This window comes from Cucurbita pepo, chromosome 17, assembly GCF_057944985.1.
Source record: "Cucurbita pepo subsp. pepo isolate OVF chromosome 17, ASM5794498v1, whole genome shotgun sequence".
Lineage (NCBI taxonomy): Eukaryota > Viridiplantae > Streptophyta > Magnoliopsida > Cucurbitales > Cucurbitaceae > Cucurbita > Cucurbita pepo.
The window spans coordinates 4,968,013-5,040,101 of NC_141814.1; positions in this window are offsets into that span (position 1 = coordinate 4,968,013).

Consider the following 72,089-nt stretch of genomic DNA (forward strand, 5'->3'; position numbering starts at 1 on the left):
CTAATAATCGATTTTTTAGCACGTGCTTCAAACGTCCCGGATTAGGGTTTCAAAAATAGGTTTCGATTTTACGCCATCTTTTACTGTTTTATACCCTATGTTTCTTCCACATAATATTCTAAATTACTAAGCCTGATCATTTCCCACAAAAATTTTAAAAAACATCTAGTATTACTCGGTTTTTTTTTTTTTTTTTGGACGTGCTTCAAACGTCCCGCAATAAGGTTTCAATTTTAAGCAATCGTTTACTATTTTATACACTCCTTTTCTTCGAAATTCAATTCTAAGTCATGAAGCCTAATCATTCCCCACCAAAATTTCATAAAATGTCGCCTATTACTCGATTTTTAGCACGTGCTTCAAACGTCCCAGATTAGGGTTTCCAAATTAGGTTTTCGATTTTACGACCTCTTTTACTGTTTTATACCCTATGTTTCTTTGACATTCTATTCTAAATTACTAAGCCTAATCATTTCCCTAGAAAATTTTAAAAAACATCTAGTATTACTCGGGTTTTTTTTTTTTTTTTTTTTTTTGCACGTGCTTCAAACGTCCCGCAATAAGGTTTCAATTTGAAGCAATCGGTTACTATTTTATACACTTCTTTTCTTCGTAATTTTATTCTAAGTCATGAAGCCTAATCATTCCCCACAAAAATTTCTTAAAATGTCGCCTTATAATCGATTTTTTAGCACGTGCTTCAAACGTCCCGGATTAGGGTTTCCAAATTAGGTTTTCGATTTTACGACCTCTTTTACGGTTTTATACCCTATGTTTCTTCGACATTCTATTCTAAATTACTAAGCCTGATCATTTCCCACAAAAATTTTAAAAAACATCTAGTATTACTCGGTTTTTTTTTTTTTTTTTTTCGACGTGCTTCAAACGTCCCGGAATAAGGTTTCAATTTTAAGCAATCGTTTACTATTTTATACACTCCTTTTCTTCGAAATTCAATTCTAAGTCATGAAGCCTAATCATTCCCCACAAATATTCCTTAAAATATCGCCTAATAATTGATTTTTTAGCACGTGCTTCAAATGTCCCGGATTAGGGTTTCAAAATTAGGTTTCGTTTTTACGCCATCTTTTACTATTTTATACCCTATGTTTCTTCCACATAATATTCTAAATTACTAAGCCTGATCATTTCCCACAAAAATTTTAAAAAACATCTAGTATTACTCGGTTTTTTTTTTTTTTGGACGTGCTTCAAACGTCCCGCAATAAGGTTTCAATTTTAAGCAATCGTTTACTATTTTATACACTCCTTTTCTTCGAAATTCAATTCTAAGTCATGAAGCCTAATCATTCCCCACAAATATTCCTTAAAATATCGCCTAATAATCGATTTTTTAGCACGTGCTTCAAACGTCCCGGATTAGGGTTTCAAAATTAGGTTTCGATTTTACGCCATCTTTTACTGTTTTATACCCTATGTTTCTTCCACATAATATTCTAAATTACTAAGCCTGATCATTTCCCACAAAAATTTTAAAAAACATCTAGTATTACTCGGTTTTTTTTTTTTTTTGGACGTGCTTCAAACGTCCCGCAATAAGGTTTCAATTTTAAGCAATCGTTTACTATTTTATACACTCCTTTTCTTCAAAATTCGATTCTAAGTCATGAAGCCTAATCATTCCCCACAAATATTCCTTAAAATATCGCCTAATAATCGATTTTTTAGCACGTGCATCAAACGTCCCGGATTAGGGTTTCAAAATTAGGTTTCGATTTTACGCCATCTTTTACTGTTTTATACCCTATGTTTCTTCCACATAATATTCTAAATTACTAAGCCTGATCATTTCCCACAAAAATTTTAAAAAACATCTAGGATTACTCGGTTTTTTTTTTTTTTTGGACGTGCTTCAAACGTCCGGCAATAAGGTTTCAATTTTAAGCAATCGTTTACTATTTTATACACTCCTTTTCTTCGAAATTCTATTCTAAGTCATGAAGCCTAATCATTCCCCACAAATATTCCTTAAAATATCGCCTAATAAACAATTTTTTAGCACGTGCTTCAAACGTCCCGGATTAGGGTTTCAAAATTAGGTTTCGATTTTACGCCATCTTTTACTGTTTTATACCCTATGTTTCTTCGACATAAGATTCTAAATTACTAAGCCTGATCATTTCCCACAAAAATTTTAAAAAACATCTAGTAATACTGGGTTTTTTTTTTTTTTTTTTTTTTGCACGTGCTTCAAACGTATCAGAATAAGGTTTCAATTTTAAGCAATCGGTTACTATTTTATAACTCCTTTTCTTCGAAATTCGATTCTAAGTCATGGAGCCTAATCATTCCCCAAAAAAATGTCTTAAAATGTCGCCTATTACTCGATTTTTTATCACGTGCTTCAAACGTCCCGGATTAGGGTTTCCAAATTAGGTTTTCGATTTTACGACCTCTTTTACTGTTTTATACCCTATGTTTCTTCCACATAATATTCTAAATTACTAAGCCTGATCATTTCCCACAAAAATTTTAAAAAACATCTAGTATTATTCGGTTTTTTTTTTTTTTTTTTTTTGCACGTGCTTCAAAAGTCTCGGAATAAGGTTTCAATTTTAAGCAATCGGTTACTATTTTATACACTCCTTTTCTTCGAAATTCGATTCTAAGTCATGAAGCCTAATCATTCCCAAAAAATGTCTTAAAATGTCGCCTATTACTCGATTTTTTATCACGTGCTTCAAACGTCCCGGATTAGGGTTTCCAAATTAGGTTTTCGATTTTACGACCTCTTTTACTGTTTTGTACCCTATGTTTCTTCGACATTCTATACTAAATTACTAAGCCTGATCATTTCCCACAAAAATTTTAAAAAACATCTAGTATTACTCGGTTTTTTTTTTTTTTTGGACGTGCTTCAAACGTCCCGCAATAAGGTTTCAATTTTAAGCAATCGTTTACTATTTTATACACTCCTTTTCTTCGAAATTCAATTCTAAGTCATGAAGCCTAATCATTCCCCACAAATATTCCTTAAAATATCGCCTAATAATCGATTTTTTAGCACGTGCTTCAAACGTCCCGGATTAGGGTTTCAAAAATAGGTTTCGATTTTACGCCATCTTTTACTGTTTTATACCCTATGTTTCTTCCACATAATATTCTAAATTACTAAGCCTGATCATTTCCCACAAAAATTTTAAAAAACATCTAGTATTACTCGGTTTTTTTTTTTTTTTTTGGACGTGCTTCAAACGTCCCGCAATAAGGTTTCAATTTTAAGCAATCGTTTACTATTTTATACACTCCTTTTCTTCGAAATTCAATTCTAAGTCATGAAGCCTAATCATTCCCCACCAAAATTTCATAAAATGTCGCCTATTACTCGATTTTTAGCACGTGCTTCAAACGTCCCAGATTAGGGTTTCCAAATTAGGTTTTCGATTTTACGACCTCTTTTACTGTTTTATACCCTATGTTTCTTTGACATTCTATTCTAAATTACTAAGCCTAATCATTTCCCTAGAAAATTTTAAAAAACATCTAGTATTACTCGGGTTTTTTTTTTTTTTTTTTTTTTGCACGTGCTTCAAACGTCCCGCAATAAGGTTTCAATTTGAAGCAATCGGTTACTATTTTATACACTTCTTTTCTTCGTAATTTTATTCTAAGTCATGAAGCCTAATCATTCCCCACAAAAATTTCTTAAAATGTCGCCTTATAATCGATTTTTTTAGCACGTGCTTCAAACGTCCCGGATTAGGGTTTCCAAATTAGGTTTTCGATTTTACGACCTCTTTTACGGTTTTATACCCTATGTTTCTTCGACATTCTATTCTAAATTACTAAGCCTGATCATTTCCCACAAAAATTTTAAAAAACATCTAGTATTACTCGGTTTTTTTTTTTTTTTTTTTCGACGTGCTTCAAACGTCCCGGAATAAGGTTTCAATTTTAAGCAATCGTTTACTATTTTATACACTCCTTTTCTTCGAAATTCAATTCTAAGTCATGAAGCCTAATCATTCCCCACAAATATTCCTTAAAATATCGCCTAATAATTGATTTTTTAGCACGTGCTTCAAATGTCCCGGATTAGGGTTTCAAAATTAGGTTTCGTTTTTACGCCATCTTTTACTATTTTATACCCTATGTTTCTTCCACATAATATTCTAAATTACTAAGCCTGATCATTTCCCACAAAAATTTTAAAAAACATCTAGTATTACTCGGTTTTTTTTTTTTTTGGACGTGCTTCAAACGTCCCGCAATAAGGTTTCAATTTTAAGCAATCGTTTACTATTTTATACACTCCTTTTCTTCGAAATTCAATTCTAAGTCATGAAGCCTAATCATTCCCCACAAATATTCCTTAAAATATCGCCTAATAATCGATTTTTTAGCACGTGCTTCAAACGTCCCGGATTAGGGTTTCAAAATTAGGTTTCGATTTTACGCCATCTTTTACTGTTTTATACCCTATGTTTCTTCCACATAATATTCTAAATTACTAAGCCTGATCATTTCCCACAAAAATTTTAAAAAACATCTAGTATTACTCGGTTTTTTGTTTTTTTTTTTTTTTTTTGGACGTGCTTCAAACGTCCCGCAATAAGGTTTCAATTTTAAGCAATCGTTTACTATTTTATACACTCCTTTTCTTCAAAATTCGATTCTAAGTCATGAAGCCTAATCATTCCCCACAAATATTCCTTAAAATATCGCCTAATAATCGATTTTTTAGCACGTGCATCAAACGTCCCGGATTAGGGTTTCAAAATTAGGTTTCGATTTTACGCCATCTTTTACTGTTTTATACCCTATGTTTCTTCCACATAATATTCTAAATTACTAAGCCTGATCATTTCCCACAAAAATTTTAAAAAACATCTAGGATTACTCGGTTTTTTTTTTTTTTTGGACGTGCTTCAAACGTCCGGCAATAAGGTTTCAATTTTAAGCAATCGTTTACTATTTTATACACTCCTTTTCTTCGAAATTCTATTCTAAGTCATGAAGCCTAATCATTCCCCACAAATATTCCTTAAAATATCGCCTAATAAACAATTTTTTAGCACGTGCTTCAAACGTCCCGGATTAGGGTTTCAAAATTAGGTTTCGATTTTACGCCATCTTTTACTGTTTTATACCCTATGTTTCTTCGACATAAGATTCTAAATTACTAAGCCTGATCATTTCCCACAAAAATTTTAAAAAACATCTAGTAATACTGGGTTTTTTTTTTTTTTTTTTTTTTGCACGTGCTTCAAACGTCTCAGAATAAGGTTTCAATTTTAAGCAATCGGTTACTATTTTATAACTCCTTTTCTTCGAAATTCGATTCTAAGTCATGGAGCCTAATCATTCCCCAAAAAAATGTCTTAAAATGTCGCCTATTACTCGATTTTTTATCACGTGCTTCAAACGTCCCGGATTAGGGTTTCCAAATTAGGTTTTCGATTTTACGACCTCTTTTACTGTTTTATACCCTATGTTTCTTCCACATAATATTCTAAATTACTAAGCCTGATCATTTCCCACAAAAATTTTAAAAAACATCTAGTATTATTCGGTTTTTTTTTTTTTTTTTTTTTGCACGTGCTTCAAAAGTCTCGGAATAAGGTTTCGATTTTAAGCAATCGTTTACTATTTTATACACTCCTTTTCTTCGAAATTCAATTCTAAGTCATGAAGCCTAATCATTCCCCACAAATATTCCTTAAAATATCGCCTAATAATCGATTTTTTAGCACGTGCTTCAAATGTCCCGGATTAGGGTTTCAAAATTAGGTTTCGTTTTTACGCCATCTTTTACTATTTTATACCCTATGTTTCTTCCACATAATATTCTAAATTACTAAGCCTGATCATTTCCCACAAAAATTTTAAAAAACATCTAGTATTACTCGGTTTTTTTTTTTTTTTTTTCACGTGCTTCAAACGTCCCGGAATAAGGTTTCAATTTGAAGCAATCGGTTACTATTTTATACACTCCTTTTCTTCGTAATTTTATTCTAAGTCACTAAGCCTAATCATTCCCCACAAAAATTTCTTAAAATATCGCCTAATAAACAATTTTTTAGCACGTGCTTCAAACGTCCCGGATTAGGGTTTCAAAATTAGGTTTCGATTTTACGCCATCTTTTACTGTTTTATACCCTATGTTTCTTCGACATAAGATTCTAAATTACTAAGCCTGATCATTTCCCACAAAAATTTTAAAAAACATCTAGTAATACTGGGTTTTTTTTTTTTTTTTTTTTTTTTTGCACGTGCTTCAAACGTCTCAGAATAAGGTTTCAATTTTAAGCAATCGGTTACTATTTTATAACTCCTTTTCTTCGAAATTCGATTCTAAGTCATGGAGCCTAATCATTCCCCAAAAAAATGTCTTAAAATGTCGCCTATTACTCGATTTTTTATCACGTGCTTCAAACGTCCCGGATTAGGGTTTCCAAATTAGGTTTTCGATTTTACGACCTCTTTTACTGTTTTATACCCTATGTTTCTTCGACATTCTATTCTAAATTACTAAGCCTGATCATTTCCCACAAAAATTTTAAAAAACATCTAGTATTATTCGGTTTTTTTTTTATTTTTTTTTGCACGTGCTTCAAACGTCCCGGAATAAGGTTTCGATTTTAAGCAATCGTTTACTATTTTATACACTCCTTTTCTTCGAAATTCTATTCTAAGTCATGAAGCCTAATCATTCCCCACAAATATTCCTTAAAATATCGCCTAATAATCGATTTTTTAGCACGTGCTTCAAACGTCCCGGATTAGGGTTTCAAAATTAGGTTTCGATTTTACGCCATCTTTTACTATTTTATACCCTATGTTTCTTCCACATAATTTTCTAAATTACTAAGCCTGATCATTTCCCACAAAAATTTTAAAAAACATCTAGTATTACTTGGTTTTTTTTTTTTTTTTGGACGTGCTTCAAACGTCCCGGAATAAGGTTTCAATTTTAAGCAATCGTTTACTATTTTATACACTCCTTTTCTTCAAAATTCTATTCTAAGTCATGAAGCCTAATCATTCCCAACAAATATTCCTTAAAATATCGCCTAATAATCGATTTTTTAGCACGTGCTTCAAATGTCCCGGATTAGGGTTTCAAAATTAGGTTTCGATTTTACGCAATCTTTTATTGTTTTATACCCTATATTTCTTCCACATAATATTCTAAATTACTAAGCCTGATCATTTCCCACAAAAATTTTAAAAAACATCTAGTATTATTCGGTTTTTTTTTTTTTTTTTTTTTTTTTGCACGTGCTTCAAAAGTCTCGGAATAAGGTTTCGATTTTAAGCAATCGTTTACTATTTTATACACTCCTTTTCTTCGAAATTCTATTCTAAGTCATGAAGCCGAATCATTCCCCACAAATATTCCTTAAAATATCGCCTAATAATCGATTTTTTAGCACGTGCTTCAAACGTCCCGGATTAGGGTTTCAAAATTAGGTTTCGATTTTACGCCATCTTTTACTGTTTTATACCCTATGTTTCTTCGACATAATATTCTAAATTACTAAGCCTGATCATTTCCAACAAAAATTTTAAAGAACATCTAGTAATACTGGGTTTTTTTTTTTTTTTTTTTTTTTTTTGCACGTGCTTCAAACGTCTCAGAATAAGCTTTCAATTTTAAGCAATCGGTTACTATTTTATACACTCCTTTTCTTCGAAATTCGATTCTAAGTCATGAAGCCTAATCATTCCCAAAAAAAATGTCTTAAAATGTCGCCTATTACTCGATTTTTTATCACGTGCTTCAAACGTCCCGGATTAGGGTTTCCAAATTAGGTTTTCGATTTTACGACCTCTTTTACTGTTTTATACCCTATGTTTCTTCGACATTCTATTCTAAATTACTAAGCCTGATCATTTCCAACAAAAATTTTAAAAAACATCTAGTATTACTCGGTTTTTTTTTTTAATTTTTTTTTGCACGTGCTTCAAAAGTCCCGGAATAAGGTTTCGATTTTAAGCAATCGTTTACTATTTTATACACTCCTTTTCTTGGAAATTCTATTCTAAGTCATGAAGCCTAATCATTCCCCACAAATATTCCTTAAAATATCGCCTAATAATCGATTTTTTAGCACGTGCTTCAAACGTCCCGGATTAGGGTTTCAAAATTAGGTTTCGATTTTACGCAATCTTTTATTGTTTTATACCCTATGTTTCTTCCACATAATATTCTAAATTACTAAGCCTGATCAATTCCCACAAAAATTTTAAAAAACATCTAGTATTATTCGGTTTTTTATTTTTTATTTTTTTTTGCACGTGCTTCAAACGTCCCGGAATAAGGTTTCGATTTTAAGCAATCGTTTACTATTTTATACACTCCTTTTCTTGGAAATTCTATTCTAAGTCATGAAGCCTAATCATTCCCCACAAATATTCCTTAAAATATCGCCTAATAATCAATTTTTTAGCACATGCTTCAAACGTCCCGGATTAGGGTTTCAAAATTAGGTTTCGATTTTACGCCATCTTTTACTGTTTTATACCCTATGTTTCTTCGACATAATATTCTAAATTACTAAGCCTGATCATTTCCCACAAAAATTTTGAAAAAAAATCTAGTAATACTGGGTTTTTTTTTTTTTTTTTTTTGCACGTGCTACAAACGTCTCAGAATAAGGTTTCAAAATTTTAAGCAATCAGTTACTATTTTATACACTCATTTTCTTCGAAATTCGATTCTAAGTCATGAAGCCTAATCATTCCCCAAAAAAATGTCTTAAAATTTCGCCTATTACTCGATTTATTATCACGTGCTTCAAACGTCCCGGATTAGGGTTTCCAAATTAGGTTTTCGATTTTACGACCTCTTTTACTGTTTTATACCCTATGTTTCTTCGACATTCTATTCTAAATTACTAAGCCTGATTATTTCCCACAAAAATTTTAAAAACCATCTAGTATTACTCGGTTTTTTTTTTTTTTTTTTTTTTTGCACGTGCTTCAAACGTCCCTGAATAAGTTTTCGATTTTAAGCAATCGTTTACTATTTTATACACTCCTTTTCTTGGAAATTCTATTCTAAGTCATGAAGCCTAATCATTCCCCACAAATATTCCTTAAAATATCGCCTAATAATCGATTTTTTAGCACGTGCTTCAAACGTCCCGGATTAGGGTTTCAAAATTAGGTTTCGATTTTACGCCATCTTTTACTGTTTTATACCCTATGTTTCTTCGACATAATATTCTAAATTACTAAGCCTGATCATTTCCCACAAAAATTTTGAAAAAAAATCTAGTAATACTGGGTTTTTTTTTTTTTTTTTTTGCACGTGCTACAAACGTCTCAGAATAAGGTTTCAATTTTAAGCAATCAGTTACTATTTTATACACTCATTTTCTTCGAAATTCGATTCTAAGTCATGAAGCCTAATCATTCCCCAAAAAAATGTCTTAAAATTTCGCCTATTACTCGATTTATTATCACGTGCTTCAAACGTCCCGGATTAGGGTTTCCAAATTAGGTTTTCGATTTTACGACCTCTTTTACTGTTTTATACCCTATGTTTCTTCGACATTCTATTCTAAATTACTAAGCCTGATTATTTCCCACAAAAATTTTAAAAACCATCTAGTATTACTCGGTTTTTTTTTTTTTTTTTTTTTTGCACGTGCTTCAAACGTCCCTGAATAAGTTTTCGATTTTAAGCAATCGTTTACTATTTTATACACTCCTTTTCTTGGAAATTCTATTCTAAGTCATGAAGCCTAATCATTCCCCACAAATATTCCTTAAAATATCGCCTAATAATCGATTTTTTAGCACGTGCTTCAAACGTCCCGGATTAGGGTTTCAAAATTAGGTTTCGATTTTACGCCATCTTTTACTGTTTTATACCCTATGTTTCTTCGACATAATATTCTAAATTACTAAGCCTGATCATTTCCCACAAAAATTTTAAAAAACATCTAGTATTATTCGGTTTTTTTTTTAATTTTTTTTTGCACGTGCTTCAAAAGTCCCGGAATAAGGTTTCGATTTTAAGCAATCGTTTACTATTTTATACACTCCTTTTCTTGGAAATTCTATTCTAAGTCATGAAGCCTAATCATTCCCCACAAATATTCCTTAAAATATCGCCTATTACTCGATTTTTTAGCACGTGCTTCAAACGTCCCGGATTAGGGTTTCAAAATTAGGTTTCGATTTTACGCCCTCTTTTACTGTTTTATACCCTATGTTTCTTCGACATAATATTCTAAATTACTAAGCCTGATCATTTCCCACAAAAATTTTAAAAAACAACTAGTATTACTCGGTTTTTTTTTTTCTTTTGCACGTGCTTCAAACGTCCCGGAATAAGGTTTCAATTTTAAGCAATCGTTTACTATTTTATACACTCCTTTTCTTCGAAATTCTATTATAAGTCATGAAGCCTAATCATTCCCCACAAAAATTTCTTAAAATGTCGCCTTATAATCGATTTTTTAGCACGTGCTTCAAACATCCCGGATTAGGGTTTCCAAATTAGGTTTTCGATTTTACGACCTCTTTTACTGTTTTATACCCTATGTTTCTTCGACATTCTATTCTAAATTACTAAGCCTGATCATTTCCCACAAAAATTTTAAAAAACATCTAGTATTACTCGGTTTTTTTTTTTTTTTATTTTTTTTTGCACGTGCTTCAAAAGTCCCAGAATAAGGTTTCGATTTTAAGCAATCGTTTACTATTTTATACACTCCTTTTCTTGGAAATTCTATTCTAAGTCATGAAGCCTAATCATTCCCCACAAATATTCCTTAAAATATCGCCTAATAATCGATTTTTTAGCACGTGCTTCAAACGTCCCGGATTAGGGTTTCAAAATTAGGTTTCGATTTTACGCAATCTTTTATTGTTTTATACCCTATGTTTCTTCCACATAATATTCTAAATTACTAAGCCTGATCATTTCCCACAAAAATTTTAAAAAACATCTAGTATTATTCGGTTTTTTATTTTTTATTTTTTTTTGCACGTGCTTCAAAAGTCCCGGAATAAGGTTTCGATTTTAAGCAATCGTTTACTATTTTATACACTCCTTTTCTTGGAAATTCTATTCTAAGTCATGAAGCCTAATCATTCCCCACAAATATTCCTTAAAATATCGCCTAATAATCAATTTTTTAGCACATGCTTCAAACGTCCCGGATTAGGGTTTCAAAATTAGGTTTCGATTTTACGCCATCTTTTACTGTTTTATACCCTATGTTTCTTCGACATAATATTCTAAATTACTAAGCCTGATCATTTCCCACAAAAATTTTGAAAAAAAATCTAGTAATACTGGGTTTTTTTTTTTTTTTTTTGCACGTGCTACAAACGTCTCAGAATAAGGTTTCAATTTTAAGCAATCAGTTACTATTTTATACACTCATTTTCTTCGAAATTCGATTCTAAGTCATGAAGCCTAATCATTCCCCAAAAAAATGTCTTAAAATTTCGCCTATTACTCGATTTATTATCACGTGCTTCAAACGTCCCGGATTAGGGTTTCCAAATTAGGTTTTCGATTTTACGACCTCTTTTACTGTTTTATACCCTATGTTTCTTCGACATTCTATTCTAAATTACTAAGCCTGATTATTTCCCACAAAAATTTTAAAAAACATCTAGTATTACTCGGTTTTTTTTTTTTTTTTTTTTTTGCACGTGCTTCAAACGTCCCTGAATAAGTTTTCGATTTTAAGCAATCGTTTACTATTTTATACACTCCTTTTCTTGGAAATTCTATTCTAAGTCATGAAGCCTAATTATTCCCCACAAATATTCCTTAAAATATCGCCTAATAATCGATTTTTTAGCACGTGCTTCAAACGTCCCGGATTAGGGTTTCAAAATTAGGTTTCGATTTTACGCCATCTTTTACTGTTTTATACCCTATGTTTCTTCGACATAATATTCTAAATTACTAAGCCTGATCATTTCCCACAAAAATTTTGAAAAAAAATCTAGTAATACTGGGTTTTTTTTTTTTTTTTTTTGCACGTGCTACAAACGTCTCAGAATAAGGTTTCAATTTTAAGCAATCAGTTACTATTTTATACACTCATTTTCTTCGAAATTCGATTCTAAGTCATGAAGCCTAATCATTCCCCAAAAAAATGTCTTAAAATTTCGCCTATTACTCGATTTATTATCACGTGCTTCAAACGTCCCGGATTAGGGTTTCCAAATTAGGTTTTCGATTTTACGACCTCTTTTACTGTTTTATACCCTATGTTTCTTCGACATTCTATTCTAAATTACTAAGCCTGATTATTTCCCACAAAAATTTTAAAAAACATCTAGTATTACTCGGTTTTTTTTTTTTTTTTTTTTTTGCACGTGCTTCAAACGTCCCTGAATAAGTTTTCGATTTTAAGCAATCGTTTACTATTTTATACACTCCTTTTCTTGGAAATTCTATTCTAAGTCATGAAGCCTAATCATTCCCCACAAATATTCCTTAAAATATCGCCTAATAATCGATTTTTTAGCACGTGCTTCAAACGTCCCGGATTAGGGTTTCAAAATTAGGTTTCGATTTTACGCCATCTTTTACTGTTTTATACCCTATGTTTCTTCGACATAATATTCTAAATTACTAAGCCTGATCATTTCCCACAAAAATTTTAAAAAACATCTAGTATTATTCGGTTTTTTTTTTATTTTTTTTTTTGCACGTGCTTCAAAAGTCCCGGAATAAGGTTTCGATTTTAAGCAATCGTTTACTATTTTATACACTCCTTTTCTTGGAAATTCTATTCTAAGTCATCAAGCCTAATCATTCCCCACAAATATTCCTTAAAATATGGCCTAATAATCGATTTTTTAGCACGTGCTTCAAACGTCCAGGATTAGGGTTTAAAATTAGGTTTCGATTTTACGCCATCTTTTACTGTTTTATACCCTATGTTTCTTCGACATAATATTCTAAATTACTAAGCCTGATCATTTCCCACAAAAATTTTAAAAAACAACTAGTATTATTCGGTTTTTTTTTTTTTGTTTTTTTTTGCACGTGCTTCAAAAGTCTCGGAATAAGGTTTCGATTTTAAGCAATCGTTTACTATTTTATACACTCCTTTTCTTGGAAATTCTATTCTAAGTCATGAAGCCTAATCATTCCCCACAAATATTCCTTAAAATATCGCCTAATAATCGATTTTTTAGCACGTGCTTCAAACGTCCCGGATTAGGGTTTCAAAATTAGGTTTCGATTTTACGCAATCTTTTATTGTTTTATACCCTATGTTTCTTCCACATAATATTCTAAATTACTAAGCCTGATCATTTCCCACAAAAATTTTAAAAAACATCTAGTATTATTCGGTTTTTTTTTTTTTATTTTTTTTTTGCACGTGCTTCAAAAGTCCCGGAATAAGGTTTCGATTTTAAGCAATCGTTTACTATTTTATAAACTCCTTTTCTTGGAAATTCTATTCTAAGTCATGAAGCCTAATCATTCCCCACAAATATTCCTTAAAATATCGCCTAATAATCGATTTTTTAGCACGTGCTTCAAACGTCCCGGATTAGGGTTTCAAAATTAGGTTTCGATTTTACGCCATCTTTTACTTTTTTATACCCTATGTTTCTTCGACATAATATTCTAAATTACTAAGCCTGATCATTTCCCACAAAAATTTTAAAAAACAACTAGTATTATTCGGTTTTTTTTTTTTTTGTTTTTTTTTGCACGTGCTTCAAAAGTCCCGGAATAAGGTTTCGATTTTAAGCAATCGTTTACTATTTTATACACTCCTTTTCTTGGAAATTCTATTCTAAATCATGAAGCCTAATCATTCCCCACAAATATTCCTTAAAATATCGCCTAATAATCGATTTTTTAGCACGTGCTTCAAACGTCCCGGATTAGGGTTTCAAAATTAGGTTTCGATTTTACGCAATCTTTTATTGTTTTATACCCTATGTTTCTTCCACATAATATTCTAAATTACTAAGCCTGATCATTTCCCACAAAAATTTTAAAAAACATCTAGTATTATTCGGTTTTTTTTTTTATTTTTTTTTGCACGTGCTTCAAAAGTCCCGGAATAAGGTTTCGATTTTAAGCAATCGTTTACTATTTTATACACTCCTTTTCTTGGAAATTCTATTCTAAGTCATGAAGCCTAATCATTTCCCACAAATATTCCTTAAAATATCGCCTAATAATCGATTTTTTAGCACGTGCTTCAAACGTCCCGGATTAGGGTTTCAAAATTAGGTTTCGATTTTACGCAATCTTTTATTGTTTTATACCCTATGTTTCTTCCACATAATATTCTAGATTACTAATCCTGATCATTTCCCACAAAAATTTTAAAAAACATCTAGTATTATTCGGTTTTTTTTTTATTTTTTTTTTGCACGTGCTTCAAAAGTCCCGGAATAAGGTTTCGATTTTAAGCAATCGTTTACTATTTTATACACTCCTTTTCTTGGAAATTCTAGTCTAAGTCATGAAGCCTAATCATTCCCCACAAATATTCCTTAAAATATCGCCTAATAATCGATTTTTTAGCACGTGCTTCAAACGTCCCGGATTAGGGTTTCAAAATTAGATTTCAATTTTACGCCATCTTTTACAGTTTTATACCCTATGTTTCTTCGACATAATATTCTAAATTACTAAGCCTGATCATTTCCCACAAAAATTTTAAAAAACATCTAGTATTATTCGGTTTTTTTTTTTTTATTTTTTTTGCACGTGCGTCAAAAGTCCCGGAATAAGGTTTCGATTTTAAGCAATCGTTTACTATTTTATACACTCCTTTTCTTGGAAATTCTATTCTAAGTCATGAAGCCTAATCAATCCCCACAAATATTCCTTAAAATATCGCCTAATAATCGATTTTTTAGCACGTGCTTCAAACGTCCCGGATTAGGGTTTCAAAATTAGGTTTCGATTTTACGCAATCTTTTATTGTTTTATACCCTATGTTTCTTCCACATAATATTCTAAATTACTAAGCCTGATCATTTCCCACAAAAATTTTAAAAAACATCTAGTATTATTCGGTTTTTTTTTTTTTTTATTTTTTTTGCACGTGCGTCAAAAGTCCCGGAATAAGGTTTCGATTTTAAGCAATCGTTTACTATTTTATACACTCCTTTTCTTCGAAATTCTATTCTAAGTCATGAAGCCTAATCATTTCCCACCAAAATTTCTTAAAATGTCGCCTATTAGTCGATTTTTTATCACGTGCTTCAAACGTCCCGGATTAGGGTTTCCAAATTAGGTTTTCGATTTTACGACCTCTTTTACTGTTTTATACCCTATGTTTCTTCGACATTCTATTCTAAATTACTAAGCCTGATTATTTCCCACAAAAATTTTAAAAAACATCTAGTATTACTCGGTTTTTTTTTTTTTTTTTTTTTGCACGTGCTTCAAACGTCCCGGAATAAGTTTTCGATTTTAAGTAATCGTTTACTATTTTATACACTCCTTTTCTTTGAAATTCTATTCTAAGTCATGAAGCTTAATCATTCCCCACCAAAATTTCATAAAATGTCGCCTATTACTCGATTTTTAGCACGTGATTCAAACGTCCCGGATTAGGGTTTCCAAATTAGGTTTTCGATTTTACGACCTCTGTTACTGTTTTATACCCTATGTTTCTTCGACATTCTATTCTAAATTACTAAGCCTAATCATTTCCCTCAAAAATTTTAAAAAAGATCTAGTATTACTCGGTTTTTTTTTTTTTTTTTTTTTTTGCACGTGCTTCAAACGTCCCGGAATAAGGTTTCAATTTTAAGCAATCGTTTACTATTTTATACACTCCTTTTCTTCGAAATTCTATTATAAGTCATGAAGCCTAATCATTCCCCACAAAAATTTCTTAAAATGTCGCCTTATAATCGATTTTTTAGAACGTGCGTCAAACGTCTTGGATTACGGTTTCCAAATTAGGTTTCGATTTATGCCATCTTTTACTGTTTTATACCCTATGTTTCTTCGACATAATATTCTAAATTACTAAGCCTGATCATTTCCCACAAAAATTTTAAAAAACAACTAGTATTACTCGGTTTTTTTTTTTTCTTTTGCACGTGCTTCAAACGTCCCGGAATAAGGTTTCAATTTTAAGCAATCGTTTACTATTTTATACACTCCTTTTCTTCGAAATTCTATTATAAGTCATGAAGCCTAATCATTCCCCACCAAAATTTCATAAAATGTCGCCTATTACTCGATTTTTAGCACGTGCTTCAAACGTCCCGGATTAGGGTTTCCAAATTAGGTTTTCAATTTTACGACCTCTTTTACTGTTTTATACCCTATGTTTCTTCGACATTCTATTCTAAATTACTAAGCCTGATCATTTCCAACAAAAATTTTAAAAAACATCTAGTATTACTCGGTGTTTTTTTTTTTTTTTTTTGCACGTGCTTCAAACGTCCCGGAATAAGGTTTCGATTTTAATCAATCGTTTACTATTTTATACACTCCTTTTCTTCGAACTTCTATTCTAAGTCATGAAGCCTAATCATTCCCAACAAAAATTTCTTAAAATATCGCCTAATAATCGATTTTTTAGCACGTGCTTCAAACGTCCCGTTTTAGGGTTTCCAAATTAGGTTTCGATTTTATGCGATCTTTTACTTTTTTATACCCTATGTTTCATCGACATAATATTCTAAATTACTAAGCCTGATCATTTCCCACAAAAATTTTAAAAAACATCTAGTATTACTCGGGTTTTTTTTTTTTTTTTTTTTTCACGTGCTTCAAATGTCCCGCAATAAGGTTTCAATTTTAAGCAATCGTTTACTATTGTATACACTCCTTTTCTTCGTAATTTTATTCTAAGTCTTGAAGCTGAATCATTCCCCACAAAATTTTCTTAAAATGTCACCTTATAATTGATTTTTTAGCACGTGCTTCAAACGTCCCGGATTACGGTTTCCAAATTAGGTTTCGATTTTACGCCATCTTCTACTGTTTTATACCCTATGTTTCTTCGACATAATATTCTAAATTACTAAGCCTGATCATTTCCCACAAAAATATTAAAAAACATCTAGTATTACTCGGTTTTTTTTTTCTTTTTGCACGTGCTTCAAACGTCCCAGAATAAGGTTTCAATTTTAAGCAATTGTTTACTATTTTATACACTCCTTTTCTTTGAAATTCTATTCTAAGTCATGAAGCCTAATCATTCCCCACCAAAATTTCATAAAATGTCGCCTATTACTCGATTTTTAGCACGTGCTTCAAACGTCCCGGATGAGGGTTTCCAAATTAGGTTTTCGATTTTACGACCTCTTTTACTGTTTTATACCCTATGTTTCTTCGACATTCTATTCTAAATTACTAAGCCTGATCATTTCCCACAAAAAATTTTAAAAAACATCTAGTATTACTCGGTGTTTTTTTTTTTTTTTTTTTTTTTGCACGTGCTTCAAACGTCCCGGAATAAGGTTTCGATTTTAAGCAATCGTTTACTATTTTATACAATCCTTTTATTTGAAATTCTATTCTAAGTCATGAAGCCTAATCATTCCCCACCGAAATTTCTTAAAATGTCGCCCATTACTCGATTTTTTAGCACGTGCTTCAAACGTCCCGGATTAGGGTTTCCATATTAGTTTTTCAATTTTACGACCTCTTTTACAGTTTTATACCCTATGTTTCTTCGACATTCTATTCTAAATACTAAGCCTGATCATTTCCCACAAAAATTTTAAAAAACCTCTAGTATTACTCAGGTTTTTTTTTTTTTTTTTTTTTTTTTTTTTTTTTTTTTTTTTTTTTTTTTTTGCACGTGCTTCAAACGTCCCGCAATAAGGTTTCAATTTTAAGCAATCGTTTACTATTTTATACACTCATTTTCTTCGAAATTCTATTATAAGTAATGAAGCCTAATCATTCCCCACAAAAATTTCTTAAAATGTCGCCTTATAATCGATTTTTTAGCACGTGCTTCAAACGTCTTGGATTACGGTTTCCAAATAGGTTTCGATTTTACGCCATCTTTTACTGTTTTATACCCTATGTTTCTTCGACATTATATTCTAAATTACTAACCCTGATCATTTCACACAAAAATTTTAAAAAACATCTAGTATTACTCGGTTTTTTTTTTTTTTTGTTTTGCACGTGCTTCAAACGTCCCGCAATAAGGTTTCAATTTTAAGCGATCGTTTACTATTTTATACACTCCTTTTCTTCGAAATACTATTTTAAGTCATGAAGCCTAATCATTCCCCACCAAAATTTCATAAAATGTCGCCTATTACTCGATTTTTAGCACGTGCTTCAAACGTCCCGGATTAGGGTTTCAAAATTAGGTTTTCGATTTTACGACCTCTTTTACTGTTTTATACCCTATGTTTTATTTGACATAATATTCTAAATTACTAAGCCTGATTATTTCCCACACAAATTTTATAAAACATCTAGTATTATTCGGTTTTATTTTATTTTTTTTTTTTTTGCACGTGCTTCAAACGTCCCGGAATAAGGTTTCAATTTGAAGCAATCGGTTACTATTTTATACACTCCTTTTCTTCGTAATTTTATTCTAAGTCATGAAGCCTAATCATTCCCCACAAAAATTTCTTAAAATGTCGCCTTATAATCGATTTTTTAGCACGTGCTTCAAACGTCCCGGATTAGGGTTTCCAAATTAGGTTTTCGATTTTACGACCTCTTTTACTGTTTTATACCCTATGTTTCTTCGAAATTCTATTCTAAATTACTAAGCATGATCATTTCCCACAAAAATTTTAAAAAACATCTAGTATTACTCGATTTTTTTTTTTTTGGACGTGCTTCAAACGTCCAGGAATAAGGTTTCAATTTTAAGCAATCGTTTACTATTTTATACACTCCTTTTCTTCGAAATTCAATTCTAAGTCATGAAGCCTAATCATTCCCCACAAATATTCCTTAAAATATCGCCTAATAATCGATTTTTTAGCACGTGCTTCAAACGTCCCGGATTAGGGTTTCAAAATTAGGTTTCGATTTTACGCCATCTTTTACTGTTTTATACCCTATGTTTCTTCCACATAATATTCTAAACTACTAAGCCTGATCATTTCCCACAAAAATTTTAAAAAACATCTAGTATTATTCGGTTTTTTTTTTTTTTTTTTTTTTTGCACGTGCTTCAAAAGTCCCGGAATAAGGTTTCGATTTTAAGAAATCGTTTACTATTTTATACACTCATTTTCTTCGAAATTCTATTATAAGTCATGAAGCCTAATCATTCCCCACAAAAATTTCTTAAAATGTCGCCTTATAATCGATTTTTTAGCACGTGCTTCAAACGTCTTGGATTACGGTTTCCAAATAGGTTTCGATTTTACGCCATCTTTTACTGTTTTATACCCTATGTTTCTTCGACATAATATTCTAAATTACTAAGCCTGATCATTTCCCACAAAAATTTTAAAAACCATCTAGTATTACTCGGTTTCTTTTTTTTTTATTTTTTTTTATTTTTTTTTTTTGCACGTGCTTCAAACGTCCCGGAATAAGGTTTCAATTTTAAGCGATCGTTTACTATTTTATACACTCCTTTTCTTCGAAATTCTATTTTAAGTCATTAAGCCTAATCATTCCCCACCAAAATTTCATAAAATGTCGCCTATTACTCGATTTTTAGCACGTGCTTCAAACGTCCCGGATTAGGGTTTCCAAATTAGGTTGTCGATTTTACGACCTCTTTTACTGTTTTATACCCTATGTTTTCTTCGACATAATATTCTAAATTACTAAGCCTAATTATTTCCCACAAAAATTTTAAAAAACATCTAGTATTACTCGGTTTTTTTTTTTTTTTTTTTTTTTTGCACGTGCTTCAAACGTCCCGGAATAAGGTTTCAATTTAAAGCAATCGGTTACTATTTTATACACTCCTTTTCTTCGTAATTTTATTCTAAGTCATGAAGCCTAATCATTCCCCACAAAAATTTCTTAAAATGTCGCCTTATAATCGATTTTTTAGCACGTGCTTCAAACGTCCCGGATTAGGGTTTCCAAATTAGGTTTTCGATTTTACGACCTCTTTTACTGTTTTATACCCCATGTTTCTTCGACATTCTATTCTAAATTACTAAGCCTAATCATTTCCCTCAAAATTTTTAAAAAACATCTAGTATTACTCGGTTTTTTTTTTATTTTTTTTTTTTGCACGTGCTTCTAACGTCCCGGAATAAGGTTTCAATTTTAAGTAATCGTTTACTATTTTATACACTCCTTTTCTTCGAATTCTTTTATAAGTCATGATGCCTAATCATTCCCCAAAAAAATTTCTTAAAATGTCGCCTTATAATCGATTTTTTAGCACGTGCTTCAAACGTCCCGGATTAGGGTTTCCAAATTAGGTTTTCGATTTTACGACCTCTTTTACTGTTTTATACCCTATGTTTCTTCGAAATTCTATTCTAAATTACTAAGCATGATCATTTCCCACAAAAATTTTAAAAAACATCTAGTATTACTCGATTTTTTTTTTTTTTGGACGTGCTTCAAACGTCCAGGAATAAGGTTTCAATTTTAAGCAATCGTTTACTATTTTATACACTCCTTTTCTTCGAAATTCAATTCTAAGTCATGAAGCCTAATCATTCCCCACAAATATTCCTTAAAATATCGCCTAATAATCGATTTTTTAGCACGTGCTTCAAACGTCCCGGATTAGGGTTTCAAAATTAGGTTTCGATTTTACGCCATCTTTTACTGTTTTATACCCTATGTTTCTTCCACATAATATTCTAAACTACTAAGCCTGATCATTTCCCACAAAAATTTTAAAAAACATCTAGTATTATTCGGTTTTTTTTTTATTTTTTTTTTGCACGTGCTTCAAAAGTCCCGGAATAAGGTTTCGATTTTAAGAAATCGTTTACTATTTTATACACTCATTTTCTTCGAAATTCTATTATAAGTCATGAAGCCTAATCATTCCCCACAAAAATTTCTTAAAATGTCGCCTTATAATCGATTTTTTAGCACGTGTTTCAAACGTCTTGGATTACGGTTTCCAAATAGGTTTCGATTTTACGCCATCTTTTACTGTTTTATACCCTATGTTTCTTCGACATAATATTCTAAATTACTAAGCCTGATCATTTCCCACAAAAATTTTAAAAACCATCTAGTATTACTCGGTTTCTTTTTTTTTTATTTTTTTTTTATTTTTTTTTTTTTTGCACGTGCTTCAAACGTCCCGGAATAAGGTTTCAATTTTAAGCGATCGTTTACTATTTTATACACTCCTTTTCTTCGAAATTCTATTTTAAGTCATTAAGCCTAATCATTCCCCACCAAAATTTCATAAAATGTCGCCTATTACTCGATTTTTAGCACGTGCTTCAAACGTCCCGGATTAGGGTTTCCAAATTAGGTTGTCGATTTTACGACCTCTTTTACTGTTTTATACCCTATGTTTTCTTCGACATAATATTCTAAATTACTAAGCCTAATTATTTCCCACAAAAATTTTAAAAAACATCTAGTATTACTCGGTTTTTTTTTTTTTTTTTTTTTTGCACGTGCTTCAAACGTCCCGGAATAAGGTTTCAATTTAAAGCAATCGGTTACTATTTTATACACTCCTTTTCTTCGTAATTTTATTCTAAGTCATGAAGCCTAATCATTCCCCACAAAAATTTCTTAAAATGTCGCCTTATAATCGATTTTTTAGCACGTGCATCAAACGTCCCGGATTAGGGTTTCCAAATTAGGTTTTCGATTTTACGACCTCTTTTACTGTTTTATACCCCATGTTTCTTCGAAATTCTATTCTAAATTACTAAGCCTAATCATTTCCCTCAAAATTTTTAAAAAACATCTAGTATTACTCGGTTTTTTTTTTATTTTTTTTTTTTTTGCACGTGCTTCTAACGTCCCGGAATAAGGTTTCAATTTTAAGCAATCGTTTACTATTTTATACACTCCTTTTCTTCGAATTCTTTTATAAGTCATGAAGCCTAATCATTCCCCAAAAAAATTTCTTAAAATGTCGCCTTATAATCGATTTTTTAGCACGTGCTTCAAACGACTTGGATTATGGTTTCCAAATTAGGTTTCGATTTATGCCATCTTTTACTGTTTTATACCCTATGTTTCGTCGACATAATATTCTAAATTACTAATCCTGATCATTTCCCACAAAAATTTCAAAAAACATCTAGTATTACTCGGGTTTTTATTTTTTTTTATTTTTTGCACGTGCTTCAAACGTCCCGCAATAAGGTTTCAATTTTAAGCAATCGTTTACTGTTTTATACACTCCTTTTCTTCGAAATTCTATTTTAAGTCATGAAGCCTAATCATTCCCCACCAAAATTTCATAAAATGTCGCCTATAACTCGATTTTTAGCACGTGCTTCAAACGTCTCGGATTAGGGTTTTCAAATTAGGTGTTCGATTTTACGACCTCTTTTACTGTTTTATACCCTATGTTTCTTCGACATAATATTCTAAATTACTAAGCCTAATTATTTCCCACAAAAATTTTGAAAAACATCTAGTATTACTCGGTTTTTTTTTTTTTTTTTTTTTTTGCACGTGCTTCAAACGTCCCGGAATAAGGTTTCAATTTAAAGCAATCGGTTACTATTTTATACACTCCTTTTCTTCGTAATTTTATTCTAAGTCATGAAGCCTAATCATTCCCCACAAAAATTTCTTAAAATGTCGCCTTATAATCGATTTTTTAGCACGTGCTTCAAACGTCCCGGATTAGGGTTTCCAAATTAGGTTTTCGATTTTACGACCTCTTTTACTGTTTTATACCCCATGTTTCTTCGACATTCTATTCTAAATTACTAAGCCTAATCATTTCCCTCAAAATTTTTAAAAAACATCTAGTATTACTCGGTTTTTTTTTTATTTTTTTTTTTTGCACGTGCTTCTAACGTCCCGGAATAAGGTTTCAATTTTAAGCAATCGTTTACTATTTTATACACTCCTTTTCTTCGAATTCTTTTATAAGTCATGAAGCCTAATCATTCCCCAAAAAAATTTCTTAAAATGTCGCCTTATAATCGATTTTTTAGCACGTGCTTCAAACGACTTGGATTATGGTTTCCAAATTAGGTTTCGATTTATGCCATCTTTTACTGTTTTATACCCTATGTTTCGTCGACATAATATTCTAAATTACTCATCCTGATCATTTCCCACAAAAATTTCAAAAAACATCTAGTATTACTCGGGTTTTTATTTTTTTTTATTTTTTGCACGTGCTTCAAACGTCCCGCAATAAGGTTTCAATTTTAAGCAATCGTTTACTATTTTATACACTCCTTTTCTTCGAAATTCTATTCTAAGTCATGAAGCCTAATCATTCCCCACCAAAATTTCATAAAATGTCGCCTATAACTCGATTTTTAGCACGTGCTTCAAACGTCTCGGATTAGGGTTTTCAAATTAGGTGTTCGATTTTACGACCTCTTTTACTGTTTTATACCCTATGTTTCTTCGACATAATATTCTAAATTACTAAGCTTGATTATTTCCCACAAAAATTTTGAAAAACATCTAGTATTACTCGGTTTTTTTTTTTTTTTTGGCACGTGCTTCAAACGTCCCGGAATAAGGTTTCAATTTGAAGCAATCGGTTACTATTTTATACACTCCTTTTCTTCTTAATTTTATTCTAAGTCATGAAGCCTAATCATTCCCCACAAAAATTTCTTAAAATGTCGCCTTATGATCGATTTTTTAGCACGTGCTTCAAACGTCCCGGATTAGGGTTTCCAAATTAGGTTTTCGATTTTACGACCTCTTTTACTGTTTTATACCCTATGTTTCTTCGACATTCTATTCTAAATTACTAAGCCTGATCATTTCCCACAAAAATTTTAAAAAACATCTAGTATTTCTCGGTTTTTTTTTTTTTTTTGGACGTGCTTCAAACGTCCCGGAATAAGGTTTCAATTTTAAGCAATCGTTTACTATTTTATACACTCCTTTTCTTCGAAATTCAATTCTAAGTCATCAAGCATAATCATTCCCCACAAATATTCCTTAAAATATCGCCTAATAATCGATTTTTTAGCACGTGCTTCAAACGTCCCGGATTAGGGTTTCAAAATTAGGTTTTCGATTTTACGACCTCTTTTACTGTTTTATACCCTATGTTTCTTCGACATTCTATTCTAAATTACTAAGCCTGATCATTTCCCACAAAAATTTTAAAAATTATCTAGTATTACTCGGTTTTTTTTCTTTTTTTTTTGCACGTGCTTCAAACGTCCCGGAATAAGTTTTCGATTATAAGTAATCGTTTACTATTTTATACACTCCTTTTCTATGAAATTCTATTCTAAGTCATGAAGCCTAATCATTCCCCACCAAAATTTCATAAAATGTCGCCTATTACTCGATTTTTAGCACGTGCTTCAAACGTCCCGGATTAGGGTTTCCAAATTAGGTTTTCGATTTTACGACCTCTTTTACTGTTTTATACCCCATGTTTCTTCGACATTCTATTCTAAATTACTAAGCCTGATTATTTCCCACAAAAATTTTGAAAAACATCTAGTATTACTCGGTTTTTTTTTTTTTTTTTTTGGCACGTGCTTCAAACGTCCCGGAATAAGGTTTCAATTTTAAGCTATCGGTTACTATTTTATACACTCCTTTTCTTCGAAATTCTATTATAAGTCATGAAGCCTAATCATTCCCCACAAAAATTTCTTAAAATGTCGCCTTATAATCGATTTTTTAGCACGTGCTTCAAACGTCTTGGATTACGGATTCCAAATTCGGTTTTCGATTTTACGCCCTCTTTTACTGTTTTATACCCTATGTTTCTTCGACATTCTATTCTAAATTACTAAGCCTGATCATTTCCCACAAAAATTTTAAAAAACATCTAGTATTACTCGGGTTTTTTTTTTTTTTTTAGCACGTGCTCCAAACGTCCCGCAATAAGGTTTCAATTTTAAGCAATCGTTTACTAATTTATACACTCCTTTTCTTCGAAATTCTATTCTAAGTCATGAAGCCTAATCATTCCCTACAAAAATTTCTTAAAATGTCGCCTAATAATTGATTTTTTAGCACGTGCTTCAAACGTCCGGTATTAGGGTTTCCAAATTAGGTTTCGATTTTACGCCCTCTTTTACTGTTTTATACCCTATGTTTCTTCGACATAATATTCTAAATTACTAAGCCTGATCATTTCCCACAAAAATTTTAAAAAACATCTAGTATTACTCGTTTTTTTTTTTTTTTCACGTGCTTCAAATGTCCCGCAATAAGGTTTGAATTTTAAGCAATCGTTTACTATTTTATACACTCCTTTTCTTCGAAATTCTATTCTAAGTCATGAAGCCTAATCATTCCCTACAAAAATTTCTTAAAATGTCGCCTAATAATCGATTTTTTAGCACGTGCTTCAAACGTCCCGGATTAGGGTTTCCAAATTAGGTTTCGATTTTACGCCCTCTTTTACTGTTTTATACCCTATGGTTCTTCGACATAATATTCTAAATTACTAAGCCTGATCATTTCCCACAAAAATTTTAAAAAACATCTAGTATTACTCGGTTTTTTTTTTTATTTTTTTGCACGTGCTTCAAACGTCCCGGAATAAGGTTTAAATTTTAAGCAATCGTTTACTATTTTATACACTCATTTTCTTCGAAATTCTATTATAAGTCATGAAACCTAATCATTCCCCACAAAAATTTCTGAAAATGTCGCCTTATAATCGATTTTTTAGCACGTGCTTCAAACGTCTTGGATTACGGTTTCCAAATTAGGTTTCGATTTTACGCCATCTTTTACCGTTTTATACCCTATGTTTCTTCGACATAATATTCTAAATTACTAAGCCTGATCATTTCCCACAAAAATTTTAAAAAACATCTAGTATTACTCGGTTTTTTTTTTTTTTTTTTTCACGTGCTACAAACGTCCCGGAATAAGGTTTCAATTTTAAGCAATCGTTTACTATTTTATACACTCCTTTTCTTCGAAATTCTATTATAAGTCATGAAGCCTAATCATTCCCTACAAAAATTTCTTAAAATGTCGCCTTATAATCGATTTTTTAGCACGTGCTTCAAACGTCCCGGATTAGGGTTTCCAAATTAGGTTTCGATTTTACGCCATCTTTTACTCTTTTATACCCTATGTTTCTTCGACATAATATTCTAAATTACTTAGCCTGATCATTTCCCACAAAAATTTTATAAAACATCAAGTATTACTTGTTTTTTTTTTTTTTTTTTTTTTTTTTTTTTTTTTTTTTTTTTTTTTTTTTTGCACGTGCTTCAAACGTCCCGGAATAAGGTTTCGATTTTAATCAATCGTTTACTATTTTATACACTCCTTTTTTTCGAAATTCTATTCTAAGTCATGAAGCTTAATCATTCCCCACAAAAATTTCTTAGAATGTCGCCTATTACTCGATTTTTTATCACGTGCTTCAAACTTCCCGGATTAGGGTTTCCAAATTATGTTTTCGATTTTACGACCTCTTTTACTGTTTTATACCCTATGTTTCTTCGACATTCTATTCTAAATTACTAAGCCTGATCATTTCGAACAAAAATTTTAAAATACATCTAGTATTACTCGTTTTTTTTTTTTTTTTTTTTTGGACGTGCTTCAAATGTCCCGGAATAAGGTTTCAATTCTAAGCAATCGTTTACTATTTTATACACTCATTTTCTTCGAAATTCTATTATTAGTCATGAAGCTTCGTCATTCCCCACAAAAATTTCTTAAAATGTCGCCTTATAACCGATTTTTTAGCACTTGCTTCAAACGTCTTGGATTACGGTTTCCAAATTAGGTTTCGATTTTATGCCATCTTTTACTATTTTATACCCTATGTTTCTTCGACATAATATTCTAAATTACTAAGCCTGATCATTTCCCACAAAATTTTTTAAAAACATCTAGTATTACTCGGTGTTTTTTTTTTTGTTTTGCACGTGCTTCAAACGTCCCAGAATAAGGTTTCGATTTTAAGCAATCGTTTACTATTTTATATACTCCTTTTCTTCGAAATTCTATTCTAAGTCATGAAGCCTATTCATTCCCCACAAAAATTTCTTAAAATGTCGCCTATTACTCGATTTTTTAGCACGTGCTTCAAACGTCCCGGATTAGGGTTTCGATTTTATGCCATCTTTTACTGTTTTATACCCTATGTTTCTTCGACATAATATTCTAAATTACTAAGCCTGATCATTTCCCACAAAAATTTTAAAAAACATCTAGTATTACACGGTTTTTTTTTTTTTTTTTTTTTTTTTTTTTGCACGTGCTTCAAACGTCCCGGAATAAGGTTTCAATTTTAAGAAATCGTTTACTATTTTATACACTCCTTTTCTTCGAAATTCTATTTTAAGTCATGAAGCCTTATCATTGCCACCAAAATTTTCTTAAAATGTCGCCTTATAATCGATTTTTTAGCACGTGGTTCAAACGTCCAGGATTAGGGTTTCCAAATTCGGTTTTCGATTTTACGCCCTCTTTTACTGTTTTATACCCTATGTTTCTTCGACATTCTATTCTAAATTAATAAACCTGATCATTTCCCAAAAAAAATTAAAAAAACATCTAGTATTACTCGTTTTTTTTTTTTTTTTTTTTTTCACGTGCTTCAAATGTCCCGCAATAAGGTTTCAATTTTAAGCAATCGTTTACTATTTTATACACTCCTTTTCTTCGAAATTCTATTCTAAGTCAAGAAGCCTAATCATTCCCTACAAAACTTTCTTAAAATGTCGCCTAATAATCAATTTTTTAGCACGTGCTTCAAACGTCCCGGATTAGGGTTTCCAAATTAGGTTTCGATTTTACGCCCTCTTTTACTGTTTTATACCCTATGTTTCTCCGACATAATATTCTAGATTACTAAGCCTGATCATTTCCCACAAAAATTTTAAAAAACATCTAGTATTACTCGATTTTTTTTTTTTTTTTTTTTTTGCACGTGCTTCAAACGTCCCGGAATAAGGTTTCGATTTTATTCAATCGTTTACTATTTTATACACTCCTTTTTTTGGAAATTATATTCTAAGTCATGAAGCCTAATCATTCCTCACAAAAATTTCTTAGAATGTCGCCTATTACTCGATTTTTTATCACGTGCTTCAAACTTCCCGGATTAGGGTTTCTAAATTATGTTTTCGATTTTACGACCTCTTTTACTGTTTTATACCCTATGTTTCTTCGACATTCTATTCTAAATTACTAAGCCTGATCATTTCCCACAAAAATTTTAAAAAACATCTAGTATTACTTGGTTTTTTTTTTTTTTTTTTTTTTTTGCACGTGCTTCAAACGTCCCGGAATAAGGTTTCAATTTTAAGCAATCGTTTACTATTTTATACACTCCTTTTCTTCGAAATTCTATTATATGTGATGAAGCCTCATCATTCCTTACAAAAATTTCTTAAAATGTCGCCTTATAATCGATTTTTTAGCACGTGCTTCAAACGTCCCAGATTACGGTTTCAAAATTAGGTTTCTATTTTCCGCCCTCTTTTACTGTTTTATACCCTATGTTTCTTCGACATAATATTCTAAATTACTAAGCCTGATCATTTCCCACAAAAATTTTAAAAAACATCTAGTATTACTCGGGTTTTTTTTTTTTTTTTTTTTTTTTGCACGTGCTTCAAACGTCCCGCAATAAGGTTTCAATTTTAAGCAATCGTTTACTATTTTATACACTCCTTTTCTTCGAAATTCTATTCTAAGTCATGAAGCCTAATCATTCCCTACAAAAAATTCTTAAAATGTCGCCTTATAATCGATTTTTTAGCACGTGCTTCAAACGTCCCGGATTAGGGTTTCCAAATTAGGTTTCGATTTTACGCCATCTTTTACTCTTTTATACCCTATGTTTCTTCGACATAATATTCTAAATTACTAAGCCTGATCATTTCCCACAAAAATTTTAAAAAACATCAAGTATTACTTGGTTTTTTTTTTTTTTTTTTTTTTTTTTTTTGCACGTGCTTTAAACGTCCCGGAATAAGGTTTCGATTTTAATCAATCGTTTACTATTTTATACACTCCTTTTTTTCCTAATTCTATTCTAATTCATGAAGCCTAATCATTCCCCACAAAAATTTCTTAGAATGTCGCCTATTACTCGATTTTTTATCACATGCTTCAAACGTACCGGATTAGGGTTTCCAAATTATGTTTTCGATTTTACGACCTCTTTTACTGTTTTATACCCTATGTTTCTTCGACATAATATTCTAAATTACTAAGCCTGATCATTTCCCACAAAAATTTTAAAAAACATCAAGTATTACTTGGTTTTTTTTTTTTTTTTTTTTTTTTTTTTGCACATGCTTCAAACGTCCCGGAATAAGGTTTCGATTTTAATCAATCGTTTACTATTTTATACACTCCTTTTTTTCGAAATTCTATTCTAAGTCATGAAGCTTAATCATTCCCCACAAAAATTTCTTAGAATGTCGCCTATTACTCGATTTTTTATCACGTGCTTCAAACGTCCCGGATTAGGGTTTCCAAATTATGTTTTCGATTTTACGACCTCTTTTACTGTTTCATACCCTATGTTTCTTCGACATTCTATTCTAAACTACTAAGCCTGATCATTTCCCACAAAAATTTTAAAAAACATCTAGTATTATTCGGTTTTTTTTTTTTTTTTTTTTTTTGCACGTGCTTCAAAAGTCCCGGAATAAGGTTTCGATTTTAAGAAATCGTTTACTATTTTATACACTCATTTTCTTCGAAATTCTATTATAAGTCATGAAGCCTAATCATTCCCCACAAAAATTTCTTAAAATGTCGCCTTATAATCGATTTTTTAGCACGTGCTTCAAACGTCTTGGATTACGGTTTCCAAATAGGTTTCGATTTTACGCCATCTTTTACTGTTTTATACCCTATGTTTCTTCGACATAATATTCTAAATTACTAAGCCTGATCATTTCCCACAAAAATTTTAAAAACCATCTAGTATTACTCGGTTTTTTTTTTTTTTTTTTTTTTTTTTTTTTTTTTTTTTTTTTTTTGCACGTGCTTCAAACGGCCCGGAAGAAGGTTTCAATTTTAAGCTATCGTTTACAATTTTATATGCTCCTTTTCTTCAAAATTCTATTATAAGACATGAAGCCTAATCATTCCCCACAAAAATTTCTTAAAATGTCGCCTTATAATCGATTTTTTAGCACGTGCTTCAAACATCCCGGATTAGGGTTTCCAAATTAGGTTTTCGATTTTACGACCTCTTTTACTGTTTTATACCCTATGTTTCTTCGACATTCTATTCTAAATTACTGAGCCTGATCATTTCCCACAAAAATTTTAAAAAACATCTAGTATTACTCGGTTTTTTTTTTTTTTTTTTTTTTTGCACGTGCTTCAAACGTCCCGGAATAAGGTTTCAATTTTAAGCAATCGGTTACTATTTTATGCACTCCTTTTCTTTATAATTCTATTCTAAGTCATGAAGCCTAATCATTCCCCACAAAAATTTCTTAAAATGTCGCCTTATAATCGATTTTTTAGCACGTGCTTCAAATGTCCCGGATTAGGGTTTCCAAATTAGGTTTTCGATTTTAGGACCTCTTTTACTGTTTTATACCCTATGTTTCTTCAACATTCTATTCTAAATTACTAAGCCTAATCATTTCCCTCAAAAATTTTAACAAACATCTAGTATTACTCGGTTTTTTTTTTTTTTTTTTTTTTGCACGTTCTTCTAACGTCCCGGAATAAGGTTTCAATTTTAAGCAATCGTTTACTATTTTATACACTCCTTTTCTTCGAAATTCTATTATAAGTCATGAAGCCTAATCATTCCCCACAAAAATTTCTTAAAATGTCGCCTTATAATCGATTTTTTAGCACGTGCTTCAAACGTCTTGGATTACGGTTTCAAAATTAGATTTCGATTTTACGCCATCTTTTACTGTTTTATACCCTATGTTTCTTCGACATAATATTCTAAATTACTAAGCGTGATCATTTCCCACAAAAATTTTAAAAAACATCTTGTATTACTCGGTTTTTTTTTTTTTTTTTTTTTTTTTTTTTTTTTTTTTTTTTTTTGCACGTGCTTCAAACGTCCCGGAATAAGGTTTCAATTTTAAGCGATCGTTTACTATTTTATACACTCCTTTTCTTTGAAATTCTATTTTAAGTCATGAAGCCTAATCATTCCCCACCAAAATTTCATAAAATGTCGCCTATTACTCGATTTTTAGCACGTGCTTCAAACGTCCCGGATTAGGGTTTCCAAATTAGGTTGTCGATTTTACGACCTCTTTTACTGTTTTATACCCTATGTTTTCTTCGACATAATATTCTAAATTACTAAGCCTGATTATTTCCCACAAAAATTTTAAAAAACATCTAGTATTATTCGGTTTTTTTTTTTTTTTTTTTTTTTTTTGCACGTGCTTCAAACGTCCCGGAATAAGGTTTCAATTTAAAGCAATCGGTTACTATTTTATACACTACTTTTCTTTATAATTCTATTCTAAGTCATGAAGCCTAATCATTCCCCACAAAAATTTCTTAAAATGTCGCCTTATAATCGATTTTTTAGCACGTGCTTCAAATGTCCCGGATTAGGGTTTCCAAATTAGGTTTTCGATTTTACGACCTCTTTTACTGTTTTATACCCTATGTTTCTTCAACATTCTATTCTAAATTACTAAGCCTAATCATTTCCCTCAAAAATTTTAAAAAACATCTAGTATTACTCGTTTTTTTTTTTTTTTTTTTTTTGCACGTTCTTCTAACGTCCCGGAATAAGGTTTCAATTTTAAGCAATCGTTTACTATTTTATACACTCCTTTTCTTCGAAATTCTATAATAAGTCATGAAGCCTAATCATTCCCCACAAAAATTTCTTAAAATGTCACCTTATAATCGATTTTTTAGCACGTGCTTCAAACGTCTTGGATTACGGTTTCAAAATTAGCTTTCGATTTTACGCCATCTTTTACTGTTTTATACCCTATGTTTCTTCGACATAATATTCTAAATTACTAAGCGTGATCATTTCCCACAAAAATTTTAAAAAACATCTTGTATTACTCGGTTTTTTTTTTTTTTTTTTTTTTTTTGCACGTGCTTCAAACGTCCCGGAATAAGGTTTCAATTTTAAGCGATCGTTTACTATTTTATACACTCCTTTTCTTCGAAATTCTATTTTAAGTCATGAAGCCTAATCATTCCCCACCAAAATTTCATAAAATGTCGCCTATTACTCGATTTTTAGCACGTGCTTCAAACGTCCCGGATTAGGGTTTCCAAATTAGGTTGTCGATTTTACGACCTCTTTTACTGTTTTATACCCTATGTTTTCTTCGACATAATATTCTAAATTACTAAGCCTGATTATTTCCCACAAAAATTTTAAAAAACATCTAGTATTATTCGGTTTTTTTTTTTTTTTTTTTTTTGCACGTGCTTCAAACGTCCCGGAATAAGGTTTCAATTTAAAGCAATCGGTTACTATTTTATACACTCCTTTTCTTCGTAATTTTATTCTAAGTCATGAAGCCTAATCATTCCCCACAAAAATTTCTTAAAATGTCGCCTTATAATCGATTTTTTAGCACGTGCTTCAAACGTCCCGGATTAGGGTTTCCAAATTAGGTTTTCGATTTTACGACCTCTTTTACTGTTTTATACCCTATGTTTCTTCGACATTCTATACTAAATTACTAAGCCTGATCATTTCCCACAAAAATTTTAAAAAACATCTAGTATTACTCGGTTTTTTTTTTTTTTTTTTTGCACGTGCTTCAAACGTCCCGGAATAAGGTTTCAATTTTAAGCAATCGGTTACTATTTTATGCACTCCTTTTCTTTATAATTCTATTCTAAGTCATGAAGCCTAATCATTCCCCACAAAAATTTCTTAAAATGTCGCCTTATAATCGATTTTTTAGCACGTGCTTCAAACGTCTTGGATTACGGTTTCAAAATTGGCTTTCGATTTTACGCCATCTTTTACTGTTTTATACCCTATGTTTCTTCGACATAATATTCTAAATTACTAAGCCTGATTATTTCCCACAAAAATTTTAAAAAACATCTAGTATTATTCGGTTTTTTTTTTTTTTTTTTTTTTTTTGCACGTGCTTCAAACGTCCCGGAATAAGGTTTCAATTTAAAGCAATCGGTTACTATTTTATACACTCCTTTTCTTCGTAATTTTATTCTAAGTCATGAAGCCTAATCATTCCCCACAAAAATTTCTTAAAATGTCGCCTTATAATCGATTTTTTAGCACGTGCTTCAAACGTCCCGGATTAGGGTTTCCAAATTAGGTTTTCGATTTTACGACCTCTTTTACTGTTTTATACCCTATGTTTCTTCGACATTCTATACTAAATTACTAAGCCTGATCATTTCCCACAAAAATTTTAAAAAACATCTAGTATTACTCGGTTTTTTTTTTTTTTTTTTTTTGCACGTGCTTCAAACGTCCCGGAATAAGGTTTCAATTTTAAGCAATCGGTTACTATTTTATGCACTCCTTTTCTTTATAATTCTATTCTAAGTCATGAAGCCTAATCATTCCCCACAAAAATTTCTTAAAATGTCGCCTTATAATCGATTTTTTAGCACGTGCTTCAAATGTCCCGGATTAGGGTTTCCAAATTAGGTTTTCGATTTTACGACCTCTTTTACTGTTTTATACCCTATGTTTCTTCAACATTCTATTCTAAATTACTAAGCCTAATCATTTCCCTCAAAAATTTTAAAAAACATCTAGTATTACTCGGTTTTTTTTTTTTTTTTTTTTTTTGCACGTTCTTCTAACGTCCCAGAATAAGGTTTCAATTTTAAGCAATCGTTTACTATTTTATACACTCCTTTTCTTCGAAATTCTATTATAAGTCATGAAGCCTAATCATTCCCCACAAAAATTTCTTAAAATGTCGCCTTATAATCGATTTTTTAGCACGTGCTTCAAACGTCTTTGATTACGGTTTCAAAATTAGCTTTCGATTTTACGCCATCTTTTACTGTTTTATACCCTATGTTTCTTCGACATAATATTCTAAATTACTAAGCGTGATCATTTCCCACAAAAATTTTAAAAAACATCTTGTATTACTCGGTTTTTTTTTTTTTTTTTTTTTTTTTTTTTTTTTTTTTGCACGTGCTTCAAACGTCCCGGAATAAGGTTTCAATTTTAAGCGATCGTTTACTATTTTATACACTCGTTTTCTTCGAAATTCTATTTTAAGTCATGAAGCCTAATCATTCCCCACCAAAATTTCATAAAATGTCGCCTATTACTCGATTTTTAGCACGTGCTTCAAACGTCCCGGATTAGGGTTTCCAAATTAGGTTGTCGATTTTACGACCTCTTTTACTGTTTTATACCCTATGTTTTCTTCGACATAATATTCTAAATTACTAAGCCTGATTATTTCCCACAAAAATTTTAAAAAACATCTAGTATTATTCGGTTTTTTTTTTTTTTTTTTTTTTGCACGTGCTTCAAACGTCCCGGAATAAGGTTTCAATTTAAAGCAATCGGTTACTATTTTATACACTCCTTTTCTTCGTAATTTTATTCTAAGTCATGAAGCCTAATCATTCCCCACAAAAATTTCTTAAAATGTCGCCTTATAATCGATTTTTTAGCACGTGCTTCAAACGTCCCGGATTAGGGTTTCCAAATTAGGTTTTCGATTTTACGACCTCTTTTACTGTTTTATACCCTATGTTTCTTCGACATTCTATACTAAATTACTAAGCCTGATCATTTCCCACAAAAATTTTAAAAAACATCTAGTATTACTCGGTTTTTTTTTTTTTTTTTTGCACGTGCTTCAAACGTCCCGGAATAAGTTGTCGATTATAAGTAATCGTTTACTATTTTATACACTCCTTTTCTATGAAATTCTATTCTAAGTCATGAAGCCTAATCATTCCCCACCAAAATTTCATAAAATGTCGCCTATTACTCGATTTTTAGCACGTGCTTCAAACGTCCCGGATTAGGGTTTCCAAATTAGGTTTTCGATTTTACGACCTCTTTTACTGTTTTATACCCCATGTTTCTTCGACATTCTATTCTAAATTACTAAGCCTAATCATTTCCCTCAAAATTTTTAAAAAACATCTAGTATTACTCGGTTTTTTTTTTATTTATTTTTTTTTTTGCACGTGCTTCTAACGTCCCGGAATAAGGTTTCAATTTTAAGCAATCGTTTACTATTTTATACACTCCTTTTCTTCGAATTCTTTTATAAGTCATGAAGCCTAATCATTCCCCAAAAAAATTTCTTAAAATGTCGCCTTATAATCGATTTTTTAGCACGTGCTTCAAACGACTTTGATTATGGTTTCCAAATTAGGTTTCGATTTATGCCATCTTTTACTGTTTTATACCCTATGTTTCGTCGACATAATATTCTAAATTACTAATCCTGATCATTTCCCACAAAAATTTCAAAAAACATCTAGTATTACTCGGGTTTTTATTTTTTTTTATTTTTTGCACGTGCTTCAAACGTCCCGCAATAAGGTTTCAATTTTAAGCAATCGTTTACTATTTTATACACTCCTTTTCTTCGAAATTCTATTCTAAGTCATGAAGCCTAATCATTCCCCACAAAAATTTCATAAAATGTCGCCTATAACTCGATTTTTAGCACGTGCTTCAAACGTCCCGGATTAGGGTTTTCAAATTAGGTGTTCGATTTTACGACCTCTTTTACTGTTTTATACCCTATGTTTCTTCGACATAATATTCTAAATTACTAAGCTTGATTATTTCCCACAAAAATTTTGAAAAACATCTAGTATTACTCGGTTTTTTTTTTTTTTTTTGGCACGTGCTTCGAACGTCCCGGAATAAGGTTTCAATTTGAAGCAATCGGTTACTATTTTATACACTCCTTTTCTTCGTAATTTTATTCTAAGTCATGAAGCCTAATCATTCCCCACAAAAATTTCTTAAAATGTCGCCTTATAATCGATTTTTTAGCACGTGCTTCAACCGTCCCGGATTAGGGTTTCCAAATTAGGTTTTCGATTTTACGACCTCTTTTACTGTTTTATACCCTATGTTTCTTCGACATTCTATTCTAAATTACTAAGCCTGATCATTTCCCACAAAAATTTTAAAAAACATCTAGTATTTCTCGGTTTTTTTTTTTTTTTTTTGGACGTGCTTCAAACGTCCCGGAATAAGGTTTCAATTTTAAGCAATCGTTTACTATTTTATACACTCCTTTTCTTCGAAATTCAATTCTAAGTCATCAAGCATAATCATTCCCCACAAATATTCCTTAAAATATCGCCTAATAATCGATTTTTTAGCACGTGCTTCAAACGTCCCGGATTAGGGTTTCAAAATTAGGTTTCGATTTTACGCCATCTTTTACTGTTTTATACCCTATGTTTCTTCCACATAATATTCTAAATTACTAAGCCTGATCATTTACCACAAGAATTTTAAAAAACATCTAGTATTATTCGGTTTTTTTTTTTTTTTTTTTTGCACGTGCTTCAAAAGTCCCGGAATAAGATTTCGATTTTAAGCAATCGTTTACTATTTTATACACTCCTTTTCTTCGAAATTCTATTCTAAGTCATGAAGCCTAATCATTCCCCACAAAAATTTCATAAAATGTCGCCTATAACTCGATTTTTAGCACGTGCTTCAAACGTCCCGGATTAGGGTTTTCAAATTAGGTGTTCGATTTTACGACCTCTTTTACTGTTTTATACCCTATGTTTCTTCGACATAATATTCTAAATTACTAAGCTTGATTATTTCCCACAAAAATTTTGAAAAACATCTAGTATTACTCGGTTTTTTTTTTTTTTTTTTGGCACGTGCTTCGAACGTCCCGGAATAAGGTTTCAATTTGAAGCAATCGGTTACTATTTTATACACTCCTTTTCTTCGTAATTTTATTCTAAGTCATGAAGCCTAATCATTCCCCACAAAAATTTCTTAAAATGTCGCCTTATAATCGATTTTTTAGCACGTGCTTCAACCGTCCCGGATTAGGGTTTCCAAATTAGGTTTTCGATTTTACGACCTCTTTTACTGTTTTATACCCTATGTTTCTTCGACATTCTATTCTAAATTACTAAGCCTGATCATTTCCCACAAAAATTTTAAAAAACATCTAGTATTTCTCGGTTTTTTTTTTTTTTTTTGGACGTGCTTCAAACGTCCCGGAATAAGGTTTCAATTTTAAGCAATCGTTTACTATTTTATACACTCCTTTTCTTCGAAATTCAATTCTAAGTCATCAAGCATAATCATTCCCCACAAATATTCCTTAAAATATCGCCTAATAATCGATTTTTTAGCACGTGCTTCAAACGTCCCGGATTAGGGTTTCAAAATTAGGTTTCGATTTTACGCCATCTTTTACTGTTTTATACCCTATGTTTCTTCCACATAATATTCTAAATTACTAAGCCTGATCATTTACCACAAGAATTTTAAAAAACATCTAGTATTATTCGGTTTTTTTTTTTTTTTTTTTTTGCACGTGCTTCAAAAGTCCCGGAATAAGATTTCGATTTTAAGCAATCGTTTACTATTTTATACACTCCTTTTCTTCGAAATTCTATTCTAAGTCATGAAGCCTAATCATTTCCCACAAAAATTTCTTAAAATGTCGCCTATTAGTCGATTTTTTATCACGTGCTTCAAACGTCCCGGATTAGGGTCTCCAAATTAGGTTTTCGATTTTACGACCTCTTTTACTGTTTTATACCCTATGTTTCTTCGACATTCTATTCTAAATTACTAAGCCTGATCATTTCCCACAAAAATTTTAAAAATTATCTAGTATTACTCGGTTTTTTTTTTTTTTTTTGCACGTGCTTCAAACGTCCCGGAATAAGTTTTCGATTATAAGTAATCGTTTACTATTTTATACTCCTTTTCTATGAAATTCTATTCTAAGTCATGAAGCCTAATCATTCCCCACCAAAATTTCATAAAATGTCGCCTATTAATCGATTTTTAGCACGTGCTTCAAACGTCCCGGATTAGGGTTTCCAAATTAGGTTTTCGATTTTACGACCTCTTTTACTGTTTTATACCCCATGTTTCTTCGACATTCTATTCTAAATTACTAAGCCTGATTATTTCCCACAAAAATTTTGAAAAACATCTAGTATTACTCGGTTTTTTTTTTTTTTTTGGCACGTGCTTCAAACGTCCCGGAATAAGGTTTCAATTTTAAGCAATCGGTTACTATTTTATACACTCCTTTTCTTCGAAATTCTATTATAAGTCATGAAGCCTAATCATTCCCCACAAAAATTTCTTAAAATGTCGCCTTATAATCGATTTTTTAGCACGTGCTTCAAACGTTTTGGATTACGGTTTCCAAATTCGGTTTTCGATTTTACGCCCTCTTTTACTGTTTTATACCCTATGTTTCTTCGACATTCTATTCTAAATTAATAAGCCTGATCATTTTCCACAAAAATTTTAAAAACCATCAAGTATTACTCGTTTTTTTTTTTTTTTTTCACGTGGTTCAAATGTCCCGCAATAAGGTTTCAATTTTAAGCAATCGTTTAATACTTTATACACTCCTTTTCTTCGAAATTCTATTCTAAGTCATGAAGCCTAATCATTCCCACAAAAATTTCTTAGAATGTCGCCTATTAATCGATTTTTTAGCACGTGCTTCAAACGTCTTGGATTACGGTTTCCAAATTAGGTTTCGATTTTACGCCATCTTTTACTGTTTTATACCCTATGTTTCTTCGACATAATATTCTAAATTACTAATCCTGATCATTTCCCACAAAAATTTTAAAACACATCTAGTATTACTCGGTTTTTTTTTTTTTTTTTTTTTGCACGTGCTTCAAACGTCCCAGAATAAGGTTTCGATTTTAAACAATCGTTTACTATTTTATTCACTCCTTTTCTTCGAAATTCTATTATAAGTCATGAAGCCTAATCATTCCGCACCAAATTTTCTTAAAATATCGCCTTATAATCGATTTTTTAGCACGTGCTTCAAACGTCCCAGATTAGGGTTTCCAAATTAGGTTTTCGATTTTACGACCTCTTTTACTGTTTTATACCCTATGTTTCTTCGACATTCTATTCTAAATTACTAAGCCTGATCATTTCCCACAAAAATTTTAAAAAACATCTAGTATTACTCGGGTTTTTTTTTTTTTTTTAGCACGTGCTCCAAACGTCCCGCAATAAGGTTTCAATTTTAAGCTATCGTTTACTAATTTATACACTCCTTTTCGTCGAAATTCTATTCTAAGTCATGAAGCCTTATCATTCCCTACAAAAATTTCTTAAAATGTCGCCTAATAATTGATTTTTTAGCACGTGCTTCAAACGTCCGGGATTAGGGTTTCCAAATTAGGTTTCGATTTTACGCCCTCTTTTACTGTTTTATACCCTATGTTTCTTCGACATAATATTCTAAATTACTAAGCCTGATCATTTCCCACAAAAATTTTAAAAAACATCTAGTATTACTCGTTTTTTTTTTTTTTTTCACGTGCTTCAAATGTCCCGCAATAAGGTTTGAATTTTAAGCAATCGTTTACTATTTTATACACTCCTTTTCTTCGAAATTCTATTCTAAGTCATGTAGCCTAATCATTCCCTACAAAAATTTCTTAAAATGTCGCCTAATAATCGATTTTTTAGCACGTGCTTCAAACGTCTTGGATTACGGTTTCCAAATTCGGTTTTCGATTTTACGCCCTGTTTTACTGTTTTATACCCTATGTTTCTTCGACATTCTATTCTAAATTATTAAGCCTGATCATTTTCCACAAAAATTTTAAAAACCATCAAGTATTACTCGTTTTTTTTTTTTTTTTCACGTGGTTCAAATGTCCCGCAATAAGGTTTCAATTTTAAGCAATCGTTTAATACTTTATACACTCGTTTTCTTCGAAATTCTATTCTAAGTCATGAAGCCTAATCATTCCCACAAAAATTTCTTAGAATGTCGCCTATTAATCGATTTTTTAGCACGTGCTTCAAACGTCTTGGATTACGGTTTCCAAATTAGGTTTCGATTTTACGCCATCTTTTACTGTTTTATACCCTATGTTTCTTCGACATAATATTCTAAATTACTAATCCTGATCATTTCCCACAAAAATTTTAAAAAACATCTAGTATTACTCGTTTTTTTTTTTTTTTTCACGTGCTTCAAATGTCCCGCAATAAGGTTTGAATTTTAAGCAATCGTTTACTATTTTATACACTCCTTTTCTTCGAAATTCTATTCTCAGTCATGTAGCCTAATCATTCCCTACAAAAATTTCTTAAAATGTCGCCTAATAATCGATTTTTTAGCACGTGCTTCAAACGTCTTGGATTACGGTTTCCAAATTCGGTTTTCGATTTTACGCCCTCTTTTACTGTTTTATACCCTATGTTTCTTCGACATTCTATTCTAAATTAATAAGCCTGATCATTTTCCACAAAAATTTTGAAAACCATCAAGTATTACTCGTTTTTTTTTTTTTTTTTTTTCACGTGGTTCAAATGTCCCGCAATAAGGTTTCAATTTTAAGCAATCGTTTAATACTTTATACACTCCTTTTCTTCGAAATTCTATTCTAAGTCATGAAGCCTAATCATTCCCACAAAAATTTCTTAGAATGTCGCCTATTAATCGATTTTTTAGCACGTGCTTCAAACGTCTTGGATTACGGTTTCCAAATTAGGTTTCGATTTTACGCCATCTTTTACTGTTTTATACCCTATGTTTCTTCGACATAATATTCTAAATTACTAATCCTGATCATTTCCCACAAAAATTTTAAAACACATCTAGTATTACTCGGTTTTTTTTTTTTTTTTTTTTGCACGTGCTTCAAACGTCCCAGAATAAGGTTTCGATTTTAAACAATCGTTTACTATTTTATTCACTCCTTTTCTTCGAAATTCTATTATAAGTCATGAAGCCTAATCATTCCGCACCAAATTTTCTTAAAATATCGCCTTATAATCGATTTTTTAGCACGTGCTTCAAACGTCCCAGATTAGGGTTTCCAAATTAGGTTTTCGATTTTACGACCTCTTTTACTGTTTTATACCCTATGTTTCTTCGACATTCTATTCTAAATTACTAAGCCTGATCATTTCCCACAAAAATTTTAAAAAACATCTAGTATTACTCGGGTTTTTTTTTTTTTTTTTAGCACGTGCTCCAAACGTCCCGCAATAAGGTTTCAATTTTAAGCAATCGTTTACTAATTTATACACTCCTTTTCTTCGAAATTCTATTCTAAGTCATGTAGCCTAATCATTCCCTACAAAAATTTCTTAAAATGTCGCCTAATAATCGATTTTTTAGCACGTGCTTCAAACGTCTTGGATTACGGTTTCCAAATTCGGTTTTCGATTTTACGCCCTCTTTTACTGTTTTATACCCTATGTTTCTTCGACATTCTATTCTAAATTAATAAGCCTGATCATTTTCCACAAAAATTTTAAAAACCATCAAGTATTACTCGTTTTTTTTTTTTTTTTTTTTCACGTGGTTCAAATGTCCCGCAATAAGGTTTCAATTTTAAGCAATCGTTTAATACTTTATACACTCCTTTTCTTCGAAATTCTATTCTAAGTCATGAAGCCTAATCATTCCCACAAAAATTTCTTAGAATGTCGCCTATTAATCGATTTTTTAGCACGTGCTTCAAACGTCTTGGATTACGGTTTCCAAATTAGGTTTCGATTTTACGCCATCTTTTACTTTTTTATACCCTATGTTTCTTCGACATAATATTCTAAATTACTAATCCTGATCATTTCCCACAAAAATTTTAAAACACATCTAGTATTACTCGGTTTTTTTTTTTTTTTTTTTGCACGTGCTTCAAACGTCCCAGAATAAGGTTTCGATTTTAAACAATCGTTTACTATTTTATTCACTCCTTTTCTTCGAAATTCTATTATAAGTCATGAAGCCTAATCATTCCGCACCAAATTTTCTTAAAATATCGCCTTATAATCGATTTTTTAGCACGTGCTTCAAACGTCCCAGATTAGGGTTTCCAAATTAGGTTTTCGATTTTACGACCTCTTTTACTGTTTTATACCCTATGTTTCTTCGACATTCTATTCTAAATTACTAAGCTTGATCATTTCCCACAAAAATTTTAAAAAACATCTAGTATTACTCGGGTTTTTTTTTTTTTTTTTTTTTTTGGACGTGCTTCAAACGTCCCGGAATAAGGTTTCAATTCTAAGCAATCGTTTACTATTTTATACACTCATTTTCTTCGAAATTCTATTATTAGTCATGAAGCCTCATCATTCCCCACAAAAATTTCTTAAAATGTCGCCTTATAATCGATTTTTTAACACTTGCTTCAAACGTCTTGGATTCTGGTTTCCAAATTAGGTTTCGATTTTACGCCATCTTTTACTATTTTATACCCTATGTTTCTTCGACATAATATTCTAAATTACTAAGCCTGATCATTTCCCACAAAAATTTTAAAAAACATCAAGTATTACTTGTTTTTTTTTTTTTTTTTTTTTTTTTTTTTTTTTTGGACATGCTTCAAACGTCCCGGAATAAGGTTTCGATTTTAATCAATCGTTTACTATTTTATACACTCCTTTTTTTCGAAATTCTATTCTAAGTCATGAAGCCTAATCATTCCCCACAAAAATTTCTTAGAATGTCGCCTATTACTCGATTTTTTATCACATGCTTCAAACGTCCCGGATAAGGGTTTCCAAATTATGTTTTCGATTTTACGACCTCTTTTACTGTTTTATACCCTATGTTTCTTCGACATAATATTCTAAATTACTAAGCCTGATCATTTCCCACAAAAATTTTAAAAAACATCAAGTATTACTTGTTTTTTTTTTTTTTTTTTTTTTTTTTTTTTTTGGACATGCTTCAAACGTCCCGGAATAAGGTTTCGATTTTAATCAATCGTTTACTATTTTATACACTCCTTTTTTTCGAAATTCTATTCTAAGTCATGAAGCTTAATCATTCCCCACAAAAATTTCTTAGAATGTCGCCTATTACTCGATTTTTTATCACGTGCTTTAGACGTCCCGGATTAGGGTTTCCAAATTATGTTTTCGATTTTACGACCTCTTTTACTGTTTTATACCCTATGTTTCTTCGACATTCTATTCTAAATTACTAAGCCTGATCATTTCACACAAAAATTTTAAAATACATCTAGTATTACTCGTTTTTTTTTTTTTTTTTTTTTTTTTGGACGTGCTTCAAACGTCCCGGAATAAGGTTTCAATTCTAAGCAATCGTTTACTATTTTATACACTCATTTTCTTCGAAATTCTATTATTAGTCATGAAGCCTCATCATTCCCCACAAAAATTTCTTAAAATGTCGCCTTATAATCGATTTTTTAACACTTGCTTCAAACGTCTTGGATTCTGGTTTCCAAATTAGGTTTCGATTTTACGCCATCTTTTACTATTTTATACCCTATGTTTCTTCGACATAATATTCTAAATTACTAAGCCTGATCATTTCCCACAAAATTTTTTAAAAACATCTAGTATTACTCGGTTTTTTTTTTTTTTTTTGCACGTGCTTCAAACGTCCCGGAATAAGGTTTCAATTTTAAGCAATCGATTACTATTTTATACACTCCTTTTCTTCATAATTCTATTCTAAGTCATGAAGCCTAATCATTCCCCTAAAAAAATTTCTTAAAATGTCGCCTTATGATCGATTTTTTATCACATGCTTCAAACGTCCCGGATTAGGGTTTCCAAATTAGGTTTTCGATTTTACGACCTCTTTTACTCTTTTATACCCTATGTTTCTTCGACATTCTATTCTAAATTACTAAGCCTAATCATTTCCCACAAAAATTTTAAAAAATATCTAGTATTACTCGATTTTTTTTTTTTTTTTTTTTTTGGACGTGCTTCATACATCCCGGAAAAAGATTTCAATTTTAAGCAATCGTTTACTATTTTATACATTCCTTTTCTTCGAAATTCTATTCTAAGTCATGAAGCCTAATCATTCCTCACAAAAATTCCTTAAAATATCGCCTAATAATCGATTTTTAGCAAGTGCTTCAAAGGTCTTGGATTAAGGTTTCCAAATTAGGTTTCGATTTTACGCTATCTTTTATTGTTTTATACCCTATGTTTCTTCGACATAATATTCTAAATTACTAAGCCTGATCATTTCCCACAAAAATTTTAAAAAACATCTAGTACTACTCGGTTTTTTTTTTTTTTTTTTTTTTTGCACGTGCTTCAAACGTCCCAGAATAAGGTTTCGATTTTATGCAATCGTTTACTATTTTATATACTCCTTTTCTTCGAAATTCTATTCTAAGTCATGAAGCCTATTCATTCCCCACAAAAATTTCTTAAAATGTCGCCTATTACTCGATTTTTTAGCACGTGCTTCAAACGTCCCGGATTAGGGTTTCGATTTTATGCCATCTTTTACTGTTTTATACCCTATGTTTCTTCGACATAATATTCTAAATTACTAAGCCTGATCATTTCCCACAAAAATTTTAAAAAACATCTAGTATTACTCGGTTTTTTTTTTTTTTTTTTTTTTTTTTTTTTTGCACGTGCTTCAAACGTCCCGGAATAAGGTTCCAATTTTAAGAAATCGTTTACTATTTTATACACTCCTTTTCTTCGAAATTCTATTTTAAGTCATGAAGCCTAATCATTGCCAACAAAATTTTCTTAAAATGTCGCCTTATAATCGATTTTTTAGCACGTGGTTCAAACGTCCCGGATTAGGGTTTCCAAATTCGGTTTTCGATTTTACGCCCTCTTTTACTGTTTTATACCCTATGTTTCTTCGACATTCTATTCTAAATTAATAAGCCTGATCATTTCCCAAAAAAAATTAAAAAAACATCTAGTATTACTCGTTTTTTTTTTTTTTTCACGTGCTTTAAATGTCCCGCAATAAGGTGTCAATTTTAAGCAATCGTTTACTATTTTATGCACTCCTTTTCTTCGAAATTCTATTCTAAGTCAAGAAGCCTAATCATTCCCTACAAAACTTTCTTAAAATGTCGCCTAATAATCGATTTTTTAGCACGTGCTTCAAACGTCCCGGATTAGGGTTTCCAAATTAGGTTTCGATTTTACGCCCTCTTTTACTGTTTTATACCCTATGTTTCTTCGACATAATATTCTAAATTACTAAGCCTGATCATTTCCCACAAAAATTTTAAAAAACATCTAGTATTACTCGATTTTTTTTTTTTTTTTTTTTTTTTTGCACGTGCTTCAAACGTCCCGGAATAAGGTTTCGATTTTATTCAATCGTTTACTATTTTATACACTCCTTTTTTTCGAAATTCTATTCTAAGTCATGAAGCCTAATCATTCTTCACAAAAATTTCTTAGAATGTCGCCTATTACTCGATTTTTTATCACGTGCTTCAAACTTCCCGGATTAGGGTTTCCAAATTATGTTTTCGATTTTACGACCTCTTTTACTGTTTTATACCCTATGTTTCTTCGACATTCTTTTCTAAATTACTAAGCCTGATCATTTCCCACAAAAATTTTAAAAAACATCTAGTATTACTTGGTTTTTATTTTTTATTTTTTTTTTTTTGCACGTGCTTCAAACGTCCCGGAATAAGGTTTCAATTTTAAGCAATCGTTTACTATTTTATACACTCCTTTTCTTCGAAATTCTAATATGTGATGAAGCCTCATCATTCCTTACAAAAATTTCTTAAAATGTCGCCTTATAATCGATTTTTTAGCACGTGCTTCAAACGTCCCGGATTACGGTTTCCAAATTAGGTTTCGATTTTCCGCCATCTTTTACTGTTTTATACCCTATGTTTCTTCGACATAATATTCTAAATTACTAAGCCTGATCATTTCCCACAAAAATTTTAAAAAACATCTAGTATTACTCGGGTTTTTTTTTTTTTTTTTTTTTGCACGTGCTTCAAACGTCCCGCAATAAGGTTTCAATTTTAAGCAATCGTTTACTATTTTATACACTCCTTTTCTTCGAAATTCTATTCTAAGTCATGAAGCCTAATCATTCCCTACAAAAATTTCTTAAAATGTCGCCTTATAATCGATTTTTTAGCACGTGCTTCAAACGTCCCGGATTAGGGTTTCCAAATTAGGTTTCGATTTTACGCCATCTTTTACTCTTTTATACCCTATGTTTCTTCGACATAATATTCTAAATTACTAAGCCTGATCATTTCCCACAAAAATTTTAAAAAACATCAAGTATTACTTGGTTTTTTTTTTTTTTTTTTTTTTTTGCACGTGCTTCAAACGTCCCGGAATAAGGTTTCGATTTTAATCAATCGTTTACTATTTTATACACTCCTTTTTTTCGAAATTCTATTCTAAGTCATGAAGCCTAATCATTCCCCACAAAAATTTCTTAGAATGTCGCCTATTACTCGATTTTTTATCACATGCTTCGAACGTCCCGGATTAGGGTTTCCAAATTATGTTTTCGATTTTACGACCTCTTTTACTGTTTTATACCCTATGTTTCTTCGACATTCTATTCTAAATTACTAAGCCTGATCATTTCCCACAAAAATTTTAAAATACATCTAGTATTACTCGTTTTTTTTTTTTTTTTTTTTTTTTTGGACGTGCTTCAAACGTCCCGGAATAAGGTTTCAATTCTAAGCAATCGTTTACTATTTTATACACTCATTTTCTTCGAAATTCTATTATTAGTCATGAAGCCTCATCATTCCCCACAAAAATTTCTTAAAATGTCGCCTTATAATCGATTTTTTAACACTTGCTTCAAACGTCTTGGATTCTGGTTTCCAAATTAGGTTTCGATTTTACGCCATCTTTTACTATTTTATACCCTATGTTTCTTCGACATAATATTCTAAATTACTAAGCCTGATCATTTCCCACAAAATTTTTTAAAAACATCTAGTATTACTCGGTTTTTTTTTTTTTTTTGCACGTGCTTCAAACGTCCCGGAATAAGGTTTCAATTTTAAGCAATCGATTACTATTTTATACACTCCTTTTCTTCATAATTCTATTCTAAGTCATGAAGCCTAATCATTCCCCTAAAAAAATTTCTTAAAATGTCGCCTTATGATCGATTTTTTATCACATGCTTCAAACGTCCCGGATTAGGGTTTCCAAATTAGGTTTTCGATTTTACGACCTCTTTTACTCTTTTATACCCTATGTTTCTTCGACATTCTATTCTAAATTACTAAGCCTAATCATTTCCCACAAAAATTTTAAAAAATATCTAGTATTACTCGATTTTTTTTTTTTTTTTTTTTTTGGACGTGCTTCATACATCCCGGAAAAAGATTTCAATTTTAAGCAATCGTTTACTATTTTATACATTCCATTTCTTCGAAATTCTATTCTAAGTCATGAAGCCTAATCATTCCTCACAAAAATTCCTTAAAATATCGCCTAATAATCGATTTTTAGCAAGTGCTTCAAAGGTCTTGGATTAAGGTTTCCAAATTAGGTTTCGATTTTACGCTATCTTTTATTGTTTTATACCCTATGTTTCTTCGACATAATATTCTAAATTACTAAGCCTGGTCATTTCCCACAAAAATTTTAAAAAACATCTAGTACTAGTCGTTTTTTTTTTTTTTTTTTTTTTTGCACGTGCTTCAAACGTCCCAGAATAAGGTTTCGATTTTATGCAATCGTTTACTATTTTATATACTCCTTTTCTTCGAAATTCTATTCTAAGTCATGAAGCCTATTCATTCCCCACAAAAATTTCTTAAAATGTCGCCTATTACTCGATTTTTTAGCACGTGCTTCAAACGTCCCGGATTAGGGTTTCGATTTTATGCCATCTTTTACTGTTTTATACCCTATGTTTCTTCGACATAATATTCTAAATTACTAAGCCTGATCATTTCCCACAAAAATTTTAAAAAACATCTAGTATTACTCGGTTTTTTTTTTTTTTTTTTTTTTTTTTTTTTGCACGTGCTTCAAACGTCCCGGAATAAGGTTCCAATTTTAAGAAATCGTTTACTATTTTATACACTCCTTTTCTTCGAAATTCTATTTTAAGTCATGAAGCCTAATCATTGCCAACAAAAATTTCTTAAAATGTCGCCTTATAATCGATTTTTTAGCACGTGCTTCAAACGTCCCGGATTAGGGTTTCCAAATTAGGTTTCGATTTTACGCCATCTTTTACTCTTTTATACCCTATGTTTCTTCGACATAATATTCTAAATTACTAAGCCTGATCATTTCCCACAAAAATTTTAAAAAACATCAAGTATTACTTGGTTTTTTTTTTTTTTTTTTTTTTTTGCACGTGCTTCAAACGTCCCGGAATAAGGTTTCGATTTTAATCAATCGTTTACTATTTTATACACTCCTTTTTTTCGAAATTCTATTCTAAGTCATGAAGCCTAATCATTCCCTACAAAAATTTCTTAAAATGTCGCCTTATAATCGATTTTTTAGCACGTGCTTCAAACGTCCCGGATTAGGGTTTCCAAATTCGGTTTTCGATTTTACGCCCTCTTTTACTGTTTTATACCCTATGTTTCTTCGACATTCTATTCTAAATTAATAAGCCTGATCATTTCCCAAAAAAAATTAAAAAAACATCTAGTATTACTCGTTTTTTTTTTTTTTTTCACGTGCTTTAAATGTCCCGCAATAAGGTGTCAATTTTAAGCAATCGTTTACTATTTTATGCACTCCTTTTCTTCGAAATTCTATTCTAAGTCAAGAAGCCTAATCATTCCCTACAAAACTTTCTTAAAATGTCGCCTAATAATCGATTTTTTAGCACGTGCTTCAAACGTCCCGGATTAGGGTTTCCAAATTAGGTTTCGATTTTACGCCCTCTTTTACTGTTTTATACCCTATGTTTCTTCGACATAATATTCTAAATTACTAAGCCTGATCATTTCCCACAAAAATTTTAAAAAACATCTAGTATTACTCGATTTTTTTTTTTTTTTTTTTTTTTTGCACGTGCTTCAAACGTCCCGGAATAAGGTTTCGATTTTATTCAATCGTTTACTATTTTATACACTCCTTTTTTTCGAAATTCTATTCTAAGTCATGAAGCCTAATCATTCTTCACAAAAATTTCTTAGAATGTCGCCTATTACTCGATTTTTTATCACGTGCTTCAAACTTCCCGGATTAGGGTTTCCAAATTATGTTTTCGATTTTACGACCTCTTTTACTGTTTTATACCCTATGTTTCTTCGGCATTCTTTTCTAAATTACTAAGCCTGATCATTTCCCACAAAAATTTTAAAAAACATCTAGTATTACTTGGTTTTTATTTTTTATTTTTTTTTTTTTGCACGTGCTTCAAACGTCCCGGAATAAGGTTTCAATTTTAAGCAATCGTTTACTATTTTATACACTCCTTTTCTTCGAAATTCTAATATGTGATGAAGCCTCATCATTCCTTACAAAAATTTCTTAAAATGTCGCCTAATAATCGATTTTTTAGCACGTGCTTCAAACGTCCCGGATTAGGGTTTCCAAATTAGGTTTCGATTTTACGCCCTCTTTTACTGTTTTATACCCTATGTTTCTTCGACATAATATTCTAAATTACTAAGCCTGATCATTTCCCACAAAAATTTTAAAAAACATCTAGTATTACTCGATTTTTTTTTTTTTTTTTTTTTTTTGCACGTGCTTCAAACGTCCCGGAATAAGGTTTCGATTTTATTCAATCGTTTACTATTTTATACACTCCTTTTCTTCGAAATTCTATTCTAAGTCATGAAGCCTAATCATTCCCTACAAAAATTTCTTAAAATGTCGCCTTATAATCGATTTTTTAGCACGTGCTTCAAACGTCCCGGATTAGGGTTTCCAAATTAGGTTTCGATTTTACGCCATCTTTTACTCTTTTATACCCTATGTTTCTTCGACATAATATTCTAAATTACTAAGCCTGATCATTTCCCACAAAAATTTTAAAAAACATCAAGTATTACTTGGTTTTTTTTTTTTTTTTTTTTTTTTGCACGTGCTTCAAACGTCCCGGAATAAGGTTTCGATTTTAATCAATCGTTTACTATTTTATACACTCCTTTTTTTCGAAATTCTATTCTAAGTCATGAAGCCTAATCATTCCCCACAAAAATTTCTTAGAATGTCGCCTATTACTCGATTTTTTATCACATGCTTCGAACGTCCCGGATTAGGGTTTCCAAATTATGTTTTCGATTTTACGACCTCTTTTACTGTTTTATACCCTATGTTTCTTCGACATTCTATTCTAAATTACTAAGCCTGATCATTTCCCACAAAAATTTTAAAATACATCTAGTATTACTCGTTTTTTTTTTTTTTTTTTTGGACGTGCTTCAAACGTCCCGGAATAAGGTTTCAATTCTAAGCAATCGTTTACTATTTTATACACTCATTTTCTTCGAAATTCTATTATTAGTCATGAAGCCTCATTGTAACGACCCGGGAAAGAAAGAAAAAAAAATATATGTATATATATATATATATATATATATATATATATATATATATATATATATATTAATAATAAATAAATAAATAAATGAAAACGAAAAAAAAAAAAAAACAAAGAAACTCAGTCGCCGGAAAACCCGCGAGTTTTCCGGCGACCGCCGAGTTTCGCGGAACCCACGCGAAACAACGGCCACAGCACGCCCACCCTTAGCCCAGCATCTTCAGAACACCTGCAAAGGGAGAAAAGAGAGAAAATTTCGAGAGAGAGAGAGTTCGGACAAACGTCGGCGAGTGTCCAGTTTCTCCGACGAGCCCTGAAACCACCCTTAAACCGACACCAAACGACCTATTACTACCGTAAGAGAGATCCCTAACGAAAGCACATTAACTGAGGGTGCGTTTTGTGTTATTTCGTAAGCGTCGTCGTCGGTAACCGAGGTCGGAAAGTTAGGTTTCTTAATCGATTCTTAGATCTATGGCTTTTAGGAGCTTTTAGGCCGCAAAACTCCCAAAAAGGAAAGAAGAACGACGAACAAAGAGGAAAAGGGAAGGAAGAGGACCGAAATCGGCAACGGAAACGCCGCGGGAAGGAGAGAGAAAGCTCGCCGGAAAATCGGCCGAAGTCGGGTAAGGAAGACGAGATCCATGGATCCGGGTCAACCCAAACCCAGAACCCGGGAGAGCCAGCCCGTTCCTCCCTTGGCCTCACCAATGCCCCAGCTGTATTTATGAAGTTAATGAACCGGGTATTCAAAGAATGCCTAGACATGTTTGTGATTGTGTTCATTGACGACATTCTCATATACTCGAGAACCGACCTAGAGCACGAGGAACACCTCCGAAAAGTCCTAACCACCCTAAGAGAGCACAAGTTGTACGCCAAGTTCTCCAAATGCGAATTTTGGTTACGACAAGTCTCCTTCCTTGGACACGTGGTGTCAAAGGACGGAATATCTGTAGATCCCACCAAGGTCGAAGTGATCACAAAGTGGGAACGCCCAACTACGGTAACGGAAGTAAGGAGTTTCCTAGGATTGGCAGGATATTATCGAAGGTTCGTGCAGGACTTCGCTAAAATATCCTCGCCTTTAACAAAGTTAACAAAAAAAGGGGTGCCATTTAGATGGGATAATGCTTGTGAGGCAAGCTCCAGAACCTAAAAGAGAGATTGGTAACCGCCCCGGTACTTATAGTACCCGAGAGCTCAGAAGGATATGTGATCTATAGTGATGCCTCCATGAAAGGACTGGGATGTGTGTTAATGCAACACGGCAAGGTTGTCGCATACGCATCTCGTCAACTTAAAGAATATGAACAGAACTACCCTACCCATGACCTAGAGTTGGCCGCTGTGGTGTTCGCGCTGAAAATCTGGCGACATTACCTGTATGGCGAGAAACCCAAATTTTTACCGACCACAAAAGTTTGAAATACTTCTTCACCCAGAAAGAGTTAAACATGAGGCAGAGAAGGTGGTTAGAATTGGTGAAGGATTATGACGTAGATATCCAGTACCACCCTGGGAAAGCAAATGTGGTTGCAGATGCCTTGAGTAGGAAGACGGTCCACTCGTCGGCCCTCATTACGAGGGAAGTAAGGGTACAAAGAGAGTTCGAGCGAGCCAACATAGCTGTAGCGACCGAGGGAGTCATAGCACAGCTGGCCCGACTCACGGTACAACCTACGCTTAGGCAGAGAATTATTGCCTCCCAACGAGAGGATCCTAACCTACAGAAAGTCCTAGGACAGCTAGACGAAAGTCCAGTAGATGGATTCTCGAAGTCATCAGATGAAGGACTATTGTATCAGGGACGCTTATGTGTTCCAGCAATAGAAGATTTAAGGAAGGAAATACTGATGGAAGCTCACAACTCACCATTTGCGATGCATCCAGGAGGTACTAAGATGTACCAAGATTTAAAACAACACTTTTGGTGGAAGAGTATGAAGAGGGATGTGGCCGGGTTTGTGAGCAAGTGCTTAGTTTGTCAACAAGTGAAAGCTCCAAGACAAAAGACGGCGGGGTTGTTGCAGCCCCTAAGCATACCGGAGTGGAAGTGGGAAAACATAGCGATGGACTTCATAGTAGGTTTACCCAAAACGCCTAAGGGCTATACAGTGATCTGGGTAGTTGTCGATAGGTTGACCAAGTCGGCACACTTTCTACCTGGGAAGGTTACATATACAGTTGACAATTGGGCACAACTGTACGTGAAAGAAATAGTAAGACTACATGGAGTCCCAGTCTATAGTGTCGGATCGGGATCCACGCTTTACGTCAGCGTTTTGGCGCGGACTTCAAAAAGCACTGGGTACCTGCCTCGACTTTAGTACCGCTTTTCACCCCCAAATAGATGGACAAACGGAGCGTTTAAACCAAATTCTAGAGGACATGCTACGCGCTTGCGTACTAGATTTTAAGGAAAGTTGGGATTCCAAACTACACCTAATGGAATTCTCGTATAACAACAGTTTCCAAGCAACTATTGGAATGGCACCGTTTGAGGCCCTGTACGGGAAACGGTGTAGGTCCCCACTGTGTTGGGACGAGGTAGGAGAGAAAGAATTAGTAGGACCCGAGTTGGTTCGACTCACCAATGAGGCTGTCCAGAAAATTCGAGCGAGGATGCGTACCGCTCAAAGTAGACAGAAAAGCTACGCCGATGTAAGGCGTAAAAGCCTGGCGTTTGAGGTGGGGGACCCAGTATTCCTCAAGGTGGCACCTATGAAAGGTGTGTTAAGATTCGGACATAAGGGCAAGTTAAGTCCTAAATTCATTGGACCATTCGAGATCCTAGAGCGAGTTGGTCCGGTAGCGTATAAGTTAGCCTTACCTCTAGCCCTCTCAGGAGTACATGATGTATTTCATGTGTCGATGCTGAGGAAGTACATTACGGATCCTATCCACGTAATAGACTACGAACCACTCCAATTCAATGAAGATCTGAGCTACGAGGAAAAACCAGTAAGAATCTTAGCTAGAGAGGTAAAAACCTTACGCAACAGGAGTATTGCGTTTGTTAAGGTACTGTGGCGGAATCACCACAGTGAGGAAGCCACGTGGGAGTGTGAGGACGAGATAAGAGAGAAATACCCCGAGTTGGTACAAGAGTTTGAGACTTTCGAAGACGAAAGTTCTTTTTAGGGGTAGATAATGTAACGACCCGGGAAAGAAAGAAAAAAAAAATATATGTATATATATATATATATATTAATAATAAATAAATAAATAAATGAAAACGAAAAAAAAAAAAAAAAAGAAACTCAGTCGCCGGAAAACCCGCGAGTTTTCCGGCGACCGCCGAGTTTCGCGGAACCCACGCGAAACAACGGCCACAGCACGCCCACCCTTAGCACAGCATCTTCAGAACGCCTGCAAAGGGAGAAAAGAGAGAAAATTTCGAGAGAGAGAGAGAGTTCGGACAAACGTCGGCGAGTGTCCAGTTTCTCCGACGAGCCCTGAAACCACCCTTAAACCGACACCAAACGACCTGTTACTACCGTAAGAGAGATCCCTAACGAAAGCACATTAACTGAGGGTGCGTTTTGTGTTATTTCGTAAGCGTCGTCGTCGGTAACCGAGGTCGGAAAGTTAGGTTTCTTAATCGATTCTTATATCTATGGCTTTTAGGAGCTTTTAGGCCGCAAAACTCCCAAAAAGGAAAGAAGAACGACGAACAAAGAGGAAAAGGGAAGGAAGAGGACCGAAATCGGCAACGGAAACGCCACGGGAAGGAGAGAGAAAGCTCGCCGGAAAATCGGCCGAAGTCGGGTAAGGAAGACGAGATCCACGGATCCGGGTCAACCCGAACCCAGAACCCGGGAGAGCCAGCCCGTTCCTCCCTTGGCCTCTGCCTTCGGCCCAGCCCAACTACAGCGGCCCAAACCTCAAACCGGCCCAGAAGCTACGGTTCAGTTGAACCAACCCAGACTAGACCCACGGTCCAATTGAGCCGGCCTGCAAACCAAACACTTGCGGCCCAGCCCAGTAAGCCGAGGCCCAACGTTTAGCCTTGGCCCAGTAGCCTTCCACAGCCCGCGACTCGAACCACGACCCGAACCAGACTCCGACCCGCGCTTCGACCCGACACTACCGCCCGACGTGGCTTTCTCTGCTGCTGCCACGTGTCACACAGCGGCGCGGCAGTCCTTAGCTCGGCTCGGCGCAAACGGCTCGGGCTCCCTCCGGTGACGCTCCGGCGGCTCCTCCGGCGGCTCCAGCGGCTGTTCGGCTCGGCTCATCTGTTTTCAGCCTGGTTTCCACTGTTTCGACCCTCCCGGATCTGTTTTCGGCCCCGATTAAGGTATCTGAGGCCGTTTTAGAGCCGTATTTCACATTTATTAAATTATAGGTAAATTAATTGTGAAATACTAACGGAAAGTGGTGAACGGCGTGATAGGAAACAAACCCAGCGAAGTAGGAAGCAGCTCTCACGGAACGGGAGCTTACGTTTAGCTATTTAGGGAGTACTTCGGCCGAGGCCAACCAAGTAAGTGGCCTTACTATAGGATAGGCTAAATAAATTGTATGATGCTTGATGATATGTGCCAGTTTATACATATTTGGTTGAGTGACGCTTAATATGTTTGACGCACGTTGTGGCATTATGATGAGCATGATGATTGCATGATTTTACCTTAATATGATGATGTTTTCCATATTGAGCATGCTAGATGATGATGAGTGTCATATTGCATCATGTCGTTAGATCGACATAGGACACAACCCTAAGAGCATGAAAATGATATTAATATAAATATCCACGATATGCGTTACCTAGAGTAACAAAGAGATGAGACTAGAGGGTTGTGTCAGAAGAGACATTACGATGGATTTAGAGGGACCTCATGCATTTTGTATGTTCATAAGCATAGGGCTACTTCCCCTAGAGACGATGAGTGCGGACGCGCACCTTATGATGAGCGCGAATGCGCACAGGTGCGAAAGCACACAGATGAGGGTGTTCATGAGGCGCATGACACTATGGGGTTCCGCTGACCTCCGGACGTCGCTACAGATTAGCTTGACTAGAGGGTCCAGGGGGTGTGCGAGCACCCTGCGGACTCACACTCGCACGTGTGAGTCGTGTGTAGGGAAGTACTACACATCCAATTTTTCCGAGACTGGAGGCCACCCCTAAGATGATTAGAGATAGGTCCCTATTCATGTTTGCATGTGTTTGCATTAGCATGGCCCCTATAGTGGGGTCACTTACTGAGTATTTCTTCGAAATACTCAGGCCGTGTGCCATATTGTTTTTCAGGTAAAGGCAAGGCTCCCATGTACGGTTGACGGTGGCATCGTGATCAGAGACTGTGGCGCGTGCATAGGATAGTTGCATATTTAATTCCTAGTCTTGGTTAGGATAGGGCGTTTGCATTTCATTCATTTATATTAATTAATTTGTAATCGTTTTATTTTATCGTTTTGAACTCCAGCACGATGTTTGAAACACGTAAGCCCGACAGTGTTTTCCAATGTTTTAATGTATTCTGAACTTTTAAATTTTTCCGCTAATAAAGATGAACATGCTTAGATTTTTATTCTGCATTACAGATGAGCACGAGACGTTAGTGGCGACGCTAGATATGTGGAAATTTAGGGTCGTTACACTCATCATTCCCCACAAAAATTTCTTAAAATGTCGCCTTATAATCGATTTTCTAGCACTTGCTTCAAACGTCTTGGATTACGGTTTCCAAATTAGGTTTCGATTTTACGCCATCTTTTACTGTTTTATACCCTATGTTTCTTCGACATTCTATTCGAAATTACTAAGCCTGATCATTTCCCACAAAAATTTTAAAAAACATCTAGTATTACTCGGTTTTTTTTTTTTTTTTTTTTTTTTTTTTTTTTGCACTTGCTTCAAACGTACCGGAATAAGGTTTCAATTTTAAGCAATCGTTTACTATTTTATACACTCATTTTCTTCGAAATTCTATTATTAGTCATGAAGGCTAATCATTCCCCACAAAAATTTCTTAAAATGTCGCCTTATAATCGATTTTTTAGCACGTGCTTCAAACGTCCCGGATTACGGTTTCCAAATTAGGTTCGATTTTACGCCATCTTTTACTGTTTTATACCCTATGTTTCTTCGACATAATATTCTAAATTACTAAGCCTGATCATTTCCCACAAAAATTTTAAAAAACATCAAGTATTACTTGGTTTTTTTTTTTTTTTTTTTTTTTTTTTTTTTTGCACGTGCTTCAAACGTCCCGGAATAAGGTTTCAATTTTAAGCAATCGTTTACTATTTTATACACTTCTTTTCTTCGAAATTCTATTCTAAGTCATGAAACCTAATCATTCCCCACAAAATTTTCTTAGAATGTCGCCTATTACCCGATTTTTTAGCACGTGCTTCAAACGTCCCAGATTAAGATTTCCAAATTCGGTTTTCGATTTTACGCCCTCTTTTACTGTTTTATACCCTATGTTTCTTCGACATTCTATTCTAAATTACTAAGCCTGATCATTTCCCACAAAAATTTTAAAAAACATCTAGTATTACTCGATTTTTTTTTTTTTTTCACGTGCTTCAACTGTCCCGCAATAAGATTTCAATTTTAAGCAATCGTTTACTATTTTATACACTCCTTTTCTTCGAAATTCTATTCTAAGTCATGAAGCCTAATCATTCCCTACAAAAATTTCTTAAAATGTCGCTTAATAATCGATTTTTTAGCACGTGTTTCAAATGTCCCGGATTACGGTTTCCAAATTAGGTTTCGATTTTACGCCCTCTTTTACTCTTTTATACCCTATGTTTCTTCGACATAATATACTAAATTACTAAGCCTGATCATTTCCCACAAAAATTTTAAAAAATATCTAGTATTACTCAGTTTTTTTTTTTTTTTTTTTTTTTTTTTTTTTTTTTTTTTTTTTTCACGTGCTTCAAATGTCCCGGAATAAGGTTTCGATTTTAAGCAATCGTTTACTATTTTATACACTCCTTTTCTTCGAAATTTGATTCTAAGTCATGAAGCCTAATCATTCCCCAAAAAAATGTCTTAAATTGTCACCTATTACTCGATTTTTTAGCACGTGCTTCAAAAGTCCCGGATTACGGTTTCCAAATTAGGTTTTCGATTTTACGACCTTTTTTTCTGTTTTTTACTCTATGTTTCTTCGACATTCTATTCTAAATTACTAAGCCTGATCATTTCCCACAAAAATTTTAAAAAACATCTAGTATTACTCGGTTTTTTTTTTTTTTTTTTTTTTTTTTTTTTTTTGTACTTGCTTCAAACGTCCCGGAATAAGGTTTCAATTTTAAGCAATCGTTTACTATTTTATACACTCATTTTCTTCGAAATTCTATTATTAGTCATGAAGCCTAATCATTCCCCACAAAAATTTCTTAAAATGTCGCCTTATAATCGATTTTTTAGTACGTGCTTCAAACGTCCCGGATTACGGTTTCCAAATTAGGTTCGATTTTACGCCATCTTTTACTGTTTTATACCCTATGTTTCTTCGACATAATATTCTAAATTACTAAGCCTGATCATTTCCCACAAAAATTTTAAAAAACATTAAGTATTACTTGGTTTTTTTTTTTTTTTTTTTTTTGCACGTGCTTCAAACGTCCCGGAATAAGGTTTCGATTTTAATCAATCGTTTACTATTTTATAGACTCCTTTTTTTCGAAATTCTATTCTAAGTCATGAAGCCTAATCATTCCCCACAAAAATTTCTTAGAATGTCGCCTATTACTCGATTTTTTATCAAGTGCTTCAAACGTCCCGGATTAGGGTTTCCAAATTATGTTTTCGATTTTACGACCTCTTTTACTGTTTTATACCCTATGTTTCTTCGACATTCTATTCTAAATTACTAAGCCTGATCATTTCCCACAAAAATTTTAAAATACATCTAGTATTACTCGGTTTTTTTTTTTTTTTTTTTTTTTGTACGTGCTTCCGCAATAAGGTTTCAATTTTAATCAATCGTTTACTATTTTATACACTCCTTTTCTTAGAAATTCGATTCTAAGTCATGAAGCCTAATCATTCCCCAAAAAAATATCTTAAAATGTCCCCTATTACTCGATTTTTTATCACGTGCTTCAAACGTCCCGGAATAAGGTTTCGATTTTAATCAATCGTTTACTATTTTATACACTCCTTTTTTTCGAAATTCTATTCTAAGTCATGAAGCCTAATCATTCCCCACAAAAATTTCTTAGAATGTCGCCTATTACTCGATTTTTTATCAAGTGCTTCAAACGTCCCGGATTAGGGTTTCCAAATTATGTTTTCGATTTTACAACCTCTTTTACTGTTTTATACCCTATGTTTCTTCGACATTCTATTCTAAATTACTAAGCCTGATCATTTCCCACAAAAATTTTAAAATACATCTAGTATTACTCGGTTTTTTTTTTTTTTTTTTTTTGTACGTGCTTCCGCAATAAGGTTTCAATTTTAATCAATCGTTTACTATTTTATACACTCCTTTTCTTAGAAATTCGATTCTAAGTCATGAAGCCTAATCATTCCCCAAAAAAATATCTTAAAATGTCCCCTATTACTCGATTTTTTATCACGTGCTTCAAACGTCCCGGATTAGGGTTTCCAAATTAGGTTTTCGATTTTACGACCTCTTTTACTGTTTTATACCCTATGTTTCTTCGACATTCTATTCTAAATTACTAAGCCTGATCATTTCCCACAAAAATTTTAAAAAACATTAAGTATTACTTGGTTTTTTTTTTTTTTTTTTTTTTTTTTTTTGCACGTGCTTCAAACGTCCCGGAATAAGGTTTCGATTTTAATCAATCGTTTACTATTTTATACACTCCTTTTCTTCGAAATTCTATTCTAAGTCATGAAGCCTAATCATTCCCCACAAAAATTTCTTAGAATGTCGCCTATTACTCGATTTATTTATCAAGTGCTTCAAACGTCCCGGATTAGGGTTTCCAAATTATGTTTTCGATTTTACGACCTCTTTTTCTGTTTTATACCCTATGTTTCTTCGACATTCTATTCTAAATTACTAAGCCTGATCATTTCCCACAAAAATTTTAAAAAACATCTAGTATTACTCGATTTTTTTTTTTTTCACGTGCTTCAACTGTCCCGCAATAAGGTTTCAATTTTAAGCAATCGTTTACTATTTTATACACTCCTTTTCTTCGAAATTCTATTCTAAGTAATGAAGCCTAATCATTCCCCACAAAAATTTCTTAAAATGTCGCCTTATAATCGATTTTTTAGCACGTGTTTCAAACGTCCCGGATTACGGTTTCCAAATTAGGTTTCGATTTTACGCCATCTTTTACTGTTTTATACCCTATGTTTCTTCGACATAATATTCTAAATTACTACGCCTGATCATTTCCCACAAAAATTTTAAAAAACATCTAGTATTACTCGGTTTTTTTTCTTTTTTTTTGCACGTGCTTCAAACGTACCGGAATAAGGTTTCCATTTTAAGCAATCGTTTACTATTTTATACACTCCTTTTCTTCGAAATTCTATTCTAAGAAATGAAGCCTAAAAATTCCCCACAAAAATTTCTTAAAATGTCGCCTTATAATCGATTTTTTAGCACGTGCTTCAAACGTCCTGGATTAGGGTTTCCAAATTTGGTTTCGATTTCACGACCTCTTTAACTGTTTTATACCCTATGTTTCTTCGACATTGTATTCTAAATTACTAAGCCTGATCATTTCCCACAAAAATTTTAAAAAACATCTAGTATTACTCGGTTTTTTTTTTTTTTTCACGTGCTTCAAACGTCCCGGAATAAGGTTTCGATTTTAAGCAATCGTTTACTATTTTATACACTCCTTTTTTTCGAAATTCTATTCTAAGTCATGAAGCCTAATCATTCCCCCACAAAAATTTCATAAAATGTCGCCTTATAATCGATTTTTTAGCATGTGCTTCAAACGTCCTCGATTAGGGTTTCCAAATTTGGTTTCGATTTTACGACCTCTTTAACTGTTTTATACCCTATGTTTCTTCGACATTCTATTCTAAATTACAAAGCCTGATCATTTCCCACAAAAATTTTAAAAAACATCTAGTATTACTCGGTTTTTTTTTTTTTTTTTTTTTTTTTGCACGTGCTTCAAACATCTCGGAATAAGGTTTCAATTTTAAGCAATCGGTTACTATTTTATACACTCCTTTTCTTCGAAATTCTATTATCAGAAATGAAGCCTAAAAATTCCCCACAAAAATTTCTTAAAATGTCGCCTTATAATCGATTTTTTAGCACGTGCTTCAAACGTCCTGGATTAGGGTTTCCAAATTTGGTTTCGATTTCACGACCTCTTTAACTGTTTTATACCCTATGTTTCTTCGACATTCTATTCTAAATTACTAAGCCTGATCATTTCCCACAAAAATTTTAAAAAACATCTAGTATTACTCGGTTTTTTTTTTTTCACGTGCTTCAAACGTCCCGGAATAAGGTTTCGATTTTAAGCAATCGTTTACTATTTTATACACTCCTTTTTTTCGAAATTCTATTCTAAGTCATGAAGCCTAATCATTCCCCACAAAAATTTCTTAGAATGTCGCCTATTACTCGATTTATTTATCAAGTGCTTCAAACGTCCCGGATTAGGGTTTCCAAATTATGTTTTCGATTTTACGACCTCTTTTTCTGTTTTATACCCTATGTTTCTTCGACATTCTATTCTAAATTACTAAGCCTGATCATTTCCCACAAAAATTTTAAAAAACATCTAGTATTACTCGATTTTTTTTTTTTTCACGTGCTTCAACTGTCCCGCAATAAGGTTTCAATTTTAAGCAATCGTTTACTATTTTATACACTCCTTTTCTTCGAAATTCTATTCTAAGTAATGAAGCCTAATCATTCCCCACAAAAATTTCTTAAAATGTCGCCTTATAATCGATTTTTTAGCACGTGTTTCAAACGTCCCGGATTACGGTTTCCAAATTAGGTTTCGATTTTACGCCATCTTTTACTGTTTTATACCCTATGTTTCTTCGACATAATATTCTAAATTACTACGCCTGATCATTTCCCACAAAAATTTTAAAAAACATCTAGTATTACTCGGTTTTTTTTCTTTTTTTTTGCACGTGCTTCAAACGTACCGGAATAAGGTTTCCATTTTAAGCAATCGTTTACTATTTTATACACTCCTTTTCTTCGAAATTCTATTCTAAGAAATGAAGCCTAAAAATTCCCCACAAAAATTTCTTAAAATGTCGCCTTATAATCGATTTTTTAGCACGTGCTTCAAACGTCCTGGATTAGGGTTTCCAAATTTGGTTTCGATTTCACGACCTCTTTAACTGTTTTATACCCTATGTTTCTTCGACATTGTATTCTAAATTACTAAGCCTGATCATTTCCCACAAAAATTTTAAAAAACATCTAGTATTACTCGGTTTTTTTTTTTTTTTCACGTGCTTCAAACGTCCCGGAATAAGGTTTCGATTTTAAGCAATCGTTTACTATTTTATACACTCCTTTTTTTCGAAATTCTATTCTAAGTCATGAAGCCTAATCATTCCCCCACAAAAATTTCATAAAATGTCGCCTTATAATCGATTTTTTAGCATGTGCTTCAAACGTCCTCGATTAGGGTTTCCAAATTTGGTTTCGATTTTACGACCTCTTTAACTGTTTTATACCCTATGTTTCTTCGACATTCTATTCTAAATTACAAAGCCTGATCATTTCCCACAAAAATTTTAAAAAACATCTAGTATTACTCGGTTTTTTTTTTTTTTTTTTTTTTTTGCACGTGCTTCAAACATCTCGGAATAAGGTTTCAATTTTAAGCAATCGGTTACTATTTTATACACTCCTTTTCTTCGAAATTCTATTATCAGAAATGAAGCCTAAAAATTCCCCACAAAAATTTCTTAAAATGTCGCCTTATAATCGATTTTTTAGCACGTGCTTCAAACGTCCTGGATTAGGGTTTCCAAATTTGGTTTCGATTTCACGACCTCTTTAACTGTTTTATACCCTATGTTTCTTCGACATTCTATTCTAAATTACTAAGCCTGATCATTTCCCACAAAAATTTTAAAAAACATCTAGTATTACTCGGTTTTTTTTTTTTCACGTGCTTCAAACGTCCCGGAATAAGGTTTCGATTTTAAGCAATCGTTTACTATTTTATACACTCCTTTTTTTCGAAATTCTATTCTAAGTCATGAAGCCTAATCATTCCCCACAAAAATTTCTTAGAATGTCGCCTATTACTCGATTTATTTATCAAGTGCTTCAAACGTCCCGGATTAGGGTTTCCAAATTATGTTTTCGATTTTACGACCTCTTTTTCTGTTTTATACCCTATGTTTCTTCGACATTCTATTCTAAATTACTAAGCCTGATCATTTCCCACAAAAATTTTAAAAAACATCTAGTATTACTCGATTTTTTTTTTTTTCACGTGCTTCAACTGTCCCGCAATAAGGTTTCAATTTTAAGCAATCGTTTACTATTTTATACACTCCTTTTCTTCGAAATTCTATTCTAAGTAATGAAGCCTAATCATTCCCCACAAAAATTTCTTAAAATGTCGCCTTATAATCGATTTTTTAGCACGTGTTTCAAACGTCCCGGATTACGGTTTCCAAATTAGGTTTCGATTTTACGCCATCTTTTACTGTTTTATACCCTATGTTTCTTCGACATAATATTCTAAATTACTACGCCTGATCATTTCCCACAAAAATTTTAAAAAACATCTAGTATTAATCGTTTTTTTTTTTTTTTTTTTTTTTTTTTTTTTGCACGTGCTTCAAACGTCCCGGAATAAGGTTTCAATTTTAACCAATCGGTTACTATTTTATACACTCCTTTTCTTCGAAATTTGTTTCTAAGTCATGAAGCCTAATCATTCCCCAAAAAAATGTCTTAAATTGTCACCTATTACTCGATTTTTTAGCACGTGCTTAAAAAGTCCCGGATTACGGTTTCCAAATTAGGTTTTCGATTTTACAACCTTTTTTTCTGTTTTATACCCTATGTTTCTTCGACATTCTATTCTAAATTACTAAGCCTGATCATTTCCCACAAAAATTTTAAAAAACATCTAGTATTACTCGGTTTTTTTTTTTTTTTTTTTTTTTTGCACGTGCTTCAAACGTCACGGAAAAAGGTTTCGATTTTAAGCAATCGTTTACTATTTTATACACTCCTTTTCTTCGAAATTCTATTCTAAGTTATGAAGCCTAATCATTCCCAACAAAAATTTCTTAAAATGTCGCCTATTACTCGATTTTTTAGCACGTGCTTCAAACGTCCCGGATTAGGATTTCCAAATTAGGTTTTCGATTTTATGCCATCTTTTACTGTTTTATACCCTATGTTTCTTCGACATAATATTCTAAATTACTAAGCCTGATCATTTCGCACAAAAATGTTAAAAAACATCTAGTATTACTCGGGTTTTTTTTTTTTTTTTTTTTTTTTTTGCACGTGCTTCAAACGTCCCGCAATAAGGTTCCAATTTTAAGCAATCGTTTACTATTTTATACACTCTTTTTCTTCGAAATTCTATTCTAAGTCATGAAGCCTAATCATTCCCTACAAAAATTTCTTAAAATGTCGCCTAATAATCGATTTTTTAGCACGTGCTTCAAACGTCCCGGATTAGGGTTTCCAAATTAGGTTTCGATTTTACGCCCTCTTTTACTGTTTTATACCGTATGTTTCTTCGACATAAAATTCTAAATTTCTAAGCCTGATCATTTCCCACAAAAATTTTAAAAAAAATCTAGTATTACTTGGTTTTTTTTTTTTTTTTTTTTTGCACGTGCTTCAAACGTCCCGGAATAAGGTTTCGATTTTAATCAATCGTTTACTATTTTATACACTCTTTTTCTTCGAAATTCTATTCTAAGTAATGATGCCTAATCATTCCCCAAAAAAATGTCTTAAAATGTCGCCTATTACTCGGTTTTCTATCACTTAATTGAAACGTCCCGGATTAGGGTCTCTAAATTAGGTTTTCGATTTTACGACCTCTTTTACTGTTTTATACCTTATGTTTCTTCGACATTCTATTCTAAATTACTAAGCCTTATCATTTCACAAAAAAATTTAAAAAAACATCTAGTATTACTCGGTTTTTTTTTTTTTTTTTTTTTTTTTTTTTTTGCACGTGCTTCAAATGTCCCGGAATAAGGTTTCGACTTTAAGCAATCGTTTACTATTTTATACACTCCTTTTCTTCGAAATTCGATTCAAAGAAATGAAGCATAATCATTCCCCAAAAAAATGTCTTAAAATGTCGCCGATTACTCGATGTTTTAGCACGTGCTTCAAACGTCCTGGATTAGGGTTTCCAAATTAGGTTTTCGATTTTACGCCCTCTTTTACTGTTTTATACCCTATGTTTCTTCGACATTCTATTCTAAATTACTAAGCCTTATCATTTCCCACAAAAATTTAAAAAAACATCTAGATTACTCGGTTTTTTTTTTTTTTTTTTTTTTTTGCACGTGCTTCAAATGTCCCGGAATAAGGTTTCGACTTTAAGCAATCGTTTACTATTTTATACACTCCTTTTCTTCGAAATTCTATTCTAAGTCATGAAGCCTAATCATTCCCACAAAATTTTCTTAAAATGTCGCCTTATAATCGATTTTTTGGCACGTGCTTCAAACGTCCCGGATTACGGTTAACAAATTAGGTTTCGATTTTACGCCATCTTTTACTTTTTTATACCCTATGTTTCTTCAACATAATATTCTAAATTACTAAGCCTTATCATTTCCCAAAAAAATTTTAAAAAACATCTAGTATTACTCGGTTTTTTTTTTTTTATTGCACGTTTTTCAAACGTCCCGGAATAAGGTTTCAATTTTAAGCAATCGGTTACTATTTTATACACTCCTTTTCTTAGAAATTCGATTCTAAGTCATGAAGCCTAATCATTCCCCAAAAAAATGTCTGAAAATGTCGCCTATTACTCGATTTTTTATCACGTGCTTCAAACGTCCCGGATTAGGGTTTCCAAATTCGATTTTCTATTTTACGCCCTCTTTTACTGTTTTATACCCTATGTTTCTTCGACATTCTATTCTAAATTAAGGAGCCTGATCATTTCCCACAAAAATTTTAAAAAACATCTAGTATTACTCGGTTTTTTTTTTTTTTTTTTTTTTTGCACGTGCTTCAAACGTCCCGGAATAAGGTTTCGATTTTAAGCAATCGTTTACTATTTTATACAATCCTTTTTTTCAAAATTCTATTCTAAGTCATGAAGCCTAAACAATTCGCACAAAAATTTCTTAAAATGTCGCCTTATAATCGATTTTTTATCACGTGCTTCAAACGTCCCGGATTAGGGTTTCCAAATTCGATTTTCGATTTTACGCCTTCTTTTACTGTTTTATACCCTATGTTTCTTCGATATTCTATTCTAAATTAATAAGCCTGATCATTTCACACAAAAATTTTAAAAAACATCTAGTATTACTCGGTTTTTTTTTTTTTTTTTTAGCACGTGCTTCAAACGTCTCGGAATAAGGTTTCAATTTTAAGCAATCGGTTACTATTTTCTACACTCCTTTTCTTCGAAATTCTATTCTAAGAAATGAAGCCTAAAAATTCCCCACAAAAATTTCTTAAAATGTCGCCTTATAATCGATTTTTTAGCACGTGCTTCAAACGTCCTGGATTAGGGTTTCCAAATTTGGTTTCGATTTCACGACCTCTTTAACTGTTTTATACCCTATGTTTCTTCGACATTGTATTCTAAATTACTAAGCCTGATCATTTCCCACAAAAATTTTAAAAAACATCTAGTATTACTCGGTTTTTTTTTTTTTTTCACGTGCTTCAAACGTCCCGGAATAAGGTTTCGATTTTAAGCAATCGTTTACTATTTTATACACTCCTTTTTTTCGAAATTCTATTCTAAGTCATGAAGCCTAATCATTCCCCCACAAAAATTTCATAAAATGTCGCCTTATAATCGATTTTTTAGCATGTGCTTCAAACGTCCTCGATTAGGGTTTCCAAATTTGGTTTCGATTTTACGACCTCTTTAACTGTTTTATACCCTATGTTTCTTCGACATTCTATTCTAAATTACAAAGCCTGATCATTTCCCACAAAAATTTTAAAAAACATCTAGTATTACTCGGTTTTTTTTTTTTTTTTTTTTTTTTGCACGTGCTTCAAACATCTCGGAATAAGGTTTCAATTTTAAGCAATCGGTTACTATTTTATACACTCCTTTTCTTCGAAATTCTATTATCAGAAATGAAGCCTAAAAATTCCCCACAAAAATTTCTTAAAATGTCGCCTTATAATCGATTTTTTAGCACGTGCTTCAAACGTCCTGGATTAGGGTTTCCAAATTTGGTTTCGATTTCACGACCTCTTTAACTGTTTTATACCCTATGTTTCTTCGACATTCTATTCTAAATTACTAAGCCTGATCATTTCCCACAAAAATTTTAAAAAACATCTAGTATTACTCGGTTTTTTTTTTTTCACGTGCTTCAAACGTCCCGGAATAAGGTTTCGATTTTAAGCAATCGTTTACTATTTTATACACTCCTTTTTTTCGAAATTCTATTCTAAGTCATGAAGCCTAATCATTCCCCACAAAAATTTCATAAAATGTCGCCTTATAATCGATTTTTTAGCACGTGCTTCAAACGTCCTCGATTAGGGTTTCCAAATTTGGTTTCGATTTTACGACCTCTTTAACTGTTTTATACCCTATGTTTCTTCGACATTCTATTCTAAATTAAAAAGCCTGATCATTTCCCACAAAAATTTTAAAAAACATCTAGTATTACTCGGTTTTTTTTTTTTTTTTTTTTTGCACGTGCTTCAAACATCTCGGAATAAGGTTTCAATTTTAAGCAATCGGTTACTATTTTATACAATCCTTTTCTTCGAAATTCTTTTCGAAGTCATGAAGCCTAAAAATTCCCCACAAAAATTTCTTAAAATGTCGCCTTATAATCGATTTTTTAGCACGTGCTTCAAACGTCCTGGATTAGGGTTTCCAAATTTGGTTTCAATTTTACGACCTCTTTAACTGTTTTATACCCTATGTTTCTTCGACATTCTATTCTAAATTACTAAGCCTGATCATTTCCAACAAAAATTTTAAAAAACATCTAGTATTACTCGGTTTTTTTTTTTTTTTTTTTTTTTTTTTTTTTTTTTTTTTTTTTTTTGCACGTGCTTCAAACGTCCCGGAATAAGGTTTCAATTTTAAGCAATCGTTTACTATTTTATACACTCCTTTTCTTCAAAATTCTATTCTAAGTCATGAAGCTTAATCATTCCCCACAAAAATTTCTTAAAATGTCGCCTAATACTCGATTTTTTAGCACGTGCTTCAAACGTCCCGGATTAGGATTTCAAAATTAGGTTTTCGATTTTACGGCCTCTCTTACTGTTTTATACCCTATGTTTCTTCGACATTCTATTCTAAATTAATAAGCCTGATCATTTCCCACAAAAATTTTAAAAAACATCGAGTAGTACTCGGGTTTTTTTTTTTTTTTTTTTTTTTGCACGTGCTTCAAACGATCCGCAATAAGGTTTCAATTTTAAGCAATCGTTTACTATTTTATACACTCCTTTTCTTCGAAATTCTATTATAAGTCATGAAGCCTAATCATTCCCCACAAAAATTTCTTAAAATGTCGCCTTATAATCGATTTTTTAGCACGTGTTTCAAAAAACTGGATTACGGTTTCCAAATTAGGTTTCGATTTTACGCCATCTTTTACTGTTTTATACCCTATGTTTCTTCGACATAATATTCTAAATTACTAAGCCTGATCATTTCCCACAAAAATTTTAAAAAATATCTAGTATTACTCGGTTTTTTTTTTTTTTTTTTTTTTGCATGTGCTTCAAACGTCCGGGAATAAGGTTTCAATTTTAAGCAATCGGTTACTAATTTTATACACTCCTTTTCTTCGAAATTCTATTCTAAGTCATGAAGCCTAATCATTCCCCATAAAAATTTCTTAAAATGTCGCCTAATACTCGATTTTTTAGAACGTGCTTCAAACGTCCCGGATTAGGATTTCCAAATTAGGTTTTCGATTTTACGCCCACTTTTACTGTTTTATACCCTATGTTTCTTCGACATTCTATTCTAAATTAATAAGCCTGATCATTTCCCACACAAATTTTAAAAAACATCTAGTATTACTCGGGTTTTTTTTTTTTTTTTTTTTGCACGTGCTTCAAACGTCCCGCAATAAGGTTTCAATTTTAAACAATCGTTTACTATTTTATACACTCCTTTTCTTCGAAATTCTATTCTAAGTCATGAAGCCTAATCATTCCCCACTAAAATTACTTAAAATGTCGCCTATTACTCGATTTTTTCGCACGTGCTTCAAACGTCCCGGATTACGGTTTCCAAATTAGGTTTCGATTTTACGCCATCTTTTACTGTTTTATACCCTATGTTTCTTCGACATAATATTCTAAATTACTAAGCCTGATCATGTCCCTCAAAAATTTTAAAAAACATCTAGTATTACTCGGTTTTTTTTTTTTTTTTTTTTTTCACGTTCTTCAAACGTCCCGGGATAAGGTTTCGATTTTAAGCAATCGTTTACTATTTTATACACTCCTTTTCTTCGAAATTCTATTCTAAGTTATGATGCCTAATCATTCCCCACAAAAATTTCTTAAAAAGTCGCCTATTACTCGATTTTTTAAGATGTGCTTCAAACGTCCAAGATTAGGGTTTCCAAATTAGGTTTTCGATTTTACGCCCTCTTTTACTGTTTTATACCCTATGTTTCTTCGACATTCTATTCTAAATTACTAAGCCTGTATATTTCCCAAAAAAATTTTTAAAAACATCTAGTGTTACTTGTTTTTTTTTTATTATTTTTTTTGCACGTGTTTCAAACGTCCCGGAATAAGGTTTCGATTTTAAGCAATCGTTTACTATTTTATACACTCCTTTTCTTCGAAATTCTATTCCAAGTCATGAAGCCTAATCATTCCCCAATAAAATTTCTTAAAATGTCGCCTATTACTCGATTTTTTAGCACGTGCTTCAAACGTCCCGGATTAGGGTTTCCAAATTAGGTTTTCGATTTTACGCCCTCTTTTACTATTTTATACCCTATGTTTCTTCGACATTCTATTCTAAATTACTAAGCCTGGTCATTTCCCACAAAAATTTTAAAAAACATCAAGTACTACTCGGTTTTTTTTTTTTTTTTTTTCTTTTGCACGTGCTTCAAACGTCCCGGAATAAGGTTTCGATTTTAAGCAATCGTTTACTATTTTATACACTCCTTTTCTTCGAAATTCGATTCTAAGAAATGAAGCATAATCATTCCCCAAAAAAATGTCTTAAAATGTCGCCTATTACTCGATTTTTTAGCACGTGCTTCAAACGTCCCGGATTAGGGTTTCCAAATTAGGTTTTCGATTTTACGCCCTCTTTTACTATTTTATACCCTATGTTTCTTCGACATTCTATTCTAAATTACTAAGCCTGATCATTTCCCACAAAAATTTTAAAAAACATCTAGTATTACTCGGGTTTTTTTTTTTTTTTTTTTTTTTTTTTTTGCACGTGCTTCAAACGTCCCGCAATAAGGTTCCAATTTTAAGCAATCGTTTACTATTTTATACACTCCTTTTCTTCGAAATTCTATTCTAAGTCATGAAGCCTAATCATTCCCCAAAAAAATTTCTTAAAATGTCGCCTATTACTCGATTTTTTAGCACGTGCTTCAAACGTCCCGGATTAGGGTTTCCAAATTAGGTTTTCGATTTTACGCCCTCTTTTACTGTTTTATCCCTATGTTTCTTCGATATAATATTCTAAATTACTAAGCCTGATCATTTCCCACAAATTTTAGAAAACATCTAGTATTACTCGGTTTTTTTTTTTTTTTTTTTTTTTTGCACATGCTTTAAACGTCCCGAAATAAGGTTTCGATTTTAGGCAATCGTTTACTAATTTATATACTCCTTTTTTTCGAAATTCAATTCTAAGTCATGAAGCCTAATCATTCCCCACAAAAATTTCTTAAAATGTCGCCTATTACTCGATTTTTTAGCACGTGCTTCAAACGTCCCGGATTAGGGTTTCCAAATTAGGTTTTCGATTTTACGCCCTCTTTTACTATTTTATACCCTATGTTTCTTCGACATTCTATTCTAAATTACTAAGCCTGATCATTTCCCACAAAAAATTTAAAAAACATCTAGTATTACTCGGGTTTTTTTTTTTTTTTTTTTTTTTTTTGCACGTGCTTCAAACGTCCCGCAATAAGGTTCCAATTTTAAGCAATCGTTTACTATTTTATACACTCCTTTTCTTCGAAATTCTATTCTAAGTCATGAAGCCTAATCATTCCCCAAAAAAATTTCTTAAAATGTCGCCTATTACTCGATTTTTTAGCACGTGCTTCAAACGTCCCGGATTAGGGTTTCCAAATTAGGTTTTCGATTTTACGCCCTCTTTTACTGTTTTATCCCTATGTTTCTTCGATATAATATTCTAAATTACTAAGCCTGATCATTTCCCACAAATTTTAGAAAACATCTAGTATTACTCGGTTTTTTTTTTTTTTTTTTTTTTTTGCACATGCTTTAAACGTCCCGAAATAAGGTTTCGATTTTAGGCAATCGTTTACTAATTTATATACTCCTTTTTTTCGAAATTCAATTCTAAGTCATGAAGCCTAATCATTCCCCACAAAAATTTCTTAAAATGTCGCCTATTACTCGATTTTTTAGCACGTGCTTCAAACGTCCCGGATTAGGGTTTCCAAATTAGGTTTTCGATTTTACGCCCTCTTTTACTATTTTATACCCTATGTTTCTTCGACATTCTATTCTAAATTACTAAGCCTGATCATTTCCCACAAAAAATTTAAAAAACATCTAGTATTACTCGGGTTTTTTTTTTTTTTTTTTTTTTGCACGTGCTTCAAACGTCCCGCAATAAGGTTCCAATTTTAAGCAATCGTTTACTATTTTATACACTCCTTTTCTTCGAAATTCTATTCTAAGTCATGAAGCCTAATCATTCCCCAAAAAAATTTCTTAAAATGTCGCCTATTACTCGATTTTTTAGCACGTGCTTCAAACGTCCCGGATTAGGGTTTCCAAATTAGGTTTTCGATTTTACGCCCTCTTTTACTGTTTTATCCCTATGTTTCTTCGATATAATATTCTAAATTACTAAGCCTGATCATTTCCCACAAGTTTTAGAAAACATCTAGTATTACTCGGTTTTTTTTTTTTTTTTTTTTTTGCACATGCTTTAAACGTCCCGAAATAAGGTTTCGATTTTAGGCAATCGTTTACTAATTTATATACTCCTTTTTTTCGAAATTCAATTCTAAGTCATGAAGCCTAATCATTCCCCACAAAAATTTCTTAAAATGTCGCCTATTACTCGATTTTTTAGCACGTGCTTCAAACGTCCCGGATTAGGGTTTCCAAATTAGGTTTTCGATTTTACGCCCTCTTTTACTATTTTATACCCTATGTTTCTTCGACATTCTATTCTAAATTACTAAGCCTGATCATTTCCCACAAAAAATTTAAAAAACATCTAGTATTACTCGGGTTTTTTTTTTTTTTTTTTTTTTTGCACGTGCTTCAAACGTCCCGCAATAAGGTTCCAATTTTAAGCAATCGTTTACTATTTTATACACTCCTTTTCTTCGAAATTCTATTCTAAGTCATGAAGCCTAATCATTCCCCAAAAAAATTTCTTAAAATGTCGCCTATTACTCGATT